This window comes from Lethenteron reissneri, unplaced genomic scaffold, assembly GCF_015708825.2.
Source record: "Lethenteron reissneri isolate LAM-NWPU_2019-01 unplaced genomic scaffold, ASM1570882v1 scaffold_210, whole genome shotgun sequence".
In the NCBI taxonomy this organism is placed as follows: domain Eukaryota; kingdom Metazoa; phylum Chordata; class Hyperoartia; order Petromyzontiformes; family Petromyzontidae; genus Lethenteron; species Lethenteron reissneri.
Window position 1 is genome coordinate 297,306 of NW_026891732.1, and position 70,657 is coordinate 367,962.

Consider the following 70,657-nt stretch of genomic DNA (forward strand, 5'->3'; position numbering starts at 1 on the left):
GTTCCCACGTGGCCGCGTCTATTAAAAAAAACGATATTATCTATGTTGGCAGAATAATTCTTAAAAAAAAATAATATTAAAAATAAATAAAAAGGGGGTACATACACAACAAGTTATAGCCAACATGTTCATGGAAAAGTTTGAATCAGACGCCATCCAGACATCCACCCTGCGTCCTTCCCTGTGGAAGAGGTATGTGGATGACACTTTCGTCATCTGGCCACATGGCCTCCCAGCATTGAACCACTTCTTGGACCACATCAATTCTAGACACCCATCCATCAGATTCACCATGGAAGTGGAGAAAGACGGCAAACTACCATTCTTGGATATTCTGTTTGAGAGGAGGCCTGACGGATCCTTGGGACATTCTGTCTACAGGAAAGCCACCCACACAGATTCCTACTTGAAACCGGATTCCCACCACCACCCATCTCAAAAGAATTCTCTCATCAAAACGCTATACCACAGAGCCCATGGCATTTCTGACAAACACCACCTGACCGGTGAATTAAGACTTGTACATCGGGCCCTCAGGATGAACGGATACTCTGACCGTACTATCCGCCAAGCTGTCTCTCCCACCACACAGAAACAGCCACATGAAACTCTGACCAAAACCATCACGTTACCATACAGACCGGCAAGCCAATCCCCACGTGAACCCTCTATGGCTGTTATTACAGTAGGATAAAATCAAATGCCATACAAAGCGACATTGCATTATAATAAATAATTCACTGGTCAACAAAAAAGAAAATTCTGGCCTGGACTTTTGCAGCTGTTTCCGACTAATTTCAGGGTGCCGATTCCAAATCTGATCTCAGATTTGCTCTATCACATCTCATTTTTATGCTATCGGCATACACCATTTTCATTGATTTTACCCGAAATTAACTCTGTCACCTATGATTGCAAGTTGACTGCTTTAGTGTTAAAATATGGTGCTGTATTTTTAGGATAGCGTGTTTATAATATTTCTAGATTTGAAGCTTTCGTGACTGCAAGGAATCATATTCTTATTCTTACATAGCAGGCGTGACCAAAACGATCTCCAAAATTCTAAACAAACATAAGATCCAAGTCCGATTCAGTACAGTGCATAAAATCCGTGATCTGATTCCATCTGTGAAGGATGTCGTTCCTGACTTACAGTATCCTGGAGTTTACAAATTGAGTTGCATTTGTGGTGATTGCTACATTGGAGAAACGAAACGTCATGTTTCTGATCGTGTCCGCAAGCACAAGTCAGATCTGAAACACGGCAGAACTGATTCTTCTGCCGTTGCCGATCATTGCTACAACTCGGTGGGCTCTCATGAAATTGCCTTTTCCGAGACCAAGGTTCTCTGCAAACCTCCCGGCTACCATCAAAGGTTTGTACACGAAGCCATACAAATATACAAACACAGACATAATTTCAACCGTGATGATGGGTACAAACTTAGTAATCATTGGAAAGATGTTATCAACCACGCAAAAAAGACTTAATTACACTTTTTTTGGACCATCTTATCTGACAGGCACTATTTTACTTTACTTTACCGAGTGTTAACATCCCCAGTTGTTTAACAGTACTCTCTTCATTGTTCAGCCAGCATTGGTATAAACATGGGCATTTTCGTTCTTTTGTCTATCATGTGTATCAGGCCTCTCCTCCCCCTCTCTGTCCATTGTGTTGGCGTGTGCAGCAGCAACCGCGTCCAAGCCGTCGTTCTTCTTTTTTTGGCCTCCCCCTCCCGATGCGTTGTACTTAGCACTCCGTGCTGTCGTTGAGCCCCGCCCCCCTCCCTCCCGATACGTTCCATTCATTGGCTACCACATTCTGATGAGCTCCCCCCCCCTCTCCTCCCCCCTTCAACTTGCTTATAAGGGATTACATCTTGAATCATTGCCTCACTTGATGCAGCTAATTCGGCTGTGACGGTCCCACCTGATGACGGAGACTTGTGTTGCCTCCGAAACGTCGTGATTTTTGTTTTATTTTATTTTCATTAATTTTGATGTTTTACCTACGTGACTTTACCGAAAAAACCTAAGAATATGTGTTTATAATATCATTTTATGTGGATATCCACATTTATTTAATATTTTTCTTCCGTATTTTTTATTGAAAATGCAATATTTGATATCTCAAAAACCTGACTGATGCCAGATTTGGAATCAGCACCCCAAAATAACCTTAAAACCGTTGGAATACCTTATGCCAGAAAAAGTGTGTTGAACAGTGATTACTATCGAAGGCATATTTAAAAAAATAACACCGTAAATTAATCTTACGTTAAAGCAACTTTAAGAAGGTGAGCCGCGTGACACCGCCGCCCCCTTTGTTTGATGGGCTAACATCAGCAAGCGTCGGTGAAGCCGTCTTCGTCTGCGCCCATTGTTACCACAGCGCTTGCCGGTCTCCCTGTGCGCTGTTTGATATTAAAATGGCGATGGCTCAAAGCAGTTGAGTGACGTCATCTCTCCACCAAGAGTTTCTCGTGCATCCTTCTGGCTCCTCCTCTTTTGTGTCTCAATGCGGGGCTCTTCACCTGTCACTCAAGCCCCAGTCACCTCCCTCTCCCCAACCCACCAATCACAAGCAAGCTGGGGCGTGTGGCTCCTCCCCCACTGTCCATGGCTCCTCCCCCTGTCACTCAAGCTCCAGTCACCTCCCTCTCCCCAACCCACCAATCACAAGCAGGCTGGGGCGGGTGGCTCCTCCCCTTTTGTATCTCGATGCGGGGCCTCCTCCGCTGTCACTCAAGCTCCAGTCACTTCCCTCTCCCCAACCCACCAATCACAAGCAGGCTGGAGCTGGTGGCTCCTCCCCTTTTGTGTCCCAATGCGGCCCCCTCCCCTGTCACTCAAGCCCCAGTTACCTCCCTCTACCCAACCCACCAATCACAAGCAGGCTGGGGCAGGTGGCTCCTCCCCTTTTGTGGCTCCTCCCCTTTTGGGTGAGTGAGTGAGTTGGTGAGTGATCGGGGTGGGTGAGAGGGCGGGGTGGGTGAGAGGGCGGGGTGGGTGAGAGGGCGGGGTGGGTGAGAGGGCGGGGTGGGTGAGAGGGCGGGGTGGGTGAGAGGGCGGGGTGGGTGAGAGGGCGGGGTGGGTGAGAGGGCGGGGTGGGTGAGAGGGCGGGGTGGGTGAGAGGGCGGGGTGGGTGAGAGGGCGGGGTGGGTGAGTGAGGTGGGCGGAGTCTGTGAGCGGGGTGGGTGAGAGGGCGGGGTGGGTGAGAGGGCGGGGTGGGTGAGAGGGCGGGGTGGGTGAGAGGGCGGGGTGGGTGAGAGGGCGGGGTGGGCGAGAGGGCGGGGTGGGCGGAGTCCGTGGGCGGGGCCCAGGCTCTCGGATGACGTCATCGCTCACCTGGCAGGAAGTGAAAGTCGCGCGATGTCACGTGGTGCCGTCGGCAGCGCCAGGCCGCGAGGTAATCAGCTGTTGGTGGTTTTGGTGGTGGTTGTGGTAGTTGTGGTTGTGGTAGTTGTGGTGGTGATGATGGTGGTGATGATGATGATGGTGGTGATGATGATGGTGGTGATGATGATGGTGGTGATGGTGGTGATGATGATGGTGATGATGATGATAGTGATGATGGTGATGATGATGGTGATGATGATGGTGATGATGATGGTGATGATGACAATCTCGGGGAGGCGCAGGATCGGTTCAAACATTAGCCAGTGTTGTCCGTCGCGAGTGGCAATTCAACTCGGCGCAGCGCGCTAATCGCTGCGCCACCGATCCCCACACTGCCCCCCCCTAGGTCGACTCAGCCTCAACCGAGTACTCGGCACGGCGTGTAAACATCGCCACGAGGGAGACACAGGTGACCTGGCGTGGTGCTGGTCACCCACTCGCTAATAGCACTTGCCCCAACAGTCCATAGTGCCTATACGGGGTATCTTTGTCTCCCTTTGATGCTGCTAATCCTGCAAAATGCAGGGGCATAAGTAGTACTAATCACATACTTGCATTTCCCATAAATATACAAAATTACTCTTGATATGCATATTCTTTTGTCCTCTCGTCCTCTGGCTTGAGATGGCTGTCACCTATGGGTCAGATGATTGCCTGCCACCATTAAGCAATTAGTAATTAAACATAATGTTTGTTTTTTCCTAAAAAGTGTAAAATTTTGGGGAAAAAATTTCACAAAAATTAATTGTCACGCACAACGAGTCTGTGTGGAAAATGTCAGTTCGATTGGATCACGGGAAAAGGGTTAAAAAACGACTGAAAGATTTGCACGTTCGTAAGCGCGCAAGCAAGCAAGTGAACTTAATATAAAGGATTTAAAAAAGAAAAACTGAGCAATGTAATACAATACATTATTAGACATTATTGTTAAAAATAAAGACAAAGTCCATCCGAGGGGGGGGGGACTCCAGAACCCCCTAGATTCCCCCCCCCCCCCCAATGTTGACGCCATGGCTACGGCTAGGCCTCGACAAGGGAAGGTAATTTACCCTTTTTACCGGGTAAAAGGGTAAAGGGTAAAGATGTCGACATGCCAAGCGGTAAGGTAAAGGGTACAGGGTAAAGGTAGTTAGGAAGAATTACCCGGTAGGGTAAAGGTAGCGCAAAGTATTACCCGGTAAATACGGTGCCTTGTTTACCACTAAAAGTTCCGTTGCGCAGTCCGTGGCCTACATTTAACAAGTAATATTTAAAACAACTTTATTAAAAACACGCTTTTATGAAATATACGAGTAATGGCAGAACTCCACGACTCCAGGAAGTGGCCGCAATGCTTGGCACAACGTAAGGGGCCGTGGCCAATTACAAACGACCCCACCATCGTGTGCTGGTGTCATTTTGTCCCAATTCGAATACAACGTGTGACTTACGGCTTTCCACACTTTACGCCACGCTCCCACACCCCAGAAGGAGGCACTTCCTGTTGTTTGTCATTCCCCTGCCACGAGAAAAGTTTTGCAAAAACAACCCCCTTCCTTCATTGACGTTGCCGGACGGTAACGCTGCGGTGGATGTGAGCAATGTCCTGGAGGGAATCGATATAATCACTCGCCGTGTCGTTACCACCCGTCACTCCCTCCCTGCACGCGCCTCCGATTTGCACGCTTGGGGCTGTGTACGGCACGAAAGAGGTTCAACATGACGCACGTGCACACACGTGGGTAGAGATTGCATCAGTCGTCACAATGAATAACACTGTGTAACGCACTTAGAATGTTTTGTTCCTGGGTAGTAAGTGTTATTTCCTCATTGCTTATGCATCAAAAGTATAGAACATGGACATTATTCAATCTTGATTTGAAGCTTTCGTGACTTTGGTTGTTCCGGTAAAGTCAACCACAGCAAGGGGAGACAAAATACTGAAGTTGTTTCTTGCCGTGTTTGTCCCACCTGATGACGGTTGCTTGTGTTGCGATCGAAACGTCGTGATCTATTATTTTTTCTACCCACGTGACTTTACCGAAAGAACCAAAGAGTGCGGCTATTATTCCCCACACACTTTGCTTTTGTGACCTGGACAGCGACATTTTGATATGTACCTATTGTCAATGAGAACACGTGGTGCGCATTTGTGTAATTCCTTCACGTAAAGTCCTGGTCACAAAAGCAACGTTTGTGCGGAATAATAGCCATTTCTATACTTTTGAGGCGTAAGAAATTAGAAAATAACACTACCCAGGAACAAAAATCGTGTTACATAGAGCAAATAAAACACCGCCCAGCAATATTCATTTTCGAACTCCTGACATTGTAGAACCGGTGGAAGTTTTTATTACGACTTTGTAATAACAACAATAACAACAAACAAAATGCCCATGGGGTGGTGGTGGTGGTGGTGTGGTGTTGGTGTGGTGGTGGGGGTGGTGGTGGGGGGGTGTGGTGGGGGGGGGCATGTGGACAGAGGGGGGGGCAGGAGGGGGAGGGGAGGGTGGGGGTGGAGGGGGGGAGAAGATCGTTAGTTGCAGAGTCAAATCTTTGTTGTCCAATCAGCAGTCTCCCCTCCCCCCACTAGCCAAATAATCCCCAGACATTTAACAACTATGAGTTTACCCTCCATTAAAACTAAAATAAGACAAAAATCACACGCAAAGCAAGGTAATAACAGCGACACAGACAGCGACACAGAGACACACACACTGACAGTGACACACTGACAGTGACACACAGTAACACACAGAGACAGACACACACAGACACACACAGACACACAGGCACACAATGACACACACACACAGTGACACACACACAGTGACACACACTGACACACACTGACACACAGTGACAAAGATAAAGATCCCCCGTATAGCCTTAACAGACTGTAGGGGCAAGTGCTGTTAGCGAGCACCTACGAAGGCCAGAACGGTACACAGTGACACACACAGTGACACACACAGTGACAACAACAACCGCCATTCTTTACTAAGTGTCGGTGACTTCATCCCGACGCTTGTGCCAGGACAGGTGGATGTTGCGGCCCCGTGAGTGAGGGAACGTCCGATGGCAGGAGGCCACGGTGCAGGCCCAGCGGTTCCCGGCCCAGCGGTTCCCGGCGGCGGCCATGGGCAGGCCCTGGGAGCCAGACCACCACCACGGGAGACAAACGGTGACGTTAACGACGATGACGTCATCGACATCGACAGCCAATGACGACGACGATGACGTAATCAGCGATGACGAACGGTAGCCACGGCGTCGACAAGATCAGCAATTGCATCGCTAAAAACGACGTCCACGATTAAGACGACATCATCATCACCATCTACACGCCGTGCACTGTGCGGCGGAGCGGTGGTTCACGCGCACGGCGCCGGGTTTGGTCGTCGCACCGCGTGAACGCAGCGCCAAGACGTGCAAGTGCGGAGCGCCGTGTCGGTGAGCGTGGGGGGCCGCTCACCTGGTCCTCCTCCTCCTCGCCGCCCTCCTTGTCCTCGCCGCCTTCCTTGTCCTCCTTATCCTTGTCGCCCTCCTTGTCCTCCTTGTCGCCCTCCTTGTCCTCCTTGTCATCCTTGTCCTCCTTGTCGCCCTCCTTGTCCTCCTTGTCGCTGTGCAGCCACTCGGCGAGACGCTCCTCGCCGCGACGTTTCTTGGCGTAGAGAAGCACCGTGACTGCGCGCCGGGACGGCCCCGTTAGAACCACGAGAGGCTCCGATCGCGCCGGACGAATCCCCGTGCCGACGTCGTCGACGAACTCACCGGCAAGCAGAAGCAGGCCGAGCAGGACGGAGCCGGTGGCGGTGGCGCGGTCGCCATCGTCGTTGTCGTCGTCGTCGTCGGGGTTGCCGGGTGGCAGGCAGATGTCGACGGCCTCGTCGGGCCACACGGCGAGGGCGCTTTTCTTCCCGTGCCGCTCGCCACGGGAACACCTGCCACACGGAGATGAAGAGTGAGATGCACACGGAGACAAAGAGTGATGATGGTGGTGATGGTGGTGATGGTGGTGGTGATGGTGGTGGTGATGATGATGGTGATGATGGTGATGATGGTGGTGGTGATGATGGTGATGATGGTGATGATGGTGGTGGTGATGACAATCTAAGGGAGGCGCAGGATCGGTTCAAACATGAGCCAGTGTTGTCCGTCGTGAGTGGGAATTCAACTCGGCGCAGCGCGCTAATCGCTGCGCCACCGATCCCCACACTGCCCCCCCCTAGGTCGACTCAGCCTCAACCGAGTACTCGGCGCGGCGTGTAAACATCGCCACGAGGGAGACGCAGGAGGCCGCGCGTGGTGCTGGCCACCCACCCACCCCTCGTGTGCCACAGTGCCGGCCTTCATAGGTGCTGCTACTCGCTAACAGCAGCACTTGCCCCAACAGTCTGTTAAGGCTACACGGGGGATCTTTGTATCGAGGAGTGTGTGTACCGTGGGGGAGATGCGTGTTAAGAGTGTGTGTCACTGCAGGTGTATGTGTGTGTGTGTGCTGCATGTGGTGGTGGGGGAGTGTATGGCGGGCGGTGGCGCAGTGGTTAGCGTGCTGCGCTACGAACCCGGCCACCCGAGTTTGATTCCAGCTCACAGCTAACACCAGTGAAACCGGTCCTGGGCCTCCCCTAGGTCGCCTCAGCCTCAAGTTAGTACCTGGTGGGGTGTATAAATATCGCCACTCGGGACACAAAGGTGACCTGGCGTGGTGCTGGTCACCCACTCACTAATAGCACTTGCCCCAACAGTCCGTAGTGCCATTACGGGGTATCTTTGTCTCCCTTTTGTAATGCGGGCGCGGGCGACCTCCCGGATGTGACGTCACGGAGAGGTGGAGTTAGGTGACGTGGGAGCAAGGTTAAGGTTCTTAAGGGATGAGACCGGAAGGAGAAGGGAGAGAGTTAGAGACTGGACAAGAGTAAGGCCACGTTGGGCGAAGCCAGGAAGAGTGGCACCGGCGGCCAGCGCCGGCCAGCTAAGGGAGCAGCCAGCGGAGCTGCGAGAGAAGACAGCAGTGGGGCTGCTGGAGAGAGGGCGGTTGAGGAGCTGCGGTGAACACAGCCGGCGAGGCTGTGTGTGAGAGGCTACGAGAGCGACGAGAAGAGAGACTGCAGCGAGTGCAGCCAGTGGGGGGCTGCGTGAGGGTAACAGCGGCGAGGCTGCTGGAAGGTTACGAGAACAACGGGAGACCAACAGAGGAGCTGTTGGCGTGACGGGGTTAACAGCAGTATCAGTATCAGTGTGGAAGCCTTATAGAAGGACAGCCGTGTGGGTTACGAGGAAGAACCGAATAAAGGACACCAAGCCAGACTTCGTGGTCGAGTCCTTTATTACATTGGTGTCGGAAGTGCAACGGCATGTCGAAACAAGTGAGAAAGAAAAATGTTCCAGCACCAGCATCGGCTTCTTCATCCGAAGACGACGACTTCCCTCCAAACATGGATCCTGCCGGGGTAGTAGAGGAGAGCCCTGCTGAAACAAGTGCGGGGACGGGGGTTGAAGATGTAGCCGCAGTGTCAGGGCCGCCGACAACATCAGACGCTGATCCGCGATGGCTGCAGGTGGCGGAGCAACTGGAGACTCTCAAGGACGTCCTGGGCCAATTGTGTCATCTCGTCACCCCAAGGACGGCGACGGAGAGAGCGGAGAGTGCTCCACAGGCCGCCACAGTATCTTCGCTCCCGGCGCCATCGGCCATGCGGCAGGAGGCCGCCATCTTGCGCGTTCCGCGGCGGGAAACCGCCATCTTGACCACGCCGCGGTTCGACGCCATTTTGAATTTGCCACCGGAGGAGCCATCGGCGGAGGGCGGAGTAAAGCGATGTCGGAGTCGCCATCTCACCACGGTCAAAGAATTCGCCATTGGGGGCGATTGGAGCGCTTTCGCCTGTAGATTTTTGGCGGCGGTCCGTTCTGCGAGATGGACCGATGCTGAGGCCTTAGAAGTGTTGCCGACTCTTCTGGACGACGAATCTGTTCGATTTTTTCGTTCCATTAAGGCCGAGAAGAAGAGGACATTATACGGAGTTTTTCAAGAAATGGCCGACGCCTACGAGCCACCTGACGACGCACATCGGCGATTCGCTCAACGACAACGAGCGCCCGAGGAGTCGCCCGTGGCATACAGGGGTGCGGTGCTTGATTTGGCTATGGCCGCGTATCCAGAAACAACACCTGACCTGCTCGAGCCTCTCATCTTGGGCAAGATGCTCGAGCTGTCGCGGGATCTTGGGATTCCCATGCCGGTGTGCGGGCATGAGAAGCTCACTTCCCGGGCGGCGGCAAAATGTCTGGATGCACAATTCAACCTCCGACGGTGGAAACAAGTCGCGGCGTGGACAGGGGGACCCGTCGCAGAGGGTGGCGCTCTGGGTTGGGACCCTACGAAGTCGGTATACGTGCCGGATGGGGGGGGCCCTCAGGAGCTGACGGCCGCCTCGGGGCCATGGTCAGGCCGCGGTGGACCGGCCTCTCGCGCTGCACCACCGGTACGAGGCCGGCGGGATGCAAGGCCTGCGCTTCGGCGCAACGACGCCGATTGTTTCCGCTGCGGACGGAGGGGCCACTACGCGAAGGACTGCTGGGCCCGCATCCCGGGTCCGCCGCAACAGGAGGCCTCATCAACGGCCAAGCCGACCAAGGAACCACCGAACCAGGCAAGTCGGCATTCACCAGACACCCGGCAAGGCTTTGCACCTCACCCATCACCTTCGTTGTGCGATCCGAATGTTATTGTTGATGAGAGGCCAGCGACGGGGCCTTGTCGCTCGGTGACGCAGTGGCGCAAGTTGGCACGGAGGGTTGTCGCGGCCGCTACGGGTTCGTCCACCGTACCAGGATCTATACAAGGGGTGGACGTGCGCATTCTAGTCGATTCCGGCGCGTCCGCCACTATCATTTCTGATGTCATTTTCCATCTGTTGGGCATCCCACCCGGGGCCGTGCGTCCGGTTTACGGGTCATGCGTCGCTGCGAACGGGGGTAGCATGGGCATCGTGGGCCAGGTGGACGCTAAAATAACTATTGGGGAGGTGTCGGCCTCGGGCATGGTGTTGATTTCAAGGTCCTTGGCAGTTCCATGTTTATTGGGCACTGATTTCCTGGCTAAGATGCCTATTTTGATCAAAATTAATGAGAATTGTATTGAACTGCCAGGTGGCCGTCAAATCTCCTTTCTGCCCTCGCCCTGGGGCGATCTGCTTCAGCCGTACAAGTGCAGGTGCTGTCCGTGGCATCTGTTGACATCCCACCTGGCTCACAGATGCTTATTCCCTTGCGGTATCGGAAGCCCCTGCCTGATCGGCTAGGAGCAATTGGGGTTTTGTTGTCTCCGTCAGCCTCGATAACGAGCGGATTGGCGCTGGTTGGGGCACAGACCATCGTCCGGCCGGATCAATTACCTTTTTACAGGTGCTCAATGCGGGTGCGGAAACCGTCTGCGTTCCGGCTGGTACGGTCGTGGCACATGCCACGACGGCATTTACGGCTCAGGATTGTTCGCGTAGCCAGGGGGTGGTTGCTGGTGTTTCTGAGCCGGTGCCTTCAGATGATCGCTGGATTGCTAAATTGTGTGACGGAAACTCTTCCCTGTCCGTCGATCAACGTGGTGCGCTTCACAAATTGTTGTTGACGTTTTCGGATGTATTTAGCTCCGATGATTTGGATTTGGGGCGCACCTCGTTGCTTCACCATCATATTGATACAGGCAACGCTGCCCCTATTCGGTTGAATTCGCACCGAATGAGTCCCGCCGAGCGAGACCACGTTCGGGGGGCGGTGGAGGACATGTTGGCTGCGGACATTATATCGCCATCTAACAGCCCTTGGGGCGCGCCTGTGGTTTTGGTCAAGAGAAAGGATGGCACATTGCGATTTTGTGTTGATTTTCGCAAATTGAATAAGATTTCAGTGGCAGATGCGTATCCCCTGCCGCGTATGGACGACTCCCTCGATGCATTGTCGGGGGCCAAGTTCTTTTCCACACTGGACCTCTCTTCGGGATTTTGGCAGCTTCCCCTTGACGAGCCCTCGCGGGAGAAAACCGCATTCCGTACGCCACAGGGGTTGTTTCAATTCAACTGCCTTCCGATGGGGCTGAATGCGGCCCCTGCCACATTTCAAAGGCTTATGGAGCTCGTGTTGACGGGGTTGCAGTGGGAGACATGTCTCATATATTTGGATGATATTATTGTCTTCAGCCGCACATTTGACGAACATTTAAGGCGGCTGGAGACGGTGTTCACGAGGATGCGCTCCGCCAATTTGAAATTCAAACCAAAGAAATGTCACCTACTGCAACGGTCCGTCCGTTATTTGGGACACATCGTGAGTGCTGAGGGGGTGTCCACGGACCCGGAAAAAACGGCGTGTGTCCGGGATTGGCCTACTCCGGCCACCGTGGGGGATGTACGTCGATTTTTGGGATTTGCCTCATATTATCGGAGGTTTGTGCCGAATTTTGCGACGATCGCGAGGCCCTTGCACCTCCTTACGGGTAAGGGACGTAAGTTTGCGTGGGGACCGCCAGAGGAGGCGGCCTTTCAGAGTCTGCGCGATCTGTTGGCTACGGCCCCAACATTGGATTATCCCGATTTCGATCGCCCATTCATTCTTGATACGGACGCGAGTGACACAGGTATTGGCGCGGTATTATCGCAGTCTAGAGGGGGCGTAGAGCGTGTCGTGGCGTATGGTAGCCGGGTCTTGTCTCCCGCGGAAACCCACTACTGTGTCACTCGCAGGGAACTCCTAGCCGTTGTTTTTTTCCTACGTCAGTTTCGACCGTACCTGTACGGCCGTTCCTTTATCGTACGTACGGATCATGCGGCCTTGCAATATGCCCTTAAAATGGATCAACCTTCCGGCCAGCTGGCGCGTTGGTTGGACACGCTACAGGAATTTTCATTTCAAATTCACCATCGTAAAGGGGTGCGCCATGCGAACGCAGACGCACTTTCTAGATTGCCGCAGCGCTCCCCTTGCAAATGTGCGTCGGGGACGCAGAGATGTGCGCCCAGCCTACCCCCCCCTCAGCCGGTGGTGTTGGCTGTTGAGGAGTCGGATGCTCCTGTGGAACCGGGGCCGACTGATGGGGTTTTGAATCTGCCACGGTCTGTTTGGATAAGGGAGCAGATGATGGATGAGTCATTAGTGTCCTTGCGGAAGCGATCCAAAGTGGAGATTGGGGGTCCGGTTACGGAGGGTGCGCCGGAAACCGCGGTCCGAGATGGTCTGCTCATGTGGAGGGAAGGTCTCCAGGAACGCTGGCGTCTGGTAGTGCCTGCGTCCCTGCGATACGAGTTGATTAGAACTCTCCATTGTGACACGCTATTACATCTGGGTGTGCAGAAGACCTTGTTGACGTTGCAACGTCATTATTTTTGGCACGGCATGGCGACGGATGTTGTGGGGCACGTCCGCGCGTGCCCTGACTGTGCCCGACGTAAGCCACCTAAACATCCTTATGTGCCGCCTTTACAGTCAATTCAGGTGTCTCGGGTTAATGAATTGGTGGCACTGGACATTTTGGGACCTTTCCCACCATCGGCGAGGGGTAATAAATATTTGCTGGTCGGGGTTGAGTACCTCTCCCGTTGGCCGATGGCCTGGCCGTTGCCCGACCAATCGGCCGCGGCCATTACCGACGCCTTTTTGTTCGGATACGTTATGGACAAGGGTGCGCCGGAGAGACTCCTCACGGACCAGGGCCGAAATTTCTCGTCTAAATTATTGGCGGAAGTGTGTGCGGGCCTAGGGACTAAGAAGGTCCGGACATCCCCATACCATCCGCAAACGGATGGTATGGTTGAGCGGCTAAACCAGACATTGTCTGCCATGCTGTGCCATACGGTGAGTGAGCAACAATCGGATTGGGACCTGCACATCCCGGGGGTGCTTTCGGCGTACAGGATGACTCCTCATGCGGCTACGGGTTATTCGCCGTTTTACCTTATGTATGGTCGGGAAAACGTACCGCCGATGGATGTGCAGATGGGAACCGGTGTAAGGGGACCTTGTAAACCACTCCCTGACTACATTCGGGACACTGTTCGCCGGGTCTCGGAGGCGCGGGAGAGTGCCCGAGTGGCTACGGCCAAAGCTCAAGCCCGGAATGAGAGGTATGCGCGGCGTTCCAAGGGGGAATGCCCCTGGAAGGTTGGGGACCTGGCCTGGCTCCATTGCCCGCAGGTGCGGCCGGGTACCTCTCCCAAATTTCACAAACCTTGGCAAGGGCCCGTCCGCCTCATTGAGGTTCCTAACCCTCAGTCGGCGCGTGTTCAGATTGGTTCTCGCCGTTGGGTTGTTCACACGTCGCGCTTGAAACCGTATGTTGCTCCCCTACATGATGCGTCATCTCCCAATGTTGCCTTGCCGGGGTCTGTTGCTGCCGACTCTCCCCCGCCTGCGTCTATTGATCTTGCTAGAGCGCCTGTCATACCTGTTCCAGGCAGGCCGGCCTTGACACCACAGGGGACGAGGCGCCCTGCTCGGAGGGTGCCTGCCAGATCTGCGGGAACTTCGAGCCCTGCAGCCCTTCCGACCCCGCTGCAGACACATCCGCGGGACACGCCCGAGACTGATCCTTCAGGGACACGGGACGTTGGTGGACTTCCAACAGCGACAGGGGGATTTCACCCTGTCACTCCTCAAACTCCATCACGTTCCCGTTCCGCGGGTGGGCCGCCGACCGTCCGGGACGGGCCGGCGACCCGCACACGTTCTAAATCCCTTGTGTTTCGTTGTTACGTTGCATTATTGCTCTTACTGTGTATTTATTGCCTGCTTCTGGTACGTTACTTGATTATTATGCTCTGTTGATGGTTCTTACTGTTATATTGCATGCTTGGTGTCCTTTGGAGTGTCAGGGTCGGTTTCGCCCGCATTACTGTTGGTGTTGTTCAGCCGAGGTCGGCTGGGTTTTTCTCCACGGGGGAGGGTGGTGTAATGCGGGCGCGGGCGACCTCCCGGATGTGACGTCACGGAGAGGTGGAGTTAGGTGACGTGGGAGCAAGGTTAAGGTTCTTAAGGGATGAGACCGGAAGGAGAAGGGAGAGAGTGAGAGACTGGACAAGAGTAAGGCCACGTTGGGCGAAGCCAGGAAGAGTGGCACCGGCGGCCAGCGCCGGCCAGCTAAGGGAGCAGCCAGCGGAGCTGCGAGAGAAGACAGCAGTGGGGCTGCTGGAGAGAGGGCGGTTGAGGAGCTGCGGTGAACACAGCCGGCGAGGCTGTGTGTGAGAGGCTACGAGAGCGACGAGAAGAGAGACTGCAGCGAGTGCAGCCAGTGGGGGGCTGCGTGAGGGTAACAGCGGCGAGGCTGCTGGAAGGTTACGAGAACAACGGGAGACCAACAGAGGAGCTGTTGGCGTGACGGGGTTAACAGCAGTATCAGTATCAGTGTGGAAGCCTTATAGAAGGACAGCCGTGTGGGTTACGAGGAAGAACCGAATAAAGGACACCAAGCCAGACTTCGTGGTCGAGTCCTTTATTACACTTTGATGCTGCTAATCCTGCAAAATGCACGGGCATAAGTAGTACTAATCACATACTTGCATTTCCCATAAATATACAAAATTACTCTTGATATGCATATTCTTTTGTCCTCTCGTCCTCTGGCTTGAGATGGCTGCCACCTATGGGTCAGATGATTGCCTGCCACCATTAAGCAATTGGTAATTAAATATAAAAAAAATGTCCTAAAAAGTGTAAAATTTGGGAAAAGAAATTTCACGGAAATAAATTGTCACGCCACAACGAGTCTGTGTGGAAAATGTCAGCTCGATTGGATCACGGGAAGTGGGGTAAAAAACGACCGAAAGATTTGCACGGTCGTAAGCGCATTTACACCTCCTTGCATTGTCCATCTCTCACCCTCACCCCCAATTTGCAGATGGAGCGCCGGCTCATTATTGCGATCGGCGTCCCTGAGAATGACCCCGGGCCCTTCCCCAAGCGGCTGGTGCAGGTAAAGGCCCCCTCCCTCCCCTCTTCCCCCCCCCTCACCCCCTCTACCCCCATAACCCTCCCCCACCGACGTTGGTGACCCTCGCACCTCGCGGCAAGGAAGGTGTCCTGGGTTCGACCCCCAACTCGGGTGCCGTGCTGCCTACGTTCAACCCCCTGTTCGGCAGTGTGCGAGTGTCATGCGTTGGTGAGTGTAAGGGTGAATGTGTGTGTGTGTGGTATGTGGTGTATGTGTCTTTGGGGTTTGTGGTGTTGTATTTAGCATGCCATACATCAGCATGTGATGTTTGTGTGTGTGTGTGTACACATGTATATATGTTGGGGGAGCGGTGGCCAATTGGTTAGCACGCACTGCGCTCTGAACCTGGCGACGTGAGTTTGATTTCCACTTACAGCTCACACCCAGTGACAGTTATCTGAACTTGGTCTCAAATAAGTACCCGGGGCGATGTATAACTGTCTCCACTGGGGAGACCAAGGCGGCCGGGTGTGTTGGTAACTGCATATCACATCCCCTCGTGTGCCATGCCGGCCTTCATATTTTCTGCTGCGCGCAAACTGCACTTGCCCCAGCAGTCTGTTGAAGGCTATCCGGGGTACCTTTGCGTACGTGTATCCACGTGATGTACGAGCGTACATCATGTAACGCCGTCCCCTGCCGCCTCCCCGACCCCACCTGCGCCTTCCCCGTGTGTGCTCTCTCGCGCGTGCGCCCCCACAGATCAAGTCGAACACGCATGAAAATACTCTTAGTTCTATCGGTAAAGTCACGTAGGTAAAAAATGAAATAAAAATTAATAAAAAAAAAAAACTAAAAATAATATTAACTTTTTTTCATTTATTTTTTTAAATCCTTGCAGTCACGAAAGCTTCAAATCTAGAACACATGAAAATGCGCGTTATCGCATCGCGGGGCCCGGAGCCGACCAGGACCCCATCGGGGTTTTCATCGTGGATCCTGTGACCGGGTGGCTTTCGGTCAGCAAGACCCTGGACCGCGAGCTCGTCAAAGAGTACCTGGTGAGGCACTCACACTAGTGTAATGCGAGCGTAAATGGCCTCGCGGATATGACGTAACAGGTGGGAGGAGTTGGGTCACGTGGGGAGAGGGAGTGCTTTTAAGGGCAGGAACCGGAAGGGCTGGAGGAGAGTGTGGGAAGAAAGAAAGGTAGGAGGATGGCGTTAGCGGTCGAGATGCCTGAGGCTCCAGTGTGCCCGGGACCGGCCGATGGGGTTCTGAACCTTCCACGAGCGGTGTGGATCCGTGAACAAATGCTTGATGACTCGTTGGGGACCCTGCGGAGTCGGGCTGCAAAGGGGGGGGGGGGGACTGGTTTCCGGGGGGACGCCGGGGGCCGCTCTCCGCGATGGACTGCTGATGTGGAGGGAGGGGTTATATGATCGCTGGCGTCTGGTTGTACCGTCGTCGTTACGGTACGAATTGATTAGGACTCTGCATTGCGACACGCTATTACACCTGGGGGTGCAGAAAACCTTGTTGACGTTGCAGCGAGACTACTTCTGGCATGGCATGACGACGGATGTCGTCGGGCACGTTCGTGCGTGTCCCGAGTGTGCCCGGCGGAAGCCGCCTAAGCACCCATATGTGCCGCCGATACAGTCTATTCGGGTGTCTCGAGTTAACGAGTTGGTGGCGTTGGATATTTTGGGACCCTTCCCGCCATCCGCTAAGGGTAATAAATACTTGCTAGTTGGGGTGGAGTATCTCTCCCGCTGGCCGATGGCCTGGCCCTTGCCCGACCAGTCGGCGGCGTCCATTACGGACGCCTTTCTATTTGGATATGTCATGGACAAAGGGGCGCCGGAGAGGCTGCTCACTGATCAGGGCCGGAATTTTTCTTATAAATTGTTGGGGGAGGTGTGCGCTGCTCTGGGGACCAAACAGATCCGGACATCCCCCTACCACCCGCAGACGGATGGCATGGTGGAAAGACTAAATCGGACGCTGTCAGCCATGCTGTGTCACACAGTTAATGAGAAGCAAGCTGACTGGGATTTGCACATCCCTGGGGTACTCTCGGCATACCGGATGACGCCTCACGCGTCCACAGGATATTCTCCGTTTTTTCTCATGTACGGTCGCGAAAACGTGCCGCCAATGGATGTGCAGTTGGGAATGGGAGTGAGAGGACCTACTAAGCCTCTCCCCGACTACATTCAGGACGCCGTTCGCCGCGTCGCTGAGGCGCGGGAGGGGGCCCGAGTGGCTACTGCCAAAACCCAGGCCCGAAACGAACGTTGCGCTCGACGCTCGAAGGGGAAGTGCCCCTGGAAGGTGGGGGAATATGGCTTTGCTGCATTGCCCGCAGGTGCGAGCAGGAACCTCCCCTAAACTGCATAAACCATGGCAGGGGCCTGTTAGGCTCATTGAGGTTCCTAACCCGCAGTCCGCGCGCGTTCGGTTCGGAGCTCGGCGCTGGTACGTCCATACGTCTCGCTTGAAACCATACGTGGCCCCTCGAACGGATGCGTCATCTCCTGATGTTGCCTTGCCGGTGTCTGTTGCTGCCGACACACCCTTGCCTGTGCCTGTTGACCCTGCAAGAGCGCCTGTCGTGCCTTCTACAGACAAACTGGACGTGACACTGCAGGAGGCAGCGGACTCTGCTCGGGGCGGGACTATTACGGCTGCGGGGACACCTGGCCCCGCCGCCCTTCCAACCCCACCACAGACACGTCGTGTGGTGGCGTGGTGCGTACGGTTATGTCCGTAAACTCGGGGGGATTATCGTTGATGTCGGCGATGGTGACGATGGCGGTGGCTGTGTTTGTGAGGCCGATGTCCGGGTCGCCCTCCATGTCTGAGGCCTGCACCACCAGCACGTACTGCGGCGTCGTCTACATCGACGGGGCACACAGACAGCACCAATCACAGACAGACAACGGGGACAAACATCGTGCAGCCTCAACAGACCTTTGGGGCAAGTGCCGTTAAGCGAGCGGCCACTGTGGAAGGCCGGCACGCCACACGAGGAGGTGGGTGGCCAGCATCACGCCCGGCCGCCTTTGTCTCCCTAGTGGGGATGTTTGCACACTGCAGCAGGTACTAATTTGAGGCTGAGTCAACTGTCACCAGTGTTGGATCGAACTCGGGTCCCCGGGTTCGTAGCGGAGCGCGCTCGCCGCGACACTGTCGCTTCCGAGACACACGAGAAGAAGAAGCCACTGGAGCTGAAAACTCGTTTCTTTAGATCCGCTTTTCATGTTAAGCCTGTCGCCCTTCCCTCGCACCTCCGGTCAGCGCGATCGTCTACGTACGGTGCGCGACAGACGCTCAACGTATGTATATACACACCGAAAACACAAATGTAACACTGTACACGCAACGCCAGACATTAGCCACCACCGCCCGGACCGACATCGGCCAATCAGCGGCGGTTGCCGCGGGACAACAACCGACCTCGCGGTCCAGCCCGGCGGCGATGGTGCTGATGACGCCCATGGTGTTGTCGATGGTAAGCACGCGGTCCAAGGACTTCGTGGGAACCTGCGACACGATCTTGTAGCGGTTCACGCCGTTGGGCGATAAGGCGTCGTCCTCGTCACTTGCCGTGACCGTCGTCACTGGCGTGCCTGCCGGGGGTGGGAGGGCGAGGAGGGAGGAGGGCAGGGAGGGCAGGGGAGGGCAGAGGTGAAGGGCAGGGAGAGGGGCGTGGACATGGTGACTCTCAAGAACAAACATTATATTCGTTCGCATCGCAACCACCACCATTCTTGTTATGCTCAACATCGTCGTTGCCAGCAGCACGCGTCGCCACCGACCATCCACATGGGCGAACCGGCCGCGCGCGTCTAGTTTCCGCGCCGTATTCGTGGTCTGTCTCAGCCGAAGGGTTCAGATCGTGAGCGTCAAGGTGCCGTGTTCACGGAAGCAGAGGGCTTGGCCGTCCCCACACTTGTCCTGGAACACGCCATACTCGCCCCCCACCTAGGCGTAGTACTCATGCTCTAGTTTGAGCCTCGCCACCAGCAGACCTCTCGTCATGGCCACCGCCGAGCAGCCTTCGTCTGCGGTTGTGTCGCTTTGTAGTTTTTTCTTGTGCGTTTTGTAAATGGCCATTTTTTGCCTGGGCAAGAACAAAGTTCGCTAAGCTGTGGCGCTTGTTCGCTCTGTGTGGTGTTCCACATACGAGGCTGCTCTTGAAAAAAGGCACTTCCAACTTTCTGAAAGATTGATCCTAACATCTTGAAAAGTGGCGTCAGCCTCTGGCACCCTATATATTGCTGGGCAAGATCTTCTCTTTGGCCGCAAAAAGCGCACGAATCGGACGCTCCTGGGTTGATCTTCTTTACCCACGCCGCCGAAGGCAGTGCCCAATGGGCCAGCCTCCATTGGAGGTCTCCGCTCCGTTTCGCCACTGGGGCCTTGTATAGTTCTCCCCACTGAGGGGTGACGTCTATCAGCGGGGGAAAAACGTCCCTCCACTTTGTGCACGGCAGGTCTTTTAAGGCTTGACGGTGCAGAGTCTTTACGCAGCAGCTATATATCGCCACCTTGGAGGCGCCATTGAGAGCCACGTTCCCGCAGTCTTCAAGCTTAAGCAGCATGCCTGCGTCACTCCGCCCAGGGACCTAGAAACAGGCAGCATGTAGCTCCGGGAAGGCAGGAAGGGGAGGCTGAGCCGAGTCGGTGTCGTCTGGTGTGTGTATCTGTAGTTGCAAGTTTTTTGCTGTTTTGAGTACTCCACGCAGTATTTTCTCCCCGGCCAGCATTGTGCGGAGACCTGCGGCGTGGCTTATGTCAGCCGCGTTCTTCCACTTTCGGTGGTCGTTGTGGCTTTCCACCAAGTCGCCGACTGTTTTTATGCTGGCTTTGGTGAATCGGAAAGCCCTCGTCTTTTCTTGTTTCAGCTCCCCGATGAGGTCGTTAAAGAACAGGGGTTCTGTTAGAAAAGCGTTCACACTGCAGTATGGGCTTTCCCTGACCCACTCTAGGCTTTGCCACGCTTCTCCCAGGCTTCGGGTATATGATGGTAATCTAGATGGAAATTCCTCAGGTACAGCTATTGAAGGCTTCACGAACTACGTGGTCGAAATAGATGTTTAATAATGTGGGAGACAGAGAACATCTCTGTCGAAATCCCTAGGTGTACAGGAAATGGCACCAATTGAGAGTTGTGGAGGTGGAGTGTCTGTTGTTACAAAATACCCAGGCAGGTGCTATCACCATCACACCCCCGTCACCGCCGCGTCCGTCTGCACCTGGTAGGGAGCCCTCATCCACGGAGCCCTGGATAACGGGCATCTCGAAGTGCGGCCTGTTGTCGTTAAGGTCCTGCACGTTGATTAGGAGATGCACGTCATTATCCACCGCGTGGCCGTTCTTATCCACCGCGTGGCCGTTGACCTGCAGCAGACACGCAACACACGCGCAACACACACGCAACGCACACCCAACGCACACGCGCGTTACACGCAACGCACGAGTGGTTGTAATCGCCGACGTTGGGATGTTTAGAGTTGGCCAAACATCCCTCCTCTCGAGCGGTGGTTGGTTCTCTGAGAGTCGCACCTGGACCACCGACGGGCCGTGCCGGTACTCCTGGAGGTCCGCTGGGCTAAGAAGCTGATTGCAGGTTGATCCGCAAACGTTTACGCCTTTTGTTTCGGACGTTAAGATTTTACTCGTGATATTGAAAATTGTAAATAAAATGAGGTAAACCGCCCCGATTAAATTACCCGAACCCCGATATCTAAATTCTCCGCGTAAAAAAACAAAACCGTTCTAGCTGCGTTAATGTTCTTTTAATGTTCCGGTAATATAAATATATTTGAGTAATATTGGTACTTAGAGAATTGAATGTTTTTGTCACCAGGGGCGGGAGGTGCTTGCACCCCGGAATTGTTGACGTTGACCGAGTGGTCCGGCGGGCAGGACATTTGAGAACTCCACAATCGAGGCCTGGACCTCGCTAGGCCAACACACGCGCGGGGTGTGGTGCTAGTGTGAGTGCCTCACTAGGAACTCTTTGATGAGCTCACGGTCCAGGGTCTTCGTAACAGAGAGCCACCCGGTCACAGGATCCACGATAAACACCCCCATGGGATCCTCGTCTGCTCCGGGCCCCGCGATGCGATAACGTGCATTTTCATGTGTTCTAGATTTGAAGCTTTGTTGAATGCAAGGATAAAAAAATGAGATAAAAGTTAATATTATTTATTTTTTTAGTTTTATTTTTTGGACTTGATCTGTGGGGGCGCACGCGCGAGAGAGCACACACGGGGAAGGCGCAGGTGGGGTCGGGGAGGCGGCAGGGGACGGCGTTACATGATGTACGCTCGTACATAACGTGGATACACGTACGCAAAGGTACCCCGGATAGCCTTCAACAGACTGCTGGGGCAAGTGCAGTTTGCGCGCAGCAGAAAATATGAAGGCCGGCATGGCGCACGAGGGGGTGTGATATGCAGTTACCAACACACCCGGCCGCCTTGGTCTCCCCAGTGGAGACAATTATACATCGCACTGGGTACTTATTTGAGACCAAGTTCAGATAACCGTCACTGGGTGTGAGCTGTAAGTGGAAATCAAACTCACGTCGCCAGGTTGCGAGCGCAGCGCGTGCTAACCAATTGGCCACCGTTCCCCCATGCTGATGTATGGCATGCTAAATACAACACCACAAACCCCAAGACACATACACCACATACCACACACACACATTCACCCTTACTCACCAACGCATGACACTCACACACTGCCGAACAGGGGGTTGAACGTAGGCAGCACGGCACCCGAGTTGGGGGTCGAACCCAGGACACCTTCCTTGCCGCGAGGTGCGAGCGTCACCAACGCCGGTGGGGGAGGGTTATGGGGGTAGAGGGGGTGAAGGGGGGGGAAGAGGGGAGGGAGGGGGCCTTTACCTGCACCAGCTGCTTGGGGAAGGGCCCGGGGTCATTCTCAAGGACGCCGATTGCAATAATGAGCCATCGCTCCATCTGCAAATTGGGGGTGAGAGATGGACGATGCAAGGAGGTGTAAATGGATACAAGAGAGCGAGGTCGTAGCTAGGCCTCGGCAAGCTAAGAGTTAAAAGGTAAAAACAACGAGCCTACCTTTACCCTACCTTTTATCTTACCACAATACAATCACTCTACCCTACCTTTTACCCTTTAGAAGGTAAGGTAAAAGGTAAAAAGCAACGAGCTTACCTTTACCCTACCTTTTACCCTTACCCCATACAAATGACCCGATTACAGGGTAATTAATAGGGAACTACACATCAACAGGGTTTATAACGGTAAATGCTAGGTAGAGCGCTTCATTCATATAGAATACTCTCGATTATTCCAATTTTACACGCTTTCTTTTAACTCACTCTGTTGTTGTCGTATCCTCAAATCTAGAAACTCAATTTTTACCCACTTCCTAATGTGGTATCGACTGCAAACTTGGTATACTTGGGTCATACTGATGACTATACTATATTCTATCATTAAACATATATATATTTTTAAACATTATTTTTTCTATGTTATGTTTCGGCTTGGGTCTAATTGTCCATGCTCAACTGACGTTGGCTGTAATTGGCCACGGCCCCTTACGTTGTGCCAAGCATTGCGGCCACTTCCTGGAGTCGTGGAGTTCTGCCATTACTCGTATATTTCATAAAAGCGTGTTTTTAATAAAGTTGTTTTAAATATTACTTTTTAAATGTAGGCCACGGACTGCGCCACGGAGCTTTTAGTGGTAAGCAAGGCACCGTATTTACCGGGTAATACTTGGCGCTACCTTTACCCTACCGGGTAATTCTTCCGAACTACCTTTACCCTTTAACCCTTTACCTTAACGCTTGGCATGTCGACATCTTTACCCTTTACCCTTTTACCCGGTAAAAAGGGTAAATTACCTTCCCTTGCCGAGGCCTAGCCGTAGCCATGGCATCAACATTGGGGGGGGGAAATCTTCGAGGGGGTTCTGGAGTCCCCCCCGGATGGACTTTTTTTTTTTAATCCTTTATATTAAGTTCACTTGCTTGCTTGCGCGCTTACGACCGTGCAAATATTTCGGTCGTTTTTTAACCCACTTCCCGTGATCCAATCGACCTGACATTTTGCACACAGACTCGTTGTGCGTCACAATTTATTTTCGTGAAATTTTATTCAAAAATTTTACACTTTTTATGAAAAAAAAATTTCACTAACACAATCATATATTTTTCCTAAACACAGAAAATTATTCAAGAAAACAACAAAAATGTACAATATAAACAATCATACAAAAACTGAAAATCTTATAATCCTTATATACGACTTTCCTTTAATTTAAAAAGTCACGTAGAAGGGAAATAATAAAATAATAAAAATAAAACATAATAAAATAATTCTCACGACGTTTCGGCCACAACGCAAGCAGCCGTCCTCAGGTGAAGAACAGGTCTGTCGGAAAGACAGCGTCTGAATTATAGTCTTCCCGACAGACCTGTTCTTCACCTGAGGACGGCTGCTTGCGTTGTGGCCGAAACGTCGTGAGAATTGTATTTTATTATGTTTTATTTTTATTATTTTATTACTTCCCTTCTACGTGACTTTACCGAAAGAACCAAGAAGATGAATCCCTGCAGTCACGAAAGCTTTAAATCGAAATAAAACGGTTTAAAATTTTTTTTTAAAGGAGTTTATCCCACCTGAAGAAGATCGCTTGTATTGTGATCGAAACGTCGTGGTTTATTTATTTATTTTAAAATTACCTTTGAACCTATCTATGTGACTTTACCGAAATACCCAAATAATTTGTCACGTCAGAGTTAAGTCATTGCCTTGTAATGTGAAACAGATGAACTCTCTCGGGACTTTAACGGTGTCAATCTGTGCCTCTGAATTCCTGTTCAATATTTTCACTCTGGGTTATCTGGTTAAGGCCAAGACTCAACGGTGCCACGCTGGCTAAAGGGGATGTTAACTACCTCGCCTGGTATACAGGTAGTCGTGGGTTCCGTCCCGGACTCTAGTGCCATATGGCAGCTAGGAGATATTAACTACCTCGCCTGGTGTGCAGGAGGTCGCGGCTTCGATCCCGGATCCTAATGCCCATGGTAGCTAGGAGATGTTAACTACCTTGCCTTGTATACAGGAGGTCGTGGGTTCTATCCCAGATCATAACGCCACCGTGGCTAGGAGATGTTAACTACCTCGCCTGGTAAACACGATGTCATGGGTTCTGAAAATGAGCTACCCAGCTCGGCCGGGCCTTTAGCTGGTAGAACATTTAAATGTTAAATGTAATTTAGTGGAATCGATCGTAGCTTTGAATACGCTTTAAAAAACGAGCAAGAGCTTAACCTGAAAATGAATTTTAAAGAAAATATTCGGGTTTTGTACCCTTAATGGCCATAAAGCCGGGAGTGGTGTTAAGATGTTAGAACACCAAAGAGATACCTATCGCAAGGCGTCGTCAATTGTGCATTAACCACACACAGTACCCGTGGTGCAGTGTATAGTAGCGTAGTATATCGTGTAGTGTAAAGTAGTAGTGTGTAGTCTATAGTATAGTGTAAAGTAGTCTGTAGTGTAAAGTAGTGTAGTGTAAAGTAGTATTGTGTAGTGTATCGTGTAGTGTAAAGTATTAGTGTATAGTGTATGTGTATAGTCGTGTAGTGTAAAGTAGTAGTGTGTAGTGCATTTGTATACTTTTTTCAAGGCGTCATCAAGTAATGCATTAACCACGCACAGTGCGGGTGGTGAACATGGAAACAAACATCGCTTTGATAATTATTATAATAATCATAATTGTTGTGTTATACGCATTGTTTTGAAGCTTTTGTGACTGCAGGAATCCACACTCTTTGGTTCGTTCGGTAAAGTCACGTAGTTGGAGATAAAATAAAATGAAACAAATCAAGACGTTTCGATCGCAACACAAGTGGCCGTCATCTGGCGAAAGAACCAAAGAGTTTAAGCAATTGTCTTTCAAACGGATTGACCTACACCAGATACACCAGATACACCAGAGCCTTCTGTACGGCAAAGTCTCGCCAGCAGTGTCGTACCAGAGACCAGGACCAGGGTAATGCCACGCGTATCGAGAGCATTACTAGGCCGGGGTGATACCTTCTTTGCCAGTATCAAAGTATGAACAATAAGAATAAGTTGATGCCCTTTCTGGCGGTAATACAGGAGTGTGTGTTAGGGTGTTCGAACACCAAATCGATGCTAACTTTTGCAAGGTGCGTTGGTGAGACGAGACCCTGAAGAAGGCAGTGGTCTCTGGTGTGGGCCAATCAGTTCCAAAGACAATGGGCATGCAACAGCATCATTGTGTATCGGAGTTGATCGGGGAGACATCTTGAAACGTCGCTTCATTGGAATCGACTCAATCAATAAAGTATTATTTTGAGTTGATGAGGACGTCACCCTGCTGCGGCTCTATATAAAACCGGGAGCCAGAGCAGAGCCTCACCATTCTGGCGAATTGCCCGATGATGCTGGATGCAATTACCAGGCGAAACGTCGTACTACTCAACAACTGTAAATGTTGTGGTTTCACGCTTCAACACACCGGTGGGCTAAAGCAGTGAACTATTTGTCTTTTGTCAACGTGACACTTTTTGCTGATTGGCCGTGTCGGGTGGTGGAGGGTTACGACACATTTATGAATAACGCGATCTAAACCCAAAAACGTTGATTATGAATATTGGTCGCGAAAGCCTGCTATGTGTAAACCAAGTATTTATTTATTTAGCGCTATGGGGCCGTCCATAAATGACGTCACGCGATTTTTGACGATTTTTGACCCCCCCCCTCGTCACACGGCGTCACAAAGAGTCAGACCCCCCCCCCGCAAATATGATGTCACAAAGCTCTGCCCCCCCAAAAAAAACATATTTCCATTTTAAAAATAAAACATGCTTCAAATCGCATTGGTAGTGCGTATTTAATGGGGTGCTGCACTCTGATGTTGTAGGAGAAAACATTTATTAAAACGTCCTATTTAATTAAGTAGAACGTGTTGTCTATATTTATTTAAAGTTGCGTATTTCTCAACCCCCCCTCGTCCCCCATCGCCATAAACGTCTGACCCCCCCCCCCCCCAGGTGCGTGACGTCATTTATGGACGGCCCCTATTTCGTGCAAAGGATGACATTTAAAGTGTCGTACAGATACAACAAAAAACCATTGTTAATAGACTAAATCAACAGTAGGATAAAAGCAAATGCCATACAAAGCAACATTGAATTATAATAAATTATACACTGGTCAACAACAAAAAACATGTTTTTCTGGCCTGGACTTTTGCACAGAGGTGGGACAAAGTCATTGTTATGCAAGTCCAAGTCGAGTCTGAAGTCATCAAATTCATGACTCGAGTCTGACTCGAGTCCAAGTCACATGACTCGAGTCCACACCTCAGAGGTGGGACAAAGTCATTGTTATGCAAGTCCAAGTCGAGTCTGAAGTCATCAAATTCATGACTCGAGTCTGACTCGAGTCCAAGTCACATGACTCGAGTCCACACCTCAGAGGTGGGACAAAGTCATTGTTATGCAAGTCCAAGTCGAGTCTGAAGTCATCAAATTCATGACTCGAGTCTGACTCGAGTCCAAGTCACATGACTCGAGTCCACATCTCAGAGGTGGGACAAAGTCATTGTTATGCAAGTCCAAGTCGAGTCTGAAGTCATCAAATTCATGACTCGAGTCTGACTCGAGTCCAAGTCACATGACTCGAGTCCCACACCTCTGCTTTTGCAGCTGTTCTAGACTAATTTCAGGGTGCTGATTCCAAATCTGATCTGAGATTTGCTCTATCACATCTCATTTATGCTATCGGCATACCCCATTTTCATTGATTTCACCCGAAATTAACTCTGTCACTTATGATTGCAAGTTGTTGCGAGTCAGTGACTGCTTTATGTTAAAATATGGTGCTGTATTTTTAGGATAGTGTGTTATAATATCATTTTATGTAGATATCCACATTTATTTAATATTTTTCTTCTGCAGTTTTTATTGAAATGCAATATTTGATATCTCAAAAACCTGACGTGATAGACAAAAACTGATGCCAGATTTGGAATCAGCACCCCAAAATTACCTTAAACCCGTTGCAATACCTCATGCCAGAAAAAGTGTGTTGACCAGTGATTACTATCGAAGGCATATTTAAAAAAATAACACCGTAAAATAATCTTACGTTAAAGCTACTGTAAGAAGGTGAGCCGCGTGACACCGCCGCCCCCTTTGTTTGATGGGCTAACATAAGCAAGCGTCGGTGAAGCCGTCTTCGTCTGCGTCCATTGTTACCACAGCGCTTGCCGGTCTCCCTGTGCGCTGTTTGATATTAAAATGGCGATGGCTCAAAGCAGTTGAGTGACGTCATCTCTCCACCAAGAGTTTCTCGTGCATCCTTCTGGCTCCTCCCCTTTTGTGTCTCAATGCGGGGCTCTTCACCTGTCACTCAAGCCCCAGTCACCTCCCTCTCCCCCAACCCACCAATCACAAGCAAGCTGGGGCGTGTGGCTCCTCCCCCACTGTCCATGGCTCCTCCCCCTGTCACTCAAGCTCCAGTCACCTCCCTCTCCCCAACACCACCAATCACAAGCAGGCTGGGGCGGGTGGCTCCTCCCCTTTTGTATCTCGATGCGGGGCCTCCTCCGCTGTCACTCAAGCTCCAGTCACTTACCTCTCCCCAACCCCACCAATCACAAGCAGGCTGGAGCTGGTGGCTCCTCCCCTTTTGTGTCCCAATGCGGCCCCCTCCCCTGTCACTCAAGCCCCAGTTACCTCCCTCTACCCAACCCACAATCACAAGCAGGCTGGGGCAGGTGGCTCCTCCCTTTTGTGGCTCCCCTTTTGGGTGAGTGAGTGAGTTGGTGAGTGAGCGTGGTGGGTGAGAGGGCGGGTGGTGAGAGGGCGGGGTGGGTGAGAGGGCGGGTGGGTGAGTGAGGTGGGCGGAGTCTGTGAGCGGGGTGGGTGAGAGGGCGGTGTGGGTGAGGAGGGCGGGGTGGGCGAGAGGGCTGGGGTGGGCGAGAGGGCGGGGTGGGCGAGAGGGCGGGGTGGGCGGAGACCGTGGGCGGGGCCCAGGCTCTCGGATGACGTCATCGCTCACCTTTCAGGAAGTGAAAGTCGCGCGATGTCACGTGGTGCCGTCGGCAGCGCCAGGCCGCGAGGTAATCAGCTGTTGGTGGTTTTGGTGGTGGTGTGGTTGTGGTAGTTGTGGTTGTGGTAGTTGTGTTGGTGATGGTGGTGATGATGGTGGTGATGATGATGATGGTGGTGATGATGATGGTGGTGATGATGATGGTGGTGATGGTGGTGATGATGATGTGATGATGATGATGTGATGATGTGATGATGATGGTGGTGATGATGATGGTGATGATGACAATCTCGGGGAGGCGCAGGATCGGTTCAAACATTAGCCAGTGTTGTCCGTCGCGAGTGGCAATTCAACTCGGCGCAGCGCGCTAATCGCTGCGCCACCGATCCCCACACTGCCCCCCCCTAGGTCGACTCAGCCTCAACCGAGTACTCGGCGCGGCGTGTAAACATCGCCACGAGGGAGACACAGGTGACCTGGCGTGGTGCTGGTCACCCACTCGCTAATAGCACTTGCCCCAACAGTCCATAGTGCCTATACGGGGTATCTTTGTCTCCCTTTGATGCTGCTAATCCTGCAAAATGCAGGGGCATAAGTAGTACTAATCACATACTTGCATTTCCCATAAATATACAAAATTACTCTTGATATGCATATTCTTTTGTCCTCTCGTCCTCTGGCTTGAGATGGCTGTCACCTATGGGTCAGATGATTGCCTGCCACCATTAAGCAATTAGTAATTAAACATAATGTTTGTTTTTTCCTAAAAGTGTAAAATTTTGGGGAAAAAATTTCACAAAAATTAATTGTCACGCACAACGAGTCTGTGTGGAAAATGTCAGTTCGATTGGATCACGGGAAAGGGTTAAAAAACGACTGAAAGATTTGCACGTTCGTAAGCGCGCAAGCAAGCAAGTGAACTTAATATAAGGATTTAAAAAAGAAAAACAGAGCAATGTAATACAATACATTATTAGACATTATTGTTAAAAATAAAGACAAAGTCCATCCGAGGGGGGGGGACTCCAGAACCCCCTAGATTCCCCCCCCCCCCAATGTTGACGCCATGGCTACGGCTAGGCCTCGACAAGGGAAGGTAATTTACCCTTTTTACCGGGTAAAGGGTAAAGGGTAAAGATGTCGACATGCCAAGCGGTAAGGTAAAGGGTACAGGGTAAAGGTAGTTAGGAAGAATTACCCGGTAGGGTAAAGGTAGCGCAAAGTATTACCCGGTAAATACGGTGCCTTGTTTACCACTAAAAGTTCCGTTGCGCAGTCCGTGGCCTACATTTAACAAGTAATATTTAAAACAACTTTATTAAAACACGCTTTTATGAAATATACGAGTAATGGCAGAACTCCACGACTCCAGGAAGTGGCCGCAATGCTTGGCACAACGTAAGGGGCCGTGGCCAATTACAAACGACCCCACCATCGTGTGCTGGTGTCATTTTGTCCCAATTCGAATACAACGTGTGACTTACGGCTTTCCACACTTTACGCCACGCTCCCACACCCCAGAAGGAGGCACTTCCTGTTGTTTGTCATTCCCCTGCCACGAGAAAAGTTTTGCAAAAACAACCCCCTTCCTTCATTGACGTTGCCGGACGGTAACGCTGCGGTGGATGTGAGCAATGTCCTGGAGGGAATCGATATAATCACTCGCCGTGTCGTTACCACCCGTCACTCCCTCCCTGCACGCGCCTCCGATTTGCACGCTTGGGGCTGTGTACGGCACGAAAGAGGTTCAACATGACGCACGTGCACACACGTGGGTAGAGATTGCATCAGTCGTCACAATGAATAACACTGTGTAACGCACTTAGAATGTTTTGTTCCTGGGTAGTAAGTGTTATTTCCTCATTGCTTATGCATCAAAAGTATAGAACATGGACATTATTCAATCTTGATTTGAAGCTTTCGTGACTTTGGTTGTTCCGGTAAAGTCAACCACAGCAAGGGGAGACAAAATACTGAAGTTGTTTCTTGCCGTGTTTGTCCCACCTGATGACGGTTGCTTGTGTTGCGATCGAAACGTCGTGATCTATTATTTTTTCTACCCACGTGACTTTACCGAAAGAACCAAAGAGTGCGGCTATTATTCCCCACACACTTTGCTTTTGTGACCTGGACAGCGACATTTTGATATGTACCTATTGTCAATGAGAACACGTGGTGCGCATTTGTGTAATTCCTTCACGTAAAGTCCTGGTCACAAAAGCAACGTTTGTGCGGAATAATAGCCATTTCTATACTTTTGAGGCGTAAGAAATTAGAAAATAACACTACCCAGGAACAAAAATCGTGTTACATAGAGCAAATAAAACACCGCCCAGCAATATTCATTTTCGAACTCCTGACATTGTAGAACCGGTGGAAGTTTTTATTACGACTTTGTAATAACAACAATAACAACAAACAAAATGCCCATGGGGTGGTGGTGGTGGTGGTGTGGTGTTGGTGGTGTGTGGTGGGGGTGGTGGTGGGGGGGTGTGGTGGGGGGGGGCATGTGGACAGAGGGGGGGCAGGAGGGGGAGGGGAGGGTGGGGGTGGAGGGGGGGAGAAGATCGTTAGTTGCAGAGTCAAATCTTTGTTGTCCAATCAGCAGTCTCCCCTCCCCCCACTAGCCAAATAATCCCCAGACATTTAACAACTATGAGTTTACCCTCCATTAAAACTAAATAAGACAAAATCACACGCAAAGCAAGGTAATAACAGCGACACAGACAGCGACACAGAGACACACACACTGACAGTGACACACTGACAGTGACACACAGTAACACACAGAGACAGACACACACAGACACACACAGACACACAGGCACACAATGACACACACACACAGTGACACACACACAGTGACACACACTGACACACACTGACACACAGTGACAAAGATAAAGATCCCCCGTATAGCCTTAACAGACTGTAGGGGCAAGTGCTGTTAGCGAGCACCTACGAAGGCCAGAACGGTACACAGTGACACACACAGTGACACACACAGTGACAACAACAACCGCCATTCTTTACTAAGTGTCGGTGACTTCATCCCGACGCTTGTGCCAGGACAGGTGGATGTTGCGGCCCCGTGAGTGAGGGAACGTCCGATGGCAGGAGGCCACGGTGCAGGCCCAGCGGTTCCCGGCCCAGCGGTTCCCGGCGGCGGCCATGGGCAGGCCCTGGGAGCCAGACCACCACCACGGGAGACAAACGGTGACGTTAACGACGATGACGTCATCGACATCGACAGCCAATGACGACGACGATGACGTAATCAGCGATGACGAACGGTAGCCACGGCGTCGACAAGATCAGCAATTGCATCGCTAAAAACGACGTCCACGATTAAGACGACATCATCATCACCATCTACACGCCGTGCACTGTGCGGCGGAGCGGTGGTTCACGCGCACGGCGCCGGGTTTGGTCGTCGCACCGCGTGAACGCAGCGCCAAGACGTGCAAGTGCGGAGCGCCGTGTCGGTGAGCGTGGGGGGCCGCTCACCTGGTCCTCCTCCTCCTCGCCGCCCTCCTTGTCCTCGCCGCCTTCCTTGTCCTCCTTATCCTTGTCGCCCTCCTTGTCCTCCTTGTCGCCCTCCTTGTCCTCCTTGTCATCCTTGTCCTCCTTGTCGCCCTCCTTGTCCTCCTTGTCGCTGTGCAGCCACTCGGCGAGACGCTCCTCGCCGCGACGTTTCTTGGCGTAGAGAAGCACCGTGACTGCGCGCCGGGACGGCCCCGTTAGAACCACGAGAGGCTCCGATCGCGCCGGACGAATCCCCGTGCCGACGTCGTCGACGAACTCACCGGCAAGCAGAAGCAGGCCGAGCAGGACGGAGCCGGTGGCGGTGGCGCGGTCGCCATCGTCGTTGTCGTCGTCGTCGTCGGGGTTGCCGGGTGGCAGGCAGATGTCGACGGCCTCGTCGGGCCACACGGCGAGGGCGCTTTTCTTCCCGTGCCGCTCGCCACGGGAACACCTGCCACACGGAGATGAAGAGTGAGATGCACACGGAGACAAAGAGTGATGATGGTGGTGATGGTGGTGATGGTGGTGGTGATGGTGGTGGTGATGATGATGGTGATGATGGTGATGATGGTGGTGGTGATGATGGTGATGATGGTGATGATGGTGGTGGTGATGATGGTGATGATGATGGTGGTGATGGTAGTGATGATGGTGATGATGATGGTGATGATGGTGATGATGATGGTGATGATGGTGGTGATGATGACAATCTAAGGGAGGCGCAGGATCGGTTCAAACATGAGCCAGTGTTGTCCGTCGTGAGTGGGAATTCAACTCGGCGCAGCGCGCTAATCGCTGCGCCACCGATCCCCACACTGCCCCCCCCTAGGTCGACTCAGCCTCAACCGAGTACTCGGCGCGGCGTGTAAACATCGCCATGAGGGAGACGCAGGAGGCCGCGCGTGGTGCTGGCCACCCACCCACCCCTCGTGTGCCACAGTGCCGGCCTTCATAGGTGCTGCTACTCGCTAACAGCAGCACTTGCCCCAACAGTCTGTTAAGGCTACACGGGGGATCTTTGTATCGAGGAGTGTGTGTACCGTGGGGGAGATACGTGTTAAGAGTGTGTGTCACTGCAGGTGTATGTGTGTGTGTGTGCTGCATGTGGTGGTGGGGGAGTGTATGGCGGGCGGTGGCGCAGTGGTTAGCGTGCTGCGCTACGAACCCGGCCACCCGAGTTTGATTCCAGCTCACAGCTAACACCAGTGAAACCGGTCCTGGGCCTCCCCTAGGTCGCCTCAGCCTCAAGTTAGTACCTGGTGGGGTGTATAAATATCGCCACTCGGGACACAAAGGTGACCTGGCGTGGTGCTGGTCACCCACTCACTAATAGCACTTGCCCCAACAGTCCGTAGTGCCATTACGGGGTATCTTTGTCTCCCTTTTGTAATGCGGGCGCGGGCGACCTCCCGGATGTGACGTCACGGAGAGGTGGAGTTAGGTGACGTGGGAGCAAGGTTAAGGTTCTTAAGGGATGAGACCGGAAGGAGAAGGGAGAGAGTTAGAGACTGGACAAGAGTAAGGCCACGTTGGGCGAAGCCAGGAAGAGTGGCACCGGCGGCCAGCGCCGGCCAGCTAAGGGAGCAGCCAGCGGAGCTGCGAGAGAAGACAGCAGTGGGGCTGCTGGAGAGAGGGCGGTTGAGGAGCTGCGGTGAACACAGCCGGCGAGGCTGTGTGTGAGAGGCTACGAGAGCGACGAGAAGAGAGACTGCAGCGAGTGCAGCCAGTGGGGGGCTGCGTGAGGGTAACAGCGGCGAGGCTGCTGGAAGGTTACGAGAACAACGGGAGACCAACAGAGGAGCTGTTGGCGTGACGGGGTTAACAGCAGTATCAGTATCAGTGTGGAAGCCTTATAGAAGGACAGCCGTGTGGGTTACGAGGAAGAACCGAATAAAGGACACCAAGCCAGACTTCGTGGTCGAGTCCTTTATTACATTGGTGTCGGAAGTGCAACGGCATGTCGAAACAAGTGAGAAAGAAAAATGTTCCAGCACCAGCATCGGCTTCTTCATCCGAAGACGACGACTTCCCTCCAAACATGGATCCTGCCGGGGTAGTAGAGGAGAGCCCTGCTGAAACGAGTGCGGGGACGGGGGTTGAAGATGTAGCCGCAGTGTCAGGGCCGCCGACAACATCAGACGCTGATCCGCGATGGCTGCAGGTGGCGGAGCAACTGGAGACTCTCAAGGACGTCCTGGGCCAATTGTGTCATCTCGTCACCCCAAGGACGGCGACGGAGAGAGCGGAGAGTGCTCCACAGGCCGCCACAGTATCTTCGCTCCCGGCGCCATCGGCCATGCGGCAGGAGGCCGCCATCTTGCGCGTTCCGCGGCGGGAAACCGCCATCTTGACCACGCCGCGGTTCGACGCCATTTTGAATTTGCCACCGGAGGAGCCATCGGCGGAGGGCGGAGTAAAGCGATGTCGGAGTCGCCATCTCACCACGGTCAAAGAATTCGCCATTGGGGGCGACTGGAGCGCTTTCGCCTGTAGATTTTTGGCGGCGGTCCGTTCTGCGAGATGGACCGATGCTGAGGCCTTAGAAGTGTTGCCGACTCTTCTGGACGACGAATCTGTTCGATTTTTTCGTTCCATTAAGGCCGAGAAGAAGAGGACATTATACGGAGTTTTTCAAGAAATGGCCGACGCCTACGAGCCACCTGACGACGCACATCGGCGATTCGCTCAACGACAACGAGCGCCCGAGGAGTCGCCCGTGGCATACAGGGGTGCGGTGCTTGATTTGGCTATGGCCGCGTATCCAGAAACAACACCTGACCTGCTCGAGCCTCTCATCTTGGGCAAGATGCTCGAGCTGTCGCGGGATCTTGGGATTCCCATGCCGGTGTGCGGGCATGAGAAGCTCACTTCCCGGGCGGCGGCAAAATGTCTGGATGCACAATTCAACCTCCGACGGTGGAAACAAGTCGCGGCGTGGACAGGGGGGACCCGTCGCAGAGGGTGGCGCTCTGGGTTGGGACCCTACGAAGTCGGTATACGTGCCGGATGGGGGGGGCCCTCAGGAGCTGACGGCCGCCTCGGGGCCATGGTCAGGCCGCGGTGGACCGGCCTCTCGCGCTGCACCACCGGTACGAGGCCGGCGGGATGCAAGGCCTGCGCTTCGGCGCAACGACGCCGATTGTTTCCGCTGCGGACGGAGGGGCCACTACGCGAAGGACTGCTGGGCCCGCATCCCGGGTCCGCCGCAACAGGAGGCCTCATCAACGGCCAAGCCGACCAAGGAACCACCGAACCAGGCAAGTCGGCATTCACCAGACACCCGGCAAGGCTTTGCACCTCACCCATCACCTTCGTTGTGCGATCCGAATGTTATTGTTGATGAGAGGCCAGCGACGGGGCCTTGTCGCTCGGTGACGCAGTGGCGCAAGTTGGCACGGAGGGTTGTCGCGGCCGCTACGGGTTCGTCCACCGTACCAGGATCTATACAAGGGGTGGACGTGCGCATTCTAGTCGATTCCGGCGCGTCCGCCACTATCATTTCTGATGTCATTTTCCATCTGTTGGGCATCCCACCCGGGGCCGTGCGTCCGGTTTACGGGTCATGCGTCGCTGCGAACGGGGGTAGCATGGGCATCGTGGGCCAGGTGGACGCTAAAATAACTATTGGGGAGGTGTCGGCCTCGGGCATGGTGTTGATTTCAAGGTCCTTGGCAGTTCCATGTTTATTGGGCACTGATTTCCTGGCTAAGATGCCTATTTTGATCAAAATTAATGAGAATTGTATTGAACTGCCAGGTGGCCGTCAAATCTCCTTTCTGCCCTCGCCCTGGGGCGACCTGCTTCAGCCGTACAAGTGCAGGTGCTGTCCGTGGCATCTGTTGACATCCCACCTGGCTCACAGATGCTTATTCCCTTGCGGTATCGGAAGCCCCTGCCTGATCGGCTAGGAGCAATTGGGGTTTTGTTGTCTCCGTCAGCCTCGATAACGAGCGGATTGGCGCTGGTTGGGGCACAGACCATCGTCCGGCCGGATCAATTACCTTTTTTACAGGTGCTCAATGCGGGTGCGGAAACCGTCTGCGTTCCGGCTGGTACGGTCGTGGCACATGCCACGACGGCATTTACGGCTCAGGATTGTTCGCGTAGCCAGGGGGTGGTTGCTGGTGTTTCTGAGCCGGTGCCTTCAGATGATCGCTGGATTGCTAAATTGTGTGACGGAAACTCTTCCCTGTCCGTCGATCAACGTGGTGCGCTTCACAAATTGTTGTTGACGTTTTCGGATGTATTTAGCTCCGATGATTTGGATTTGGGGCGCACCTCGTTGCTTCACCATCATATTGATACAGGCAACGCTGCCCCTATTCGGTTGAATTCGCACCGAATGAGTCCCGCCGAGCGAGACCACGTTCGGGGGGCGGTGGAGGACATGTTGGCTGCGGACATTATATCGCCATCTAACAGCCCTTGGGGCGCGCCTGTGGTTTTGGTCAAGAGAAAGGATGGCACATTGCGATTTTGTGTTGATTTTCGCAAATTGAATAAGATTTCAGTGGCAGATGCGTATCCCCTGCCGCGTATGGACGACTCCCTCGATGCATTGTCGGGGGCCAAGTTCTTTTCCACACTGGACCTCTCTTCGGGATTTTGGCAGCTTCCCCTTGACGAGCCCTCGCGGGAGAAAACCGCATTCCGTACGCCACAGGGGTTGTTTCAATTCAACTGCCTTCCGATGGGGCTGAATGCGGCCCCTGCCACATTTCAAAGGCTTATGGAGCTCGTGTTGACGGGGTTGCAGTGGGAGACATGTCTCATATATTTGGATGATATTATTGTCTTCAGCCGCACATTTGACGAACATTTAAGGCGGCTGGAGACGGTGTTCACGAGGATGCGCTCCGCCAATTTGAAATTCAAACCAAAGAAATGTCACCTACTGCAACGGTCCGTCCGTTATTTGGGACACATCGTGAGTGCTGAGGGGGTGTCCACGGACCCGGAAAAAACGGCGTGTGTCCGGGATTGGCCTACTCCGGCCACCGTGGGGGATGTACGTCGATTTTTGGGATTTGCCTCATATTATCGGAGGTTTGTGCCGAATTTTGCGACGATCGCGAGGCCCTTGCACCTCCTTACGGGTAAGGGACGTAAGTTTGCGTGGGGACCGCCAGAGGAGGCGGCCTTTCAGAGTCTGCGCGATCTGTTGGCTACGGCCCCAACATTGGATTATCCCGATTTCGATCGCCCATTCATTCTTGATACGGACGCGAGTGACACAGGTATTGGCGCGGTATTATCGCAGTCTAGAGGGGGCGTAGAGCGTGTCGTGGCGTATGGTAGCCGGGTCTTGTCTCCCGCGGAAACCCACTACTGTGTCACTCGCAGGGAACTCCTAGCCGTTGTTTTTTTCCTACGTCAGTTTCGACCGTACCTGTACGGCCGTTCCTTTATCGTACGTACGGATCATGCGGCCTTGCAATATGCCCTTAAAATGGATCAACCTTCCGGCCAGCTGGCGCGTTGGTTGGACACGCTACAGGAATTTTCATTTCAAATTCACCATCGTAAAGGGGTGCGCCATGCGAACGCAGACGCACTTTCTAGATTGCCGCAGCGCTCCCCTTGCAAATGTGCGTCGGGGACGCAGAGATGTGCGCCCAGCCTACCCCCCCCCTCAGCCGGTGGTGTTGGCTGTTGAGGAGTCGGATGCTCCTGTGGAACCGGGGCCGACTGATGGGGTTTTGAATCTGCCACGGTCTGTTTGGATAAGGGAGCAGATGATGGATGAGTCATTAGTGTCCTTGCGGAAGCGATCCAAAGTGGAGATTGGGGGTCCGGTTACGGAGGGTGCGCCGGAAACCGCGGTCCGAGATGGTCTGCTCATGTGGAGGGAAGGTCTCCAGGAACGCTGGCGTCTGGTAGTGCCTGCGTCCCTGCGATACGAGTTGATTAGAACTCTCCATTGTGACACGCTATTACATCTGGGTGTGCAGAAGACCTTGTTGACGTTGCAACGTCATTATTTTTGGCACGGCATGGCGACGGATGTTGTGGGGCACGTCCGCGCGTGCCCTGACTGTGCCCGACGTAAGCCACCTAAACATCCTTATGTGCCGCCTTTACAGTCAATTCAGGTGTCTCGGGTTAATGAATTGGTGGCACTGGACATTTTGGGACCTTTCCCACCATCGGCGAGGGGTAATAAATATTTGCTGGTCGGGGTTGAGTACCTCTCCCGTTGGCCGATGGCCTGGCCGTTGCCCGACCAATCGGCCGCGGCCATTACCGACGCCTTTTTGTTCGGATACGTTATGGACAAGGGTGCGCCGGAGAGACTCCTCACGGACCAGGGCCGAAATTTCTCGTCTAAATTATTGGCGGAAGTGTGTGCGGGCCTAGGGACTAAGAAGGTCCGGACATCCCCATACCATCCGCAAACGGATGGTATGGTTGAGCGGCTAAACCAGACATTGTCTGCCATGCTGTGCCATACGGTGAGTGAGCAACAATCGGATTGGGACCTGCACATCCCGGGGGTGCTTTCGGCGTACAGGATGACTCCTCATGCGGCTACGGGTTATTCGCCGTTTTACCTTATGTATGGTCGGGAAAACGTACCGCCGATGGATGTGCAGATGGGAACCGGTGTAAGGGGACCTTGTAAACCACTCCCTGACTACATTCGGGACACTGTTCGCCGGGTCTCGGAGGCGCGGGAGAGTGCCCGAGTGGCTACGGCCAAAGCTCAAGCCCGGAATGAGAGGTATGCGCGGCGTTCCAAGGGGGAATGCCCCTGGAAGGTTGGGGACCTGGCCTGGCTCCATTGCCCGCAGGTGCGGCCGGGTACCTCTCCCAAATTTCACAAACCTTGGCAAGGGCCCGTCCGCCTCATTGAGGTTCCTAACCCTCAGTCGGCGCGTGTTCAGATTGGTTCTCGCCGTTGGGTTGTTCACACGTCGCGCTTGAAACCGTATGTTGCTCCCCTACATGATGCGTCATCTCCCAATGTTGCCTTGCCGGGGTCTGTTGCTGCCGACTCTCCCCCGCCTGCGTCTATTGATCTTGCTAGAGCGCCTGTCATACCTGTTCCAGGCAGGCCGGCCTTGACACCACAGGGGACGAGGCGCCCTGCTCGGAGGGTGCCTGCCAGATCTGCGGGAACTTCGAGCCCTGCAGCCCTTCCGACCCCGCTGCAGACACATCCGCGGGACACGCCCGAGACTGATCCTTCAGGGACACGGGACGTTGGTGGACTTCCAACAGCGACAGGGGGATTTCACCCTGTCACTCCTCAAACTCCATCACGTTCCCGTTCCGCGGGTGGGCCGCCGACCGTCCGGGACGGGCCGGCGACCCGCACACGTTCTAAATCCCTTGTGTTTCGTTGTTACGTTGCATTATTGCTCTTACTGTGTATTTATTGCCTGCTTCTGGTACGTTACTTGATTATTATGCTCTGTTGATGGTTCTTACTGTTATATTGCATGCTTGGTGTCCTTTGGAGTGTCAGGGTCGGTTTCGCCCGCATTACTGTTGGTGTTGTTCAGCCGAGGTCGGCTGGGTTTTTCTCCACGGGGGAGGGTGGTGTAATGCGGGCGCGGGCGACCTCCCGGATGTGACGTCACGGAGAGGTGGAGTTAGGTGACGTGGGAGCAAGGTTAAGGTTCTTAAGGGATGAGACCGGAAGGAGAAGGGAGAGAGTGAGAGACTGGACAAGAGTAAGGCCACGTTGGGCGAAGCCAGGAAGAGTGGCACCGGCGGCCAGCGCCGGCCAGCTAAGGGAGCAGCCAGCGGAGCTGCGAGAGAAGACAGCAGTGGGGCTGCTGGAGAGAGGGCGGTTGAGGAGCTGCGGTGAACACAGCCGGCGAGGCTGTGTGTGAGAGGCTACGAGAGCGACGAGAAGAGAGACTGCAGCGAGTGCAGCCAGTGGGGGGCTGCGTGAGGGTAACAGCGGCGAGGCTGCTGGAAGGTTACGAGAACAACGGGAGACCAACAGAGGAGCTGTTGGCGTGACGGGGTTAACAGCAGTATCAGTATCAGTGTGGAAGCCTTATAGAAGGACAGCCGTGTGGGTTACGAGGAAGAACCGAATAAAGGACACCAAGCCAGACTTCGTGGTCGAGTCCTTTATTACACTTTGATGCTGCTAATCCTGCAAAATGCACGGGCATAAGTAGTACTAATCACATACTTGCATTTCCCATAAATATACAAAATTACTCTTGATATGCATATTCTTTTGTCCTCTCGTCCTCTGGCTTGAGATGGCTGCCACCTATGGGTCAGATGATTGCCTGCCACCATTAAGCAATTGGTAATTAAATATAAAAAAAATGTCCTAAAAAGTGTAAAATTTGGGAAAAGAAATTTCACGGAAATAAATTGTCACGCCACAACGAGTCTGTGTGGAAAATGTCAGCTCGATTGGATCACGGGAAGTGGGGTAAAAAACGACCGAAAGATTTGCACGGTCGTAAGCGCATTTACACCTCCTTGCATTGTCCATCTCTCACCCTCACCCCCAATTTGCAGATGGAGCGCCGGCTCATTATTGCGATCGGCGTCCCTGAGAATGACCCCGGGCCCTTCCCCAAGCGGCTGGTGCAGGTAAAGGCCCCCTCCCTCCCCTCTTCCCCCCCCTCACCCCCTCTACCCCCATAACCCTCCCCCACCGACGTTGGTGACCCTCGCACCTCGCGGCAAGGAAGGTGTCCTGGGTTCGACCCCCAACTCGGGTGCCGTGCTGCCTACGTTCAACCCCCTGTTCGGCAGTGTGCGAGTGTCATGCGTTGGTGAGTGTAAGGGTGAATGTGTGTGTGTGTGGTATGTGGTGTATGTGTCTTTGGGGTTTGTGGTGTTGTATTTAGCATGCCATACATCAGCATGTGATGTTTGTGTGTGTGTGTGTACACATGTATATATGTTGGGGGAGCGGTGGCCAATTGGTTAGCACGCACTGCGCTCTGAACCTGGCGACGTGAGTTTGATTTCCACTTACAGCTCACACCCAGTGACAGTTATCTGAACTTGGTCTCAAATAAGTACCCGGGGCGATGTATAACTGTCTCCACTGGGGAGACCAAGGCGGCCGGGTGTGTTGGTAACTGCATATCACATCCCCTCGTGTGCCATGCCGGCCTTCATATTTTCTGCTGCGCGCAAACTGCACTTGCCCCAGCAGTCTGTTGAAGGCTATCCGGGGTACCTTTGCGTACGTGTATCCACGTGATGTACGAGCGTACATCATGTAACGCCGTCCCCTGCCGCCTCCCCGACCCCACCTGCGCCTTCCCCGTGTGTGCTCTCTCGCGCGTGCGCCCCCACAGATCAAGTCGAACACGCATGAAAATACTCTTAGTTCTATCGGTAAAGTCACGTAGGTAAAAAATGAAATAAAAATTAATAAAAAAAAAAACTAAAAATAATATTAACTTTTTTTCATTTATTTTTTTAAATCCTTGCAGTCACGAAAGCTTCAAATCTAGAACACATGAAAATGCGCGTTATCGCATCGCGGGGCCCGGAGCCGACCAGGACCCCATCGGGGTTTTCATCGTGGATCCTGTGACCGGGTGGCTTTCGGTCAGCAAGACCCTGGACCGCGAGCTCGTCAAAGAGTACCTGGTGAGGCACTCACACTAGTGTAATGCGAGCGTAAATGGCCTCGCGGATATGACGTAACAGGTGGGAGGAGTTGGGTCACGTGGGGAGAGGGAGTGCTTTTAAGGGCAGGAACCGGAAGGGCTGGAGGAGAGTGTGGGAAGAAAGAAAGGTAGGAGGATGGCGTTAGCGGTCGAGATGCCTGAGGCTCCAGTGTGCCCGGGACCGGCCGATGGGGTTCTGAACCTTCCACGAGCGGTGTGGATCCGTGAACAAATGCTTGATGACTCGTTGGGGACCCTGCGGAGTCGGGCTGCAAAGGGAGGGGGGGGACTGGTTTCCGGGGGGACGCCGGGGGCCGCTCTCCGCGATGGACTGCTGATGTGGAGGGAGGGGTTATATGATCGCTGGCGTCTGGTTGTACCGTCGTCGTTACGGTACGAATTGATTAGGACTCTGCATTGCGACACGCTATTACACCTGGGGGTGCAGAAAACCTTGTTGACGTTGCAGCGAGACTACTTCTGGCATGGCATGACGACGGATGTCGTCGGGCACGTTCGTGCGTGTCCCGAGTGTGCCCGGCGGAAGCCGCCTAAGCACCCATATGTGCCGCCGATACAGTCTATTCGGGTGTCTCGAGTTAACGAGTTGGTGGCGTTGGATATTTTGGGACCCTTCCCGCCATCCGCTAAGGGTAATAAATACTTGCTAGTTGGGGTGGAGTATCTCTCCCGCTGGCCGATGGCCTGGCCCTTGCCCGACCAGTCGGCGGCGTCCATTACGGACGCCTTTCTATTTGGATATGTCATGGACAAAGGGGCGCCGGAGAGGCTGCTCACTGATCAGGGCCGGAATTTTTCTTATAAATTGTTGGGGGAGGTGTGCGCTGCTCTGGGGACCAAACAGATCCGGACATCCCCCTACCACCCGCAGACGGATGGCATGGTGGAAAGACTAAATCGGACGCTGTCAGCCATGCTGTGTCACACAGTTAATGAGAAGCAAGCTGACTGGGATTTGCACATCCCTGGGGTACTCTCGGCATACCGGATGACGCCTCACACGTCCACAGGATATTCTCCGTTTTTTCTCATGTACGGTCGCGAAAACGTGCCGCCAATGGATGTGCAGTTGGGAATGGGAGTGAGAGGACCTACTAAGCCTCTCCCCGACTACATTCAGGACGCCGTTCGCCGCGTCGCTGAGGCGCGGGAGGGGGCCCGAGTGGCTACTGCCAAAACCCAGGCCCGAAACGAACGTTGCGCTCGACGCTCGAAGGGGAAGTGCCCCTGGAAGGTGGGGGAATATGGCTTTGCTGCATTGCCCGCAGGTGCGAGCAGGAACCTCCCCTAAACTGCATAAACCATGGCAGGGGCCTGTTAGGCTCATTGAGGTTCCTAACCCGCAGTCCGCGCGCGTTCGGTTCGGAGCTCGGCGCTGGTACGTCCATACGTCTCGCTTGAAACCATACGTGGCCCCTCGAACGGATGCGTCATCTCCTGATGTTGCCTTGCCGGTGTCTGTTGCTGCCGACACACCCTTGCCTGTGCCTGTTGACCCTGCAAGAGCGCCTGTCGTGCCTTCTACAGACAAACTGGACGTGACACTGCAGGAGGCAGCGGACTCTGCTCGGGGCGGGACTATTACGGCTGCGGGGACACCTGGCCCCGCCGCCCTTCCAACCCCACCACAGACACGTCGTGTGGTGGCGTGGTGCGTACGGTTATGTCCGTAAACTCGGGGGGATTATCGTTGATGTCGGCGATGGTGACGATGGCGGTGGCTGTGTTTGTGAGGCCGATGTCCGGGTCGCCCTCCATGTCTGAGGCCTGCACCACCAGCACGTACTGCGGCGTCGTCTACATCGACGGGGCACACAGACAGCACCAATCACAGACAGACAACGGGGACAAACATCGTGCAGCCTCAACAGACCTTTGGGGCAAGTGCCGTTAAGCGAGCGGCCACTGTGGAAGGCCGGCACGCCACACGAGGAGGTGGGTGGCCAGCATCACGCCCGGCCGCCTTTGTCTCCCTAGTGGGGATGTTTGCACACTGCAGCAGGTACTAATTTGAGGCTGAGTCAACTGTCACCAGTGTTGGATCGAACTCGGGTCCCCGGGTTCGTAGCGGAGCGCGCTCGCCGCGACACTGTCGCTTCCGAGACACACGAGAAGAAGAAGCCACTGGAGCTGAAAACTCGTTTCTTTAGATCCGCTTTTCATGTTAAGCCTGTCGCCCTTCCCTCGCACCTCCGGTCAGCGCGATCGTCTACGTACGGTGCGCGACAGACGCTCAACGTATGTATATACACACCGAAAACACAAATGTAACACTGTACACGCAACGCCAGACATTAGCCACCACCGCCCGGACCGACATCGGCCAATCAGCGGCGGTTGCCGCGGGACAACAACCGACCTCGCGGTCCAGCCCGGCGGCGATGGTGCTGATGACGCCCATGGTGTTGTCGATGGTAAGCACGCGGTCCAAGGACTTCGTGGGAACCTGCGACACGATCTTGTAGCGGTTCACGCCGTTGGGCGATAAGGCGTCGTCCTCGTCACTTGCCGTGACCGTCATCACTGGCGTGCCTGCCGGGGGTGGGAGGGCGAGGAGGGAGGAGGGCAGGGAGGGCAGGGGAGGGCAGAGGTGAAGGGCAGGGAGAGGGGCGTGGACATGGTGACTCTCAAGAACAAACATTATATTCGTTCGCATCGCAACCACCACCATTCTTGTTATGCTCAACATCGTCGTTGCCAGCAGCACGCGTCGCCACCGACCATCCACATGGGCGAACCGGCCGCGCGCGTCTAGTTTCCGCGCCGTATTCGTGGTCTGTCTCAGCCGAAGGGTTCAGATCGTGAGCGTCAAGGTGCCGTGTTCACGGAAGCAGAGGGCTTGGCCGTCCCCACACTTGTCCTGGAACACGCCATACTCGCCCCCCACCTAGGCGTAGTACTCATGCTCTAGTTTGAGCCTCGCCACCAGCAGACCTCTCGTCATGGCCACCGCCGAGCAGCCTTCGTCTGCGGTTGTGTCGCTTTGTAGTTTTTTCTTGTGCGTTTTGTAAATGGCCATTTTTTGCCTGGGCAAGAACAAAGTTCGCTAAGCTGTGGCGCTTGTTCGCTCTGTGTGGTGTTCCACATACGAGGCTGCTCTTGAAAAAAGGCACTTCCAACTTTCTGAAAGATTGATCCTAACATCTTGAAAAGTGGCGTCAGCCTCTGGCACCCTATATATTGGTGGGCAAGATCTTCTCTTTGGCCGCAAAAAGCGCACGAATCGGACGCTCCTGGGTTGATCTTCTTTACCCACGCCGCCGAAGGCAGTGCCCAATGGGCCAGCCTCCATTGGAGGTCTCCGCTCCGTTTCGCCACTGGGGCCTTGTATAGTTCTCCCCACTGAGGGGTGACGTCTATCAGCGGGGGAAAAACGTCCCTCCACTTTGTGCACGGCAGGTCTTTTAAGGCTTGACGGTGCAGAGTCTTTACGCAGCAGCTATATATCGCCACCTTGGAGGCGCCATTGAGAGCCACGTTCCCGCAGTCTTCAAGCTTAAGCAGCATGCCTGCGTCACTCCGCCCAGGGACCTAGAAACAGGCAGCATGTAGCTCCGGGAAGGCAGGAAGGGGAGGCTGAGCCGAGTCGGTGTCGTCTGGTGTGTGTATCTGTAGTTGCAAGTTTTTTGCTGTTTTGAGTACTCCACGCAGTATTTTCTCCCCGGCCAGCATTGTGCGGAGACCTGCGGCGTGGCTTATGTCAGCCGCGTTCTTCCACTTTCGGTGGTCGTTGTGGCTTTCCACCAAGTCGCCGACTGTTTTTATGCTGGCTTTGGTGAATCGGAAAGCCCTCGTCTTTTCTTGTTTCAGCTCCCCGATGAGGTCGTTAAAGAACAGGGGTTCTGTTAGAAAAGCGTTCACACTGCAGTATGGGCTTTCCCTGACCCACTCTAGGCTTTGCCACGCTTCTCCCAGGCTTCGGGTATATGATGGTAATCTAGATGGAAATTCCTCAGGTACAGCTATTGAAGGCTTCACGAACTACGTGGTCGAAATAGATGTTTAATAATGTGGGAGACAGAGAACATCTCTGTCGAAATCCCTAGGTGTACAGGAAATGGCACCAATTGAGAGTTGTGGAGGTGGAGTGTCTGTTGTTACAAAATACCCAGGCAGGTGCTATCACCATCACACCCCCGTCACCGCCGCGTCCGTCTGCACCTGGTAGGGAGCCCTCATCCACGGAGCCCTGGATAACGGGCATCTCGAAGTGCGGCCTGTTGTCGTTAAGGTCCTGCACGTTGATTAGGAGATGCACGTCATTATCCACCGCGTGGCCGTTCTTATCCACCGCGTGGCCGTTGACCTGCAGCAGACACGCAACACACGCGCAACACACACGCAACGCACACCCAACGCACACGCGCGTTACACGCAACGCACGAGTGGTTGTAATCGCCGACGTTGGGATGTTTAGAGTTGGCCAAACATCCCTCCTCTCGAGCGGTCGTTGGTTCTCTGAGAGTCGCACCTGGACCACCGACGGGCCGTGCCGGTACTCCTGGAGGTCCGCTGGGCTAAGAAGCTGATTGCAGGTTGATCCGCAAACGTTTACGCCTTTTGTTTCGGACGTTAAGATTTTACTCGTGATATTGAAAATTGTAAATAAAATGAGGTAAACCGCCCCGATTAAATTACCCGAACCCCGATATCTAAATTCTCCGCGTAAAAAAACAAAACCGTTCTAGCTGCGTTAATGTTCTTTTAATGTTCCGGTAATATAAATATATTTGAGTAATATTGGTACTTAGAGAATTGAATGTTTTTGTCACCAGGGGCGGGAGGTGCTTGCACCCCGGAATTGTTGACGTTGACCGAGTGGTCCGGCGGGCAGGACATTTGAGAACTCCACAATCGAGGCCTGGACCTCGCTAGGCCAACACACGCGCGGGGTGTGGTGCTAGTGTGAGTGCCTCACTAGGAACTCTTTGATGAGCTCACGGTCCAGGGTCTTCGTAACAGAGAGCCACCCGGTCACAGGATCCACGATAAACACCCCCATGGGATCCTCGTCTGCTCCGGGCCCCGCGATGCGATAACGTGCATTTTCATGTGTTCTAGATTTGAAGCTTTGTTGAATGCAAGGATAAAAAAATGAGATAAAAGTTAATATTATTTATTTTTTTAGTTTTATTTTTTGGACTTGATCTGTGGGGGCGCACGCGCGAGAGAGCACACACGGGGAAGGCGCAGGTGGGGTCGGGGAGGCGGCAGGGGACGGCGTTACATGATGTACGCTCGTACATAACGTGGATACACGTACGCAAAGGTACCCCGGATAGCCTTCAACAGACTGCTGGGGCAAGTGCAGTTTGCGCGCAGCAGAAAATATGAAGGCCGGCATGGCGCACGAGGGGGTGTGATATGCAGTTACCAACACACCCGGCCGCCTTGGTCTCCCCAGTGGAGACAATTATACATCGCACTGGGTACTTATTTGAGACCAAGTTCAGATAACCGTCACTGGGTGTGAGCTGTAAGTGGAAATCAAACTCACGTCGCCAGGTTGCGAGCGCAGCGCGTGCTAACCAATTGGCCACCGTTCCCCCATGCTGATGTATGGCATGCTAAATACAACACCACAAACCCCAAGACACATACACCACATACCACACACACACATTCACCCTTACTCACCAACGCATGACACTCACACACTGCCGAACAGGGGGTTGAACGTAGGCAGCACGGCACCCGAGTTGGGGGTCGAACCCAGGACACCTTCCTTGCCGCGAGGTGCGAGCGTCACCAACGCCGGTGGGGGAGGGTTATGGGGGTAGAGGGGGTGAAGGGGGGGGAAGAGGGGAGGGAGGGGGCCTTTACCTGCACCAGCTGCTTGGGGAAGGGCCCGGGGTCATTCTCAAGGACGCCGATTGCAATAATGAGCCATCGCTCCATCTGCAAATTGGGGGTGAGAGATGGACGATGCAAGGAGGTGTAAATGGATACAAGAGAGCGAGGTCGTAGCTAGGCCTCGGCAAGCTAAGAGTTAAAAGGTAAAAACAACGAGCCTACCTTTACCCTACCTTTTATCTTACCACAATACAATCACTCTACCCTACCTTTTACCCTTTAGAAGGTAAGGTAAAAGGTAAAAAGCAACGAGCTTACCTTTACCCTACCTTTTACCCTTACCCCATACAAATGACCCGATTACAGGGTAATTAATAGGGAACTACACATCAACAGGGTTTATAACGGTAAATGCTAGGTAGAGCGCTTCATTCATATAGAATACTCTCGATTATTCCAATTTTACACGCTTTCTTTTAACTCACTCTGTTGTTGTCGTATCCTCAAATCTAGAAACTCAATTTTTACCCACTTCCTAATGTGGTATCGACTGCAAACTTGGTATACTTGGGTCATACTGATGACTATACTATATTCTATCATTAAACATATATATATTTTTAAACATTATTTTTTCTATGTTATGTTTCGGCTTGGGTCTAATTGTCCATGCTCAACTGACGTTGGCTGTAATTGGCCACGGCCCCTTACGTTGTGCCAAGCATTGCGGCCACTTCCTGGAGTCGTGGAGTTCTGCCATTACTCGTATATTTCATAAAAGCGTGTTTTTAATAAAGTTGTTTTAAATATTACTTTTTAAATGTAGGCCACGGACTGCGCCACGGAGCTTTTAGTGGTAAGCAAGGCACCGTATTTACCGGGTAATACTTGGCGCTACCTTTACCCTACCGGGTAATTCTTCCGAACTACCTTTACCCTTTAACCCTTTACCTTAACGCTTGGCATGTCGACATCTTTACCCTTTACCCTTTTACCCGGTAAAAAGGGTAAATTACCTTCCCTTGCCGAGGCCTAGCCGTAGCCATGGCATCAACATTGGGGGGGGGAAATCTTCGAGGGGGTTCTGGAGTCCCCCCCGGATGGACTTTTTTTTTTAATCCTTTATATTAAGTTCACTTGCTTGCTTGCGCGCTTACGACCGTGCAAATATTTCGGTCGTTTTTTAACCCACTTCCCGTGATCCAATCGACCTGACATTTTGCACACAGACTCGTTGTGCGTCACAATTTATTTTCGTGAAATTTTATTCAAAAATTTTACACTTTTTATGAAAAAAAAATTTCACTAACACAATCATATATTTTTCCTAAACACAGAAAATTATTCAAGAAAACAACAAAAATGTACAATATAAACAATCATACAAAAACTGAAAATCTTATAATCCTTATATACGACTTTCCTTTAATTTAAAAAGTCACGTAGAAGGGAAATAATAAAATAATAAAAATAAAACATAATAAAATAATTCTCACGACGTTTCGGCCACAACGCAAGCAGCCGTCCTCAGGTGAAAAACAGGTCTGTCGGAAAGACAGCGTCTGAATTATAGTCTTCCCGACAGACCTGTTCTTCACCTGAGGACGGCTGCTTGCGTTGTGGCCGAAACGTCGTGAGAATTGTATTTTATTATGTTTTATTTTTATTATTTTATTACTTCCCTTCTACGTGACTTTACCGAAAGAACCAAGAAGATGAATCCCTGCAGTCACGAAAGCTTTAAATCGAAATAAAACGGTTTAAATTTTTTTTTTAAAGGAGTTTATCCCACCTGAAGAAGATCGCTTGTATTGTGATCGAAACGTCGTGGTTTATTTATTTATTTTAAAATTACCTTTGAACCTATCTATGTGACTTTACCGAAATACCCAAATAATTTGTCACGTCAGAGTTAAGTCATTGCCTTGTAATGTGAAACAGATGAACTCTCTCGGGACTTTAACGGTGTCAATCTGTGCCTCTGAATTCCTGTTCAATATTTTCACTCTGGGTTATCTGGTTAAGGCCAAGACTCAACGGTGCCACGCTGGCTAAAGGGGATGTTAACTACCTTGCCTAGTATACAGGAGGTCGTGGGTTCGATCCCGGACACAAACGCCACAGTGGCTAGGAGATGTTAACTACCTCGCCTGGTATACAGGAGGTCGTGGGTTCGATCCCAGATCCTAACGTCACGGTAGCTAGGAGATGTTAACTACCTCGCCTGGTATACAGGTAGTCGTGGGTTCCGTCCCGGACTCTAGTGCCATATGGCAGCTAGGAGATATTAACTACCTCGCCTGGTGTGCAGGAGGTCGCGGCTTCGATCCCGGATCCTAATGCCCATGGTAGCTAGGAGATGTTAACTACCTTGCCTTGTATACAGGAGGTCGTGGGTTCTATCCCAGATCATAACGCCACCGTGGCTAGGAGATGTTAACTACCTCGCCTGGTAAACACGATGTCATGGGTTCTGAAAATGAGCTACCCAGCTCGGCCGGGCCTTTAGCTGGTAGAACATTTAAATGTTAAATGTAATTTAGTGGAATCGATCGTAGCTTTGAATACGCTTAAAAAAACGAGCAAGAGCTTAACCTGAAAATGAATTTTAAAGAAAATATTCTGGTTTTGTACCCTTAATGGCCATAAAGCCGGGAGTGGTGTTAAGATGTTAGAACACCAAAGAGATACCTATCGCAAGGCGTCGTCAATTGTGCATTAACCACACACAGTACCCGTGGTGCAGTGTATAGTAGCGTAGTATATCGTGTAGTGTAAAGTAGTAGTGTGTAGTCTATAGTATAGTGTAAAGTAGTCTGTAGTGTAAAGTAGTGTAGTGTAAAGTAGTATTGTGTAGTGTATCGTGTAGTGTAAAGTATTAGTGTATAGTGTATGTGTATAGTCGTGTAGTGTAAAGTAGTAGTGTGTAGTGCATTTGTATACTTTTTTCAAGGCGTCATCAAGTAATGCATTAACCACGCACAGTGCGGGTGGTGAACATGGAAACAAACATCGCTTTGATAATTATTATAATAATCATAATTGTTGTGTTATACGCATTGTTTTGAAGCTTTTGTGACTGCAGGAATCCACACTCTTTGGTTCGTTCGGTAAAGTCACGTAGTTGGAGATAAAATAAAATGAAACAAATCAAGACGTTTCGATCGCAACACAAGTGGCCGTCATCTGGCGAAAGAACCAAAGAGTTTAAGCAATTGTCTTTCAAACGGATTGACCTACACCAGATACACCAGATACACCAGAGCCTTCTGTACGGCAAAGTCTCGCCAGCAGTGTCGTACCAGAGACCAGGACCAGGGTAATGCCACGCGTATCGAGAGCATTACTAGGCCGGGGTGATACCTTCTTTGCCAGTATCAAAGTATGAACAATAAAAATAAGTTGATGCCCTTTCTGGCGGTAATACAGGAGTGTGTGTTAGGGTGTTCGAACACCAAATCGATGCTAACTTTTGCAAGGTGCGTTGGTGAGACGAGACCCTGAAGAAGGCAGTGGTCTCTGGTGTGGGCCAATCAGTTCCAAAGACAATGGGCATGCAACAGCATCATTGTGTATCGGAGTTGATCGGGGAGACATCTTGAAAACGTCGCTTCATTGGAATCGACTCAATCAATAAAGTATTTATTTTGAGTTGATGAGGACGTCACCCTGCTGCGGCTCTATATAAAACCGGGAGCCAGAGCAGAGCCTCACCATTCTGGCGAATTGCCCGATGATGCTGGATGCAATTACCAGCGAAACGTCGTACTACTCAACAACTGTAAATGTTGTGGTTTCACGCTTCAACACACCGGTGGGCTAAAGCAGTGAACTATTTGTCTTTTGTCAACGTGACACTTTTTTGCTGATTGGCCGTGTCGGGTGGTGGAGGGTTACGACACATTTATGAATAACGCGATCTAAACCCAAAAACGTTGATTATGAATATTGGTCGCGAAAGCCTGCTATGTGTTAAACCAAGTATTTATTTATTTAGCGCTATGGGGCCGTCCATAAATGACGTCACGCGATTTTTGACGATTTTTGACCCCCCCCCTCGTCACACGGCGTCACAAAGAGTCAGACCCCCCCCCCGCAAATATGATGTCACAAAGCTCTGCCCCCCCAAAAAAAACATATTTCCATTTTAAAAATAAAACATGCTTCAAATCGCATTGTAGTGCGTATTTAATGGGGTGCTGCACTCTGATGTTGTAGGAGAAAACATTTATTAAAACGTCTATTTAATTAAGTAGAACGTGTTGTCTATATTTATTTAAAGTTGCGTATTTCTCAACCCCCCCTCGTCCCCCATCGCCATAAACGTCTGACCCCCCCCCCCCCAGGTGCGTGACGTCATTTATGGACGGCCCCTATTTCGTGCAAAGGATGACATTTAAAGTGTCGTACAGATACAACAAAAAACCATTGTTAATAGACTAAATCAACAGTAGGATAAAAGCAAATGCCATACAAAGCAACATTGAATTATAATAAATTATACACTGGTCAACAACAAAAAACATGTTTTTCTGGCCTGGACTTTTGCACAGAGGTGGGACAAAGTCATTGTTATGCAAGTCCAAGTCGAGTCTGAAGTCATCAAATTCATGACTCGAGTCTGACTCGAGTCCAAGTCACATGACTCGAGTCCACACCTCAGAGGTGGGACAAAGTCATTGTTATGCAAGTCCAAGTCGAGTCTGAAGTCATCAAATTCATGACTCGAGTCTGACTCGAGTCCAAGTCACATGACTCGAGTCCACACCTCAGAGGTGGGACAAAGTCATTGTTATGCAAGTCCAAGTCGAGTCTGAAGTCATCAAATTCATGACTCGAGTCTGACTCGAGTCCAAGTCACATGACTCGAGTCCACACCTCAGAGGTGGGACAAAGTCATTGTTATGCAAGTCCAAGTCGAGTCTGAAGTCATCAAATTCATGACTCGAGTCTGACTCGAGTCCAAGTCACATGACTCGAGTCCACACCTCTGCTTTTGCAGCTGTTCTAGACTAATTTCAGGGTGCTGATTCCAAATCTGATCTGAGATTTGCTCTATCACATCTCATTTTATGCTATCGGCATACCCCATTTTCATTGATTTCACCCGAAATTAACTCTGTCACTTATGATTGCAAGTTGTTGCGAGTCAGTGACTGCTTTATTGTTAAAATATGGTGCTGTATTTTTAGGATAGTGTGTTTATAATATCATTTTATGTAGATATCCACATTTATTTAATATTTTTCTTCTGCAGTTATTGAAATGCAATATTTGATATCTCAAAAACCTGACGTGATAGACAAAAACTGATGCCAGATTTGGAATCAGCACCCCAAAATTACCTTAAACCCGTTGCAATACCTCATGCCAGAAAAAGTGTGTTGACCAGTGATTACTATCGAAGGCATATTTAAAAAAAATAACACCGTAAAATAATCTTACGTTAAAGCTACTGTAAGAAGGTGAGCCGCGTGACACCGCCGCCCCCTTTGTTTGATGGGCTAACATAAGCAAGCGTCGGTGAAGCCGTCTTCGTCTGCGTCCATTGTTACCACAGCGCTTGCCGGTCTCCCTGTGCGCTGTTTGATATTAAAATGGCGATGGCTCAAAGCAGTTGAGTGACGTCATCTCTCCACCAAGAGTTTCTCGTGCATCCTTCTGGCTCCTCCCCTTTTGTGTCTCAATGCGGGGCTCTTCACCTGTCACTCAAGCCCCAGTCACCTCCCTCTCCCCAACCCACCAATCACAAGCAAGCTGGGGCGTGTGGCTCCTCCCCCACTGTCCATGGCTCCTCCCCCTGTCACTCAAGCTCCAGTCACCTCCCTCTCCCCAACCCACCAATCACAAGCAGGCTGGGGCGGGTGGCTCCTCCCCTTTTGTATCTCGATGCGGGGCCTCCTCCGCTGTCACTCAAGCTCCAGTCACTTCCCTCTCCCCAACCCACCAATCACAAGCAGGCTGGAGCTGGTGGCTCCTCCCCTTTTGTGTCCCAATGCGGCCCCCTCCCCTGTCACTCAAGCCCCAGTTACCTCCCTCTACCCAACCCACCAATCACAAGCAGGCTGGGGCAGGTGGCTCCTCCCCTTTTGTGGCTCCTCCCCTTTTGGGTGAGTGAGTGAGTTGGTGAGTGAGCGTGGTGGGTGAGAGGGCGGGGTGGGTGAGAGGGCGGGGTGGGTGAGAGGGCGGGGTGGGTGAGTGAGGTGGGCGGAGTCTGTGAGCGGGGTGGGTGAGAGGGCGGGGTGGGTGAGAGGGCGGGGTGGGTGAGAGGGCGGGGTGGGTGAGAGGGCGGGGTGGGTGAGAGGGCGGGGTGGGCGAGAGGGCGGGGTGGGCGAGAGGGCGGGGTGGGCGGAGATCGTGGGCGGGGCCCAGGCTCTCGGATGACGTCATCGCTCACCTTTCAGGAAGTGAAAGTCGCGCGATGTCACGTGGTGCCGTCGGCAGCGCCAGGCCGCGAGGTAATCAGCTGTTGGTGGTTTTGGTGGTGGTTGTGGTTGTGGTAGTTGTGGTTGTGGTAGTTGTGGTTGTGGTGATGGTGGTGATGATGGTGGTGATGATGATGATGGTGGTGATGATGATGGTGGTGATGGTGGTGATGATGATGGTGATGATGATGATAGTGATGATGGTGATGATGATGGTGATGATGATGGTGATGATGATGGTGATGATGACAATCTCGGGGAGGCGCAGGATCGGTTCAAACATTAGCCAGTGTTGTCCGTCGCGAGTGGCAATTCAACTCGGCGCAGCGCGCTAATCGCTGCGCCACCGATCCCCACACTGCCCCCCCCTAGGTCGACTCAGCCTCAACCGAGTACTCGGCGCGGCGTGTAAACATCGCCACGAGGGAGACACAGGTGACCTGGCGTGGTGCTGGTCACCCACTCGCTAATAGCACTTGCCCCAACAGTCCATAGTGCCAATACGGGGTATCTTTGTCTCCCTTTGATGCTGCTAATCCTGCAAAATGCAGGGGCATAAGTAGTACTAATCACATACTTGCATTTCCCATAAATATACAAAATTACTCTTGATATGCATATTCTTTTGTCCTCTCGTCCTCTGGCTTGAGATGGCTGTCACCTATGGGTCAGATGATTGCCTGCCACCATTAAGCAATTAGTAATTAAATATAATGTTTGTTTTTTCCTAAAAAGTGTAAAATTTTGGGGAAAAAATTTCACAAAAATTAATTGTCACGCACAACGAGTCTGTGTGGAAAATGTCAGTTCGATTGGATCACGGGAAGTGGGTTAAAAAACGACTGAAAGATTTGCACGTTCGTAAGCGCGCAAGCAAGCAAGTGAACTTAATATAAAGGATTTAAAAAAGAAAAACAGAGCAATGTAATACAATACATTATTAGACATTATTGTTAAAAATAAAGACAAAGTCCATCCGAGGGGGGGGGACTCCAGAACCCCCTAGATTCCCCCCCCCCCCAATGTTGACGCCATGGCTACGGCTAGGCCTCGACAAGGGAAGGTAATTTACCCTTTTTACCGGGTAAAAGGGTAAAGGGTAAAGATGTCGACATGCCAAGCGGTAAGGTAAAGGGTACAGGGTAAAGGTAGTTCGGAAGAATTACCCGGTAGGGTAAAGGTAGCGCAAAGTATTACCCGGTAAATACGGTGCCTTGTTTACCACTAAAAGTTCCGTTGCGCAGTCCGTGGCCTACATTTAACAAGTAATATTAAAAACTTTATTAAAAACACGCTTTTGTGAAATGTACGAGTAATGGCAGAACTCCACGACTCCAGGAAGTGGCCGCAATGCTTGGCACAACGTAAGGGGCCGTGGCCAATTACAAACGACCCCACCATCGTGTGCTGGTGTCATTTTGTCCCAATTCGAATACAACGTGTGACTTACGGCTTTCCACACCTTACGCCACGCTCCCACACCCCAGAAGGAGGCACTTCCTGTTGTTTGTCATTCCCCTGCCACGAGAAAAGTTTTGCAAAAACAACCCCCTTCCTTCATTGACGTTGCCGGACGGTAACGCTGCGGTGGATGTGAGCAATGTCCTGGAGGGAATCGATATAATCACTCGCCGTGTCGTTACCACCCGTCACTCCCTCCCTGCACGCGCCTCCGATTTGCACGCTTGGGGCTGTGTACGGCGCGAAAGAGGTTCAACATGACGCACGTGCACACACGTGGGTAGAGATTGCATCAGTCGTCACAATGAATAACACTGTGTAACGCACTTATAATGTTTTGTTCCTGGGTAGTAAGTGTTATTTCCTCATTGCTTATGCATCAAAAGTATAGAACATGGACATTATTCAATCTTGATTTGAAGCTTTCGTGACTTTGGTTGTTCCGGTAAAGTCAACCACAGCAAGGGGAGACAAAATACTGAAGTTGTTTCTTGCCGTGTTTGTCCCACCTGATGACGGTTGCTTGTGTTGCGATCGAAACGTCGTGATCTATTATTTTTTCTACCCACGTGACTTTACCGAAAGAACCAAAGAGTGCGGCTATTATTCCCCACACACTTTGCTTTTGTGACCTGGACAGCGACATTTTGATATGTACCTATTGTCAATGAGAACACGTGGTGCGCATTTGTGTAATTCCTTCACGTAAAGTCCTGGTCACAAAAGCAACGTTTGTGCGGAATAATAGCCATTTCTATACTTTTGAGGCGTAAGAAATTAGAAAATAACACTACCCAGGAACAAAAATCGTGTTACATAGAACAAATAAAACACCGCCCAGCAATATTCATTTTCGAACTCCTGACATTGTAGAACCGGTGGAAGTTTTTATTACGACTTTGTAATAACAACAATAACAACAAACAAAATGCCCATGGGGTGGTGGTGGTGGTGGTGTGGTGTTGGTGTGGTGGTGGGGGTGGTGGTGGGGGGGTGTGGTGGGGGGGGGCATGTGGACAGAGGGGGGGCAGGAGGGGGAGGGGAGGGTGGGGGTGGAGGGGGGGAGAAGATCGTTAGTTGCAGAGTCAAATCTTTGTTGTCCAATCAGCAGTCTCCCCTCCCCCCACTAGCCAAATAATCCCCAGACATTTAACAACTATGAGTTTACCCTCCATTAAAACTAAAATAAGACAAAAATCACACGCAAAGCAAGGTAATAACAGCGACACAGACAGCGACACAGAGACACACACACTGACAGTGACACACTGACAGTGACACACAGTAACACACAGAGACAGACACACACAGACACACACAGACACACAGGCACACAATGACACACACACACAGTGACACACACACAGTGACACACACTGACACACACTGACACACAGTGACAAAGATAAAGATCCCCCGTATAGCCTTAACAGACTGTAGGGGCAAGTGCTGTTAGCGAGCACCTACGAAGGCCAGAACGGTACACAGTGACACACACAGTGACACACACAGTGACAACAACAACCGCCATTCTTTACTAAGTGTCGGTGACTTCATCCCGACGCTTGTGCCAGGACAGGTGGATGTTGCGGCCCCGTGAGTGAGGGAACGTCCGATGGCAGGAGGCCACGGTGCAGGCCCAGCGGTTCCCGGCCCAGCGGTTCCCGGCGGCGGCCATGGGCAGGCCCTGGGAGCCAGACCACCACCACGGGAGACAAACGGTGACGTTAACGACGATGACGTCATCGACATCGACAGCCAATGACGACGACGATGACGTAATCAGCGATGACGAACGGTAGCCACGGCGTCGACAAGATCAGCAATTGCATCGCTAAAAACGACGTCCACGATTAAGACGACATCATCATCACCATCTACACGCCGTGCACTGTGCGGCGGAGCGGTGGTTCACGCGCACGGCGCCGGGTTTGGTCGTCGCACCGCGTGAACGCAGCGCCAAGACGTGCAAGTGCGGAGCGCCGTGTCGGTGAGCGTGGGGGGCCGCTCACCTGGTCCTCCTCCTCCTCGCCGCCCTCCTTGTCCTCGCCGCCTTCCTTGTCCTCCTTATCCTTGTCGCCCTCCTTGTCCTCCTTGTCGCCCTCCTTGTCCTCCTTGTCATCCTTGTCCTCCTTGTCGCCCTCCTTGTCCTCCTTGTCGCCGTGCAGCCGCTCGGCGAGACGCTCCTCGCCGCGACGTTTCTTGGCGTAGAGAAGCACCGTGACTGCGCGCCGGGACGGCCCCGTTAGAACCACGAGAGGCTCCGATCGCGCCGCACGAATCCCCGTGCCGACGTCGACGACGAACTCACCGGCAAGCAGCAGCAGGCCGAGCAGGACGGAGCCGGTGGCGGTGGCGCGGTCGCCATCGTCGTTGTCGTCGTCGTCGTCGTCGAGGTTGCCGGGCGGCAGGCAGATGTCAACGGCCTCGTCGGCGATGGCGACAGCCGCGTCGGGCCACACGGCGAGGGCGCTTTTCTTCACGTTCGGAAGAAGCAGCAGCGGCGTCCTCGTGCCGCTCGCCACAGGAACACCTGCCACACGGAGACGAAGAGTGAGATGCACACGGAGACAAAGAGCGAGATGCACACGGAGACAAAGAGTGATGATGGTGGTGATGGTGGTGGTGATGGTGGTGGTGATGGTGGTGGTGATGGTGGTGGTGATGATGATGGTGATGATGGTGATGATGGTGATGATGGTGGTGGTGATGATGGTGATGATGGTGGTGGTGATGATGGTGATGATGGTGGTGGTGATGATGGTGATGATGGTGGTGATGATGGTGATGATGATGGTGATGATGGTGGAGATGATGACAATCTAAGGGAGGCGCAGGATCGGTTCAAACATGAGCCAGTGTTGTCCGTCGTGAGTGGGAATTCAACTCGGCGCAGCGCGCTAATCGCTGCGCCACCGATCCCCACACTGCCCCCCCCCTAGGTCGACTCAGCCTCAACCGAGTACTCGGCGCGGCATGTAAACATCGCCACGAGGGAGACACAGGAGGCCGCGCGTGGTGCTGGCCACCCACCCACCCCTCGTGTGCCACAGTGCCGGCCTTCATAGGTGCTGCTACTCGCTAACAGCAGCACTTGCCCCAACAGTCTGTTAAGGCTACACGGGGAATCTTTGTATCGAGGAGTGTGTGTACCGTGGGGGAGATGCGTGTTAAGAGTGTGTGTCACTGCAGGTGTATGTGTGTGTGTGTGCTGCATGTGGTGGTGGGGGAGTGTATGGCGGGCGGTGGCGCAGTGGTTAGCGTGCTGCGCTACGAACCCGGCCACCCGAGTTTGATTCCAGCTCACAGCTAACACCAGTGAAACCGGTCCTGGGCCTCCCCTAGGTCGCCTCAGCCTCAAGTTAGTACCTGGTGGGGTGTATAAACATCGCCACTCGGGACACAAAGGTGACCTGGCGTGGTGCTGGTCACGCACTCACTAATAGCACCTGCCCCAACAGTCCGTAGTGCCTATACGAGGTATCTTTGTCTCCCTTTGATGCTGCTAATCCTGCAAAATGCACGGGCATAAGTAGTACTAATCACATACTTGCATTTCCCATAAATATACAAAATTACTCTTGATATGCATATTATTTTGTCTTCTCGTCCTCTGGCTTGAGATGGCTGCCACCTATGGGTCAGATGATTGCCTGCCACCATTAAGCAATTGGTAATTAAATATAAAAAAAAATCCTAAAAAGTGTAAAACTTTTTGAAAAATATTTTTCACGAAAATAAATTGTCACGCACAACGAGTCTGTGTGGAAAATGTCAGCTCGATTGGATCACCGGAAGTGGGTTAAAAAACGACCGAAAGATTTGCACGGTCGTAAGCGCTCAAGCAAGCAAGCAAGTGAACTTAATATAAAGGATTTAAAAAAGAAAAACAGAGCAATGTAATACAATACATTATTAGACATTATTGTTAAAAATAAAGATAAAGTTCATCCGGGGGGGGACTCCAGAACCCCCTAGAAGATTTGCCCCCCCCCCCAATGTTGACGCCATGGCTACGGCTAGGCCTCGGCAAGGGAAGTTGATTTACCCTTTTTAAATCCTTTATATTAAGTTCACTTGCTTGCTTGCGCGCTTACGACCGTGCAAATATTTCGGTCGTTTTTTAACCCACTTCCCGTGATCCAATCGAGCTGACATTTTGCACACAGACTCGTTGTGCATGACAATTTATTTTCGTGAAAAATTTTTTCAAAAATTTTCCACTTTTTAAGAAAAACAAAAATTTCATATTTAATTTAAAATACCAATGTGATAAAAATGAAATTCTTACTCAAGATGAACAGAAATGAATAATAAAATAAAACCGATGCCACGCATATGAAGGATTTATAGTGAAAAACTTTGTTTTTACGGGTTAATTTTTTACCTTACCTGCTAAAGGGTAAAAGGTATGGTAGAATGATCGTATTGTGGTAAGGTAAAAGGTAGGGTAAAGGTGGCTCGTTGTTTTTAAATCCTTTATATTAAGTTCACTTGCTTGCTTGCTTGCGCGCTTACAACCGTGCAAATCTTTCGGTCGTTTTTTGACCCACTTCCCGTGATCCAATCGAGCTGACATTTTGCACACAGACTCGTTGTGCGTGACAATTTATTTTCGTGAATTTTTTTTTCCAAAATGTTCGACTTTTTAGGAATTTTTTAAAAAATATTTTATTTAAAATACTAATGTGATAAAAATGAAACTCTTACCCAAGAAAAACAGAAATGAATAATAAAATAAAACCGATGCCACGCATATAAAGGATTTATAGTGAAAAACTTTGTTTTTACAGGTTAATTTTTTATCTTTTACGTTACCTGCTAAAGGGTTAAAGGCAGGGTAGAGTGATTGTATTGTGGTAAGGTAAAAGGTAGGGTAAAGGTAGGCTCGTTTTTACCTTTTAACTCTTACCTTGCCGAGGCCTAGCTACGGCCTCGCTCTTTTGTATCCATTTACACCTCCTTGCATCGTCCATCTCTCACCCTCAGCCCCAATTTGCAGATGGAGCGCCGGCTAATGCTTGCTCTCAACGTCCCTGAGAATGACCCCGGGCCCTTCCCCAAGCGGCTGGTTCAGGTAAAGGCCCCCTCCCCTCACCCCCTCTACCCCCATAACCCTCCCCCACCGGCGTTGAAGTTGACTAGCGCGGCGGTCGTCACGGCGGTGGCGGAAGAGCGCAGGGCGCTAGCGGCAGTCCGGCGGTGGTGACGTGGCTCGCACCTCGCGGCAAGGAAGGTGTCCTGGTTTCGACCCCCAACTCGGGTGCCGTGCTGCCTACGTTCAACCCCCTGTTCGGCAGTGTGCGAATGTCATGCGTTGGTGAGTGTAAGGGTGAATGTGTGTGTGTGTGTGGTATGTGGTGTATGTGTCTTTGGGGTTTGTGGTGTTCTATTTAGCATGCCATACATCAGCATGTGATGTTTGCGTGTGTGTGTGTACACATGTATATATGTTGGGGGAGCGGTGGCCAATTGGTTAGCACGCACTGTGCTCTGAACCTGGCGACGTGAGTTTGATTTCCACTTACAGCTCACACCCAGTGACAGTTATCTGAACTTGGTCTCAAATAAGTACCCGGTGCGATGTATAACTGTATCCACTGGGGAGACCAAGGCGGCCGGGTGTGTTGGTAACTGCATATCACACCCCCTCGTGTGCCATGCCGGCCTTCATATTTGCTGCTGCGCGCAAACTGCACTTGCCCCAGCAGTCTGTTGAAGGCTATCCGGGGTACCTTTGCGTACGTGTATCCACGTGATGTACGAGCGTACATCATGTAACGCTGCCCCTTGCCGCCTCCCCGACCCCACCTGCGCCCTCCCCGTGTGTGCTCTCTCGCGCGTGCGCCCCCACAGATCAAGTCGAACACACGTGAAAATACTCTTAGTTCTTTCGGTAAAGTCACGTAGGTAAAAAATGAAATTAAAATTAATGAAAATAAAACAATAAAAAATAAAAATATAAATAATATTAACTTTTATTTCATTTTTTTTTGTGAATGTGTTGTCTGGGGCGTGTCTGTTGACAGGGGGGGGCGTTGTGTGCAGTGTGGAGGGGGGGGCGGCCCTCACCATCATCTGTGGCCAGGAACGTGGCCGTGTAGACGTTGTCCTGCTCCAGGGCGGTCGTCTCGCGCTCCATCACCGGCTGTGGTGACCCGGCCGCTCACGGGGTCGATGTGCAGCCAGTTGCCCGGCTGTGACACGCACACTCCGAGGTGAGGCCGGTCACTCGCACAGCCCAACAGAGTTCTCACAGGTGGCGATGATTCGCACAGCTAAGCGTCACATAGCCCAACGGAGCGAGTCACACACACGCGCGCACACCAGGTGAGGTGCGCACACACACACCAGCTGAGGTGCGCACACACACCAGGTGAGGTGCGCACACGCACACACACCAGGTGAGGTGCGCACACGCACACACACCAGGTGAGGTGCGCACACGCACACCAGGTGAGGTGCGCACACGCACACACCAGGTGAGGTGCGCACACACACACCAGGTGAGGTGCGCACACAGACACACCAGGTGAGGTGCACACACGCACACCAGGTGAGGTGCGCACACACACACACCAGGTGAGGTGCACACACACACACCAGGTGAGGTGCGCACACACACACACCAGGTGAGGTGCGCACACACACACACACACCAGGTGAGGTGCGCACACACACACACCAGGTGAGGTGCACACACACACACCAGGTGAGGTGCGCACACACACACACCAGGTGAGGTGCGCACAAACACACACACCAGGTGAGGTGCGCACACACGCACACACCAGGTGAGGTGCGCACACGCACACACACACCAGGTGAGGTGCGCACACACGCACGCACACCAGGTGAGGTGCGCACACACACACCAGGTGAGGTGCGAAATACACACGCACACACCAGGTGAGGCACGCACACCAGGTGAGGTGTGCACAAACACACACACACCAGGTGAGGTGCGCACACACACGCACACATCAGGTGAGGTGCGCATACACACGCACACACCAGGTGAGGTACGCACACCAGGTGAGGTGCGCACATACACGCACGCACACCAGGTGAGGTGCGCACACACGCACGCACACCAGGTGAGGTGCACACACGCGCACACCAGGTGAGGTGCCAGGCTAGGTGCACGTACCCTGCAGGTGCCACGGGTTGTACTGCTGCTGTGCCAGGCTAGGTGCACAGACCCTGCAAGTGACACGGGTTGTACTGCTGCTGTGCCAGGCTGGGTGCACGTACCCTGCAGGTGACACACACAGTGACACACAGTGACACACACAGAGACACACAAAGACACACACAGAGACACAGTGACACAGTGACACAGCCCGTGTGATGAATGTAGGAAACGTTTTCACTACATCATGAATGTATGAATAAGTATAGACGTGTAAGTCACGTGTGACTGTGTGGGGAGTGCTGCACTCTGAACCTGGCGACGTGAGTTTGATTTCCACTTACAGCTCACACCCAGTGACAGTTATCTGAACTTGGTCTCAAATAAGTACCCGGTGCCATGTATAACTGTCTCCACTAGGGAGACCAAGGTGGCCGGGTGTGTTGGTAACTGCATATCACACCCCCTCGTGTGCCATGCCGGTCTTCATATTTGCTGCTGCGCGCAAACTGCACTTGCCCCAGCAGTCTGTTGAAGGCTATCCGGGGTACCTTTGCGTACGTGTATCCACGTGATGTATGAGCGTACATCATGTAACGCCGTCCCCTGCCGCCTCCCCGACCCCACCTGTGCCCTCCCCGTGTGTGCTCTCTCGCGTGTGCACCCCCACAGGTGAAGTCTAACACGCGTGAGAATGCACGTTATCGCATCGCGGGGCCCGGAGCAGACCAGGATCCCATGGGGGTGTTTATCGTGGATCCTGTGACCGGGTGGCTCTCTGTCACGAAGACCCTGGACCGGGAGCTCATCAAAGAGTTCCTAGTGAGGCACTCACACTAGCACCACACCCCGCGCGTGTGTTGGCCTAGCGAGGTCCAGGCCTCGATTGTGGAGTTCTCTCAAATGTCCTGCCCCCCCGGACCACTCGGTCAATGTCAACATTTCTGGGGTGCAAGCGCCTCCCGCCTCTGGTGACAAAAACATTCAATTCTCTAAGTACCAATATTACTCAATTAAATTCATATTACCGGAACATGAAAAGAACATTAACGCAGCTAGAACGGTTTTGTTTTTTTACACGGGGAATTTAGATCTCGGGGTTCGGGTAATTTAATCGGGGCGGTTAACCTAATTTTATTTACAATTTTCAATATCACGAGTAAAATATTAACGTCCGAAACGTTTGCGGATCAATCTGCAATCAGCTTCGCAGCCCAGCGGACCTCCAGGAGTCCCGTCACGGCCCGCCGGTGGTCCAGGTGCGACTCTCAGAGAACCAACCACCGCTCGAGAGGAGGGATGTTTGGCCAACTCTAAACATCCCAACGTCGGCGACTACAACCACACGTGCGTTGCGTGTAACGCGTGTGTGCGTTGCGTGTGCGTTGCGTGTGTGTTGCGTGTCCGCAGCAGAGACGACCGGCTCTCGTTTCCCTGCGTTTCTCCGCCGGACCCTATTTCCGCCTCCAGCTGCAGCAGTTCGTTCTCCAGGCGTTGCAGCGCGTCGCGCTTGATGATAGCACGTTGGCATGCGAGCTGCATGGAGAGCGCTCTGACTTGTGTCTTGATGGCTTCCCGCCATTGTGAGCTGGGGCTGGAGGGGTCTTCGGTTGTCCCCCAGTGCTGCCAACAGGCCATGAAGGCTGTTTTGAAATCTTGTTCCTCGAGCTGCGCTACGTCCAGTCGCCAGTAGGGGCAGCGGCGCAGCTCTTTGGGCACCCGCACAGCGCCGTGATCAGATGGTGATCGGAGAGGCCTGTCGGTTTAATCCCACAGTCCCCGAGCAGGTTCACATTTTCGTCATTTATATATATGCGGTCCAGCCTGGCGAGGCTTATCCTGCCTTGGGGGGTTCCGCGGTACCACGTGTATTGTCGCCAGGTTGAATGCTGTAGCCTCCATGCGTCGGTGAATTGGAGACGTTGTCACGTGCTTGCAAGCGGTTTTGCTGACTCAGGATGCGGCTCAGGGCCGTTGCGGTCGAGTACTGGGTCAAGGGTGCAATTCCAGTCCCCATCTGCGACCGCAACGACCTCGTCGGCTTTGCTTGTCTGCAGTGCGCTGTGTAATACGTTGACGAAGAAGGCCTTCCTCTCTTTACTTTTGCATGGTGCATAGATGTTTAGGCACCTAAATTTCGTGTCGTTAAACACGAAATCTACCGAGATTAAATGCGCTTTTTGGATTTCCTTAAAGGCTATTCCCTCTGGGGCGAATCCCCGTCCGAATAAAATTGCTACCCCTGCCCGATTTTCGTCCCCGTGACTAAAGAAGGAAGGGGCGTTCATAAGATGCTGCCGTTGGCTGCAGAGGTTGATGTCGAAATGCATCTCTTGCAGCAGTTTTATGTCCGTTCTGTTTTCTTCTAGGAGAGAGCGGACGCGGTGCCATCTCTCATTGTCTCTAGCCCCGTTACAGTTGAGGCTTAAAACTTTTATGCCAGAGGTCATCATCGTTTTCTTTATTTTTCCTTTGTGACGTCGACGTCGTGGGGAGAGCACTCCTGAGGGGAGAGGCGTAGTTTTTTCAGTTTTAGCTGTAGTTTATTAAGCCAATGAATTTCCAGCACTTTGAAACCATAATTCTCCAGCTTACGCCGTATTTTGCAGAGCTATCTTTATGAAGCCTTCTAGGTCGGGGAAGGATAACTCGGGACGAGTCTTCCACTTTCTGAAGCTTTCCTGGAGGTAGAGGAGGACTTCGTCGGGTTCATACTCCCGCTCTGTTGCTACACTAGAGTAGCTCCTCTCAGAGTTTTATCGGCATCGGACTCCGGCTCCTCGTCATCCAAATGCTCTTCTGCGACTGTTTGGGCTTCGGTTGTAGTGGATTGCTCCACGACACCCTCGAGCTCGGTCTGGCTTTCCTTCCTGACCTCCTCCACCTGTTCTTCACTGGGTAGGGGAAGGGGGGGGGGGCCCGAGGACATCGCTGGCTCCCGGTTTCTCTCCCTCCCCTTCCGAGGGGGGTGGACTCGGGGTCAGACTGGGTGGCTGCTCGTCACCCCCATTTGTTCGAGGCGAGTCGGCCTTATTTTCACCCTCTGTCGTCGCTGCTTGCATTTCGGGCTCATCGCCGCGCTCCGCCACCGTGTCGTTGCGACCGCCCAGTTCGTCGCAGCTGCTGTTGATGTTGCTGCTGCTTTCTTCTTCTGTCGTTGTGACTTTTCCTTCTGCCGCGGTGCGCTTTGGGCGGGTGCCGCCGCCTCCTTTCGCTGCGGCGTCTCTTTTGGCTCTCTGTTTCCGTGACTCAACGATGGTGAAACCCATTTCGCCATCGTCGTCGTCCATCGCCTGAGTGCAGCTCATGGCGTCTTCGGAGGGAGGGAGCTGCTGCTGCTGTCGCTGGCACCGCTGCTGCGGCGGCGGCATCTGTTCTCGCTGATGCTGCTGCCACCTCTGCTGCTCCTGCTGTTGTTGCTGCTGCTGCTGCGGCGTTTGCTGCTGTTGTTGTTGCCACTGCTGCTGCAGCTGCTGCTGCGATGTCTGTTGCTGCTGCTGCTGCGATGTCTGCTGCTGCTGCGATGTTTGCTGTTGCTGCTGTGATGTTTGCTGCTGCGATGTCTGCTGCTGCTGCTGCGATGTCTGCTGCTGCTGCTGCGATGTCTGCTGCTGCTGCGATGTCTGCTGCTGCTGCGATGTCTGCTGCTGCTGCTGCGATGTCTGCTGCTGCTGCTGCGATGTCTGCTGCTGCTGCTGCGATGTCTGCTGCTGCTGCTGCTGCGATGTCTGCTGCTGCTGCTGCGATGTCTGCTGCTGCTGCTTTTTCTCGTTCGGGCAGTTTCTGCGGGTGTGCCCCGCACCGCCACATCCATAGCATCGCGGCATCGCCAACGAGGCGTATACCGTGTAGGCATGTCCCTCGATGGTGTATTTCATTGTCACATCTAGGTCGGTTTTTCCATCCTTAGGTATTATATATACTTGGCGTTGCAGGGATTTTACGTGCACCCATCTCGGATTCTTCGTTTTCAGTGGCAGCATTGTTATGCTCGAAACTACTGTTCCGAATCGCTCAAGGTCTTTCTTTAGGGTTGTACCTTTGAGGAACGGGGGGGCTCCAGAGAGGAGCACCCTGATGGCCGGCGTTGCAAGCGGGGTGCACTGCACCAGCTGGTCCGCGATGACGATGCCGGTCACCACCAAACTTGCTGCCATTCTCTCCTCTGTCAAATATATAACCACACCGCGGTCTTGCCTTTGTGCGGCCAGGACGTTGGTGTAGCCGACGCCTTCAGCCACCACCTCTGCGACGGTCTCCGCGGTTGTTTCTGGCGGTGGGAAGCAGATGAATCCATTGCTCTTTGCGAGGCTTTCCAGCCTGGGGTATTGCTCCATGGTGAACATGGCAGTAATCCCAGGCTGCGATGAAGAAACCAAAATAAATAAGCGCTAGAGGGGAAAGGTAGAGGAGTAAAGGTTCTAAGAAAAGGATGAAGAAGATTATTTTCGTAAAAACTCTCACTCTAGGCCGGGCTCAGGCATTTACCTGAGCCCAGGCCTCCGTCCGCACACGTGTAGGAGCAGGAGCAGGAGCAGGAGCAACCAGTTGGTGCGACCGCACCCTACAGTGTCGAGAGAGAGAGAGAGACAGAGACAGAGAGATAGTGAGAGACAGAGAGTGAGAGAAAGAGACAGAGATTTCATTTTTTGAATGCCTTTATGCCGGCACCCTCTGCCAAATGCAGTGGTGCCCATGTGCGCAATATAAACCAAATAGAAAAACCAAACGCACAACCACCAAAACGTCGCGCCCGCTCTATTCGCACCGGTCACCCCTGACGGGGGGGGGGGGGGGCATCCGCTCAGGGGGGGGGAGGGGGTCAAACACAAACAGGACCGCGCCGTCCTCGACCGTACACAGGGCGTCCCGCGCCCTACCCCACCGCGGGAGGAACTCCCCCTCGGCCGCCGACAGCCTGTGGTGGGCGAATTCCAGCCGCACGCGCGCCTTTATCAGGGCCTGCGCCACCTGCAGCACCCCCGCGCCGCCGACTTTTCCTTCCAGCGCGCGTTTCCTCGTCGTGTACGTCGCGAGCTTCGCTTGCGCGCACACAAAGTTCACCACATCCCTAACGGGGCTCGCCACACCGGTCACCCCATATATATACGCGCTCTCTCGGGCCGGAACGTCCAGCCCCCGGAACACCGCCATCACGAAAGTCAAGAGTGGCGCCAGCCTCGCGCACTGGAGGTATGCGTGGGCCACATCCTCCCTCACCCCACAGAACACACACGTGTCCGGGGTCCCCGGCACGGCGCGGCTGACCCACACGGCCGCTGGCAGCGTGCAGTGCACCAGCCGCCACTGAAGGTCACCGCAACGCTTGGTGGTGGGAGGGCGGTACAAGTTTTTCCACTGGGGCCCCGCGGTGTCCAGCGCCCCAAAGTGTTCCCTCCACCCCGTGTCCGGCTGGCCCGCCAGCTCCGCGCTCAGCACCGCCTTCAGACAGGCGTCGTACAGTCGTGTTTTTTCCGCGCCATCAAGCGGCACCTCGGTGCACCCCGCCACGTGCAGCAGCGTCCCGTCCTCCACGTGGCCGTCGGGGGCGCGGACCGAAAAGGCCAGCGGAGGGAACGGGGGGGGGGGTCCTCCTCCCCGACCTCCGCCAGCCGGACGCCCAGCGCCCGCATCGCCCGCAGGGCCTCCCTCAGTACCTTCGCACCCGCCAGGACCGTGCGGCGTCCGGCCGCTCCGGAAATTTCGAGGGCCGTCCGCCACGCGTCCCGTCCGGGCGCCAGCAGGTCACCGACCCGTCCGATGCCGTGTTCGGCAAAGCGCCCGGCCAGGGCATGCTCACCCCGCAAGCCGGGCAGGACTGCATTCGCGGAACAAGGGCTCCCCCACGAAGTGGGCCGCCCCGTATCCGCCGCCGACCCGCGCCCAAACCAGCGCCCACCATGCGTCCATCATACCGCGGTAGACTGCGGGCAGCGAGGCGCGGTCCACGATGGCCTGGTCCGTCAGGAACAGTTCCCGGGCATACCCCAGACGCCCGGCGCGCCGCAGCAGGCCGAGGGCCAGGGGCCGCCCGGGCCGTCCATCCCCCCCGTACAACAGTCGCTGCGCTTGTTGCAGCCTAAAGGTCCGAATCCGCGCCGCGACGTGCACGAGGCCCTGTCCCCCCTCCGCCACCGGCAGACAGAAGACCCCAGGCCTCTGCCAGTGGTGACCGTGCCACACGAAGGCGGTGAAGCGCTTCTGTATCCGCGCCACTAGCCCCGCCGGGGGTTGAAAAGCTTTGGCTTTGTGCCAGAGGAGTGCCGCGGCCAAATTGTTCACTACAAGTACCCTCCCCCGGTACGCCATTCGCGGGGCGAACCGGGCCCACGCCGCCAGCGTCGCGCCAATTTTTCCCTCCACCTCTACCCAATTTTGTTCCACCTCTACCGGGCTTCCCAGATGTACCCCTAGGTAGAGAGCTCCCCCCGCGCCCCAGGCCACGCCTCCCGGGAGCGCTAGGGAGCTCACCACCCCGCCCGGTCTCAGCGCTATTGCTTTACTCTTTTCCCAATTTACGCTGGCGGCGGAGGCCCTCTCGTAGAGGCGGACCACGCCTCGGACCGCTTCCACGTCTTGCGCGTTCGCCACCACGACGCACACATCGTCAGCGTACGCCGAGAGCGTGACCGGCGCGTCGCCCGCACCCGGGAACTGAAACCCCCCCAGCGTACCCCGCAGCCGCCGTAGGAGAGGCTCTATACACAAAGTGTACAGAATACCGGACAGGGGACACCCCTGCCGGACCCCTCCCCCGACGGCCAAGGGGGCGCCGAGCCTGCCATTTATTTTAGTGAGGCTACTCACCTCCGTGTACAGGAGGCGCACCTGCGCCCTGAAGGTTGGCCCTACCCCGTATGCCTCCAACGCCCTGTACATGTACGCGTGTGAGACACGGTCGAAGGCCTTCGCCTGATCTAAAAACAAAAGGCCTGCATCAACGCCGTGGGCGGCGGCGAGGTCCATGATGTCCCGCACCACCCCGACGTTGTCATGTATGGCTCTCCCCGGAACGCAGTACGACTGGTCCGGGTGCACGAGGCTCCCCGCCACGGTCTTCAGGCGGTTCGCCAGGGCTTTAGCCAAAATCTTACAGTCCGTGCATAGCACGGAAACCAGCCTCCAGTTGTCTAAGCGGCGCAGGTCGCCCTTTTTTGGGAGCAAAGTCACCACCGCGCGCCTGCTGCTCTGCGGCAGCACCCCCGACCGGAGGCTCGCGCGCAGTACATCGGCGAGCGCCGGTCCGAGCTCGCTCCAGAAAGTCGTATAAAATTCGGTAGGAAGGCCGTCTATGCCGGGGGCCTTCCCCGCGGCGAGACTCCTCACCGCGGCCTCCAGCTCCGTCAGGGTGACCTGTTCGTCCAGCAGTTTGGCGTCAGGCGGAGCCAACCTGGGGACGCCCTCCAGGAGTTCCGCCACCGCCTCCCCGTCAATTTCCTTCTCAGCAAAAAGCCGTCCGTAATACCCATTGACGAGGTGCACGATTTCCTCCCCGTCACACTGGGTCTCCCCGTCCGGCCCCGTCAGGCTGGTGATGTCGGTCCGCTGGGCCCGCGTGGCCCCCTGCCTGAAGAAGGCTTTCGTCGGCGCATCCATACTGTACAGGTGGGTCATCTTCCGGCCCACAAACCCCCTGTATGCGTCGTTGTCCGAGACGGCCCTCAGGAGCCGCTGTTGTTCCCGCAGCTCCCTGCAGCCCTCGGCGGCGGGGTGGTGGCCCAGTGCCTCCTCCACCGCCAGCACCCGGGCCCGGAGAACCTCCTCCTCCTCACGCCGGGCCGCGACGTGTTGGCCCATGTAGGCCCTCGCCAACACCCCCACCTGGGCCTTCCCATTGTCCCACCACTGCTGGAGGGTGGCGAAACGGCCCCGTCTCCCCTCCCACACCTTCCAAAAGGCCCGGAAGGCCGCCCGAAATCCACCATCGTCCAGCAGGTTTACGTTCATTTTCCAATACGGGCGTCCTTGCCCGCCGTGAGGGAGATGCAGGCGCACGTACATCATGTGGTGATCGGAGAAACCGGGGGGAACCACCCCGCTCTCACCGAGCAGGCTGGCCCCCCCGGCCGCGACGTACACCCGATCCAGCCTGGCCAGGCTCGGCCGCCCCCCCGCACCGCACCTGCTCCATGTGTACTGCCGCCGGCCCGGGTTTTGGAGCCGCCACGCGTCGAGTAGTCCGTGGTCGGCCACGACGGCCGCCCACTCTCTTGCAGATTCGGGGTGTGGTTCCGGCCCAGTTCGATCGAGGGAGGGTTGGAGCGTACAATTAAAATCGCCCCCCACGATCGTGA

The 70,657-nt window shown here is 53.2% G+C and overlaps 3 protein-coding genes and 1 long non-coding RNA gene across 4 annotated transcripts; 1 reads left to right on the forward strand and 3 right to left on the reverse strand.

Annotated features, from left to right (window-relative positions):
* Positions 1-16,245: 16,245 nt before the first annotated feature.
* On the reverse strand, positions 16,246-19,699 carry LOC133339702 (cadherin-2-like). The gene is made up of 3 exons (XM_061547855.1): positions 19,660-19,699; positions 18,767-18,939; positions 16,246-18,204 (listed from the first exon to the last, which is right to left on the reverse strand). Exons 1-3 carry the CDS (start codon positions 19,697-19,699, stop codon positions 17,989-17,991), a joined length of 429 nt encoding a protein of 142 aa, XP_061403839.1. The 3' UTR covers positions 16,246-17,988.
* Positions 19,700-20,449: 750 nt separating this feature from the next.
* Positions 20,450-27,601, reverse strand: LOC133339703 (cadherin-4-like). The gene is made up of 3 exons (XM_061547856.1): positions 27,499-27,601; positions 22,231-22,305; positions 20,450-20,713 (listed from the first exon to the last, which is right to left on the reverse strand). Exons 1-3 carry the CDS (start codon positions 27,562-27,564, stop codon positions 20,450-20,452), a joined length of 405 nt encoding a protein of 134 aa, XP_061403840.1. The 5' UTR covers positions 27,565-27,601.
* A 15,002-nt stretch (positions 27,602-42,603) lies between these two features.
* LOC133339697 (cadherin-2-like) lies at positions 42,604-52,909 on the reverse strand. The gene is made up of 5 exons (XM_061547852.1): positions 52,791-52,909; positions 47,376-47,450; positions 45,714-45,858; positions 43,912-44,084; positions 42,604-43,349 (listed from the first exon to the last, which is right to left on the reverse strand). Exons 1-5 carry the CDS (start codon positions 52,854-52,856, stop codon positions 43,134-43,136), a joined length of 675 nt encoding a protein of 224 aa, XP_061403836.1. The 5' UTR covers positions 52,857-52,909; the 3' UTR covers positions 42,604-43,133.
* An 858-nt stretch (positions 52,910-53,767) lies between these two features.
* On the forward strand, positions 53,768-60,284 carry LOC133339696 (uncharacterized). The gene is made up of 4 exons (XR_009754771.1): positions 53,768-53,803; positions 57,400-57,784; positions 58,174-58,299; positions 60,234-60,284. It is a non-coding gene; the product is annotated as an uncharacterized LOC133339696 (long non-coding RNA).
* The last annotated feature ends 10,373 nt before the right edge of the window (positions 60,285-70,657 follow it).

Coding starts and splice junctions, on each gene's coding strand:
- LOC133339702 (XM_061547855.1), bottom strand. CDS start 19,699: ATGGAGGCTGGCCCATTGGGCACTGCCTTCGGCGGCGTGG. Junction 18,940..19,659: donor CACTGCCTTCGGCGGCGTGG/GTAAAGAAGATC, acceptor CACCCCCGGCAG/GCACGCCAGTGACGACGGTC. Junction 18,205..18,766: donor CCGCCGGGCTGGACCGCGAG/GTCGGTTGTTGT, acceptor CCGTCGATGTAG/ACGACGCCGCAGTACGTGCT.
- LOC133339697 (XM_061547852.1), bottom strand. CDS start 52,856: ATGTTAGCCCATCAAACAAAGGGGGCGGCGGTGTCACGCGGCTCACCT. Junction 47,451..52,790: donor CTTCTTACAGTAGCTTTAAC/GTAAGATTATTT, acceptor CCCAATTTGCAG/ATGGAGCGATGGCTCATTAT. Junction 45,859..47,375: donor TCCCCAAGCAGCTGGTGCAG/GTAAAGGCCCCC, acceptor TGTCTGCTGCAG/GTCAACGGCCACGCGGTGGA.
- LOC133339703 (XM_061547856.1), bottom strand. CDS start 27,564: ATGTTAGCCCATCAAACAAAGGGGGCGGCGGTGTCACGCGGCTCACCT. Junction 22,306..27,498: donor CTTCTTACAGTAGCTTTAAC/GTAAGATTATTT, acceptor CCCAATTTGCAG/ATGGAGCGATGGCTCATTAT. Junction 20,714..22,230: donor TCCCCAAGCAGCTGGTGCAG/GTAAAGGCCCCC, acceptor TGTCTGCTGCAG/GTCAACGGCCACGCGGTGGA.